This window comes from Nicotiana tomentosiformis, chromosome 8, assembly GCF_000390325.3.
Source record: "Nicotiana tomentosiformis chromosome 8, ASM39032v3, whole genome shotgun sequence".
Lineage (NCBI taxonomy): Eukaryota > Viridiplantae > Streptophyta > Magnoliopsida > Solanales > Solanaceae > Nicotiana > Nicotiana tomentosiformis.
In genome coordinates this window covers 137806578-137878666 of record NC_090819.1, presented here as the reverse complement: position 1 = coordinate 137878666, position 72089 = coordinate 137806578, and the positions used below count along the sequence as shown (strand labels likewise).

At 38.8% G+C, this 72089-nt stretch overlaps 2 protein-coding genes and 1 pseudogene across 2 annotated transcripts; all 3 read right to left on the bottom strand.

Moving 5' to 3' along the window:
* Positions 1-11889: 11889 nt before the first annotated feature.
* LOC104121340 (respiratory burst oxidase homolog protein A) lies at positions 11890-22954 on the bottom strand. Its single transcript, XM_009633311.4, has 14 exons — positions 21821-22954; positions 21508-21667; positions 21224-21272; positions 19757-19870; positions 17196-17618; positions 15427-15813; positions 15237-15332; positions 14630-14745; positions 13940-14107; positions 13641-13800; positions 13314-13514; positions 13109-13237; positions 12841-12919; positions 11890-12755 (listed from the first exon to the last, which is right to left on the bottom strand). The coding sequence occupies exons 1-14, from the start codon at positions 22515-22517 to the stop codon at positions 12646-12648; spliced, it is 2889 nt and encodes a 962-aa protein (XP_009631606.1). The 5' UTR covers positions 22518-22954; the 3' UTR covers positions 11890-12645.
* Positions 22955-31723: 8769 nt separating this feature from the next.
* LOC138898222 (uncharacterized) lies at positions 31724-71093 on the bottom strand. Its single transcript, XM_070184270.1, has 6 exons — positions 70633-71093; positions 34474-34567; positions 32663-33235; positions 32404-32583; positions 32195-32325; positions 31724-32117 (listed from the first exon to the last, which is right to left on the bottom strand). Exons 1-6 carry the CDS (start codon positions 71091-71093, stop codon positions 31724-31726), a joined length of 1833 nt encoding a protein of 610 aa, XP_070040371.1.
* On the bottom strand, positions 56718-56834 carry LOC117281577 (5S ribosomal RNA; annotated as a pseudogene).
* Positions 71094-72089: the final 996 nt, after the last annotated feature.

The following is a 72089-nucleotide window of genomic DNA, read 5'->3' as shown; positions in this document are numbered from 1 at the left end:
TTTAATGAACAATGACAACTCACTTATCAATTAGAAAATTTCATTAAACTATTCATGAATGAATCCTTTTTAAGAGAACATGCTAATAAACTAAAGTAAATATACAAAGAGGAAGCTCAAAAAATTGGCTGTTTTAAGAGAGAATAATTTAATTCATTCAAAATATAAATGAACACCAAAAGAAAAAGAAGCAACTCATATCATTAAATAAAACAAGATAAGAAGTGGACCTCAAGATAAGAGCATCGAAACTCAACGACAACCTCAACTAAAAACCTCACTGTTTCGACTGGGTTTGGATGGTAGTTTATGGTATTAAAAGGGCTATTCTATAGAGGTTTAAAGGTTGTTTTTGGGTGGTGAAGTTGGTGGTTTTTTCGAAAGAAAGACGAAGAAAGAATGACACAAGTAGAAATTTCCTTATCCTAAAAGAAGAAAATAAATTTCTCTCAATTCCCTCCTCCCTCTTTTTTATTTTTCTCCCCCATTGTTTTCCTCACATTTCTCTTATATTTATAGAAAAAAATCGAAATTTTCAGATTTGTTTTTAATTATTTTTTTATTTTTTATTTTTAATTAAAAAGAATTTCCACTTCCCATTTTTTATTTTTTTAAAACAAAATAATTTTCCACTTTCCTTTACTTTTATTTTTTAATTTCTTACTTTTTTTTAATTTTATTATATTTAAAATCCCACTTTTTTTTACTTTTCCTTTTTTATTTCCCACTTATTTTACTTTTCTTTTTTTAAATTTCCACATTCTTTTACTTTTACTTTTTTTAATTTTCCACTTTCTTTTACTTTTTTTTTTATTAAACAATTTCCACCTACTTTTACTTTTAATTTTTAATTTTATATTTCTACTTTTTATATTTTTAAATTTCCATCCGAAATTTGTTTTAAAAATATTATTTAAATTTTATTTATTCTCGATTTTTAATTCATTTTATTTAAAAATAAAGATAAAAATAAAAATAATACTAATAGTTATAATTGACCTTTTAAATTATTATTACTTTTTACCCTATATATATAGATTTATATATAAAAGTGTAACAAAGCTAAAAAATATATATTAAATTTCTAAAAATATTTACATAGTAGAATGTGATAAAAATTCATATATAGTCAAAAATTAGGTGCTCACAGCTGCCCCTCTTTGTTTGGAAACATGAAGAATTTTCAGGCAAAAAATAGGGAGCCATGTGACTAATTTGTGACCAAACCATTATTCAAAAGGAAAAGAAATAAAAGATAGGGTGCAACCGAGTCCTGGTTTTGGACAGCCTACATATCACGGGTTATAGGGGAATCAGGTTGCGTGTAGTTCAAGGAGAATGGTGGAATGATGAGTTGAGGAGTCGAGTGAGATTCCGTCGAGGCTCAGGTCCGCGGTCCTGCTATTATATCAAAATAAAAAAGAAACTAAACAGGCCTATCAGTTGTGAGTTACAAGATTCCTATCTATGAGTCTTCAGAAACTTGATCTTGAGTCTTGAGTGGTTCTTCATGCATAATCTGATCTAAACCTTGATGCTCGCCAGCTGTAGGTTTTAGTTCATAGTTCTATAGCTTCTTCTAATCAAAACGGGACTCCAATGCTCGTGGCTTCAGTCATGTCTTGAGCATTCCACATCTTTTCACAATTGCTTTTGCATTTTGGATTCACTTATTTTTTCTTTTCTTTTATTGTGAATTGAGACTTCTTCTTTTGGTCATCTCGAACCCTTTGCCTCGAGGTAAAATCTACTCAGACACCAAAACAAACAAACGAACGAAATTTTTCTGCCCCAGTTTGCACTAGGAAAATTTCGTGAGTTATTGTAACAAAATTCTAAACTACTTCTTTATTGAAAGCAATAAAAGGTCGGGAGTGGTGTACCCTGAAAAAGTCATGTTTTGTTTTTTGGATGGTGTTCTTTTATTGTCAAAGGATGTCCCAACTAAGGATTGGTGTACCTTATGTTGGGAAAATATGGCCAGGGAATGGGATACCCTATATTGACAAAGATATCGGGGAGTGGTGTACCCTACATTTAAGATCAAATCAACTAGGGAGTGGAGGCCCTATGTCTAAAAATATCATCATCAACTAGGGAGTGAAGACCCTATGTTGGAAAAGTAGACTAGGGAGTGGAGAACCTATGTCTAATATAATCATCAACTAGGGAGTGTAGACCTATGTTGGAAAAGCAGACTAGGGAATGTAGACCCTATGTCAAAAAATATCAACTAGGGAGTGGAGACCCTATGTCTAAAATAAAACCAACTAGGGAGTGGAGACCCTATATTGGAAAAGGCGACTAGGGAGTGGAGATCCTATGTCTAAAATAAAATCAACTAGGGAGTGAAGACCTTATGTTGGAAAAGTGACTAGGGAGTGGAGACCTTATGTCTAAAAAAACTTCAACTAGGGAGTGGAGACCCTATGTTGGAAAAGAGAATAGGGAGTGGAGACCCTATGTCCAAAATAACTTCAACTAGGGAGAGACCCTATGTCCAAAATAACTTCAACTAGGGAGTGGAGACCCTGTGTTGGGAAAAAGACTAGGGAGTGGAGACCCTATGTCCAAAATAACTTCAACTAGGGAGCGGAGACCCTATGTTGGAAAAGGGACTAGGGAGTGGAGACCATATGTCCAAAATAACTTCAACTAGGGAATGGAGACCCTATGTTGGAAAAGTGACTAGGGAGTGGAGACCCTATGTCTAAAATAAAATCAACTAGGGAGTGGAGACCCTATGTTGGAAAAACGACTAGGGAGTGGAGACCCTATGTTTAAAAAAATCTCAACTAGGGAGTGAAAACCCTATGTTGGAAAACGCAGCTAGGGAGTTGAGACCATATGTCTAAAAATCATCAACTAGGGAGTGGAGATCCTATGTTGGAAAAGTGACTAGGAAGTGGAGACCCTATGTTGGAAAAGTGACTAGGGAGCGGAGACCCTATGTCTAAAAATATCAACTAGGGAGTAGAGACCCTATGTTGAAAAAGCAACTAGGGAGTGGAGACCCTATGTCTAAAAGTATCAACTAGGGATTGGAGACACTATGTTGGAAAAACGACTAGGGAGTGGAGACCCAATGTCATAAAAATCAGCAACTAGGGAGTGGAGACCCTATGTCTAAAAACCTCAACTAGGGAGTGGCGACTCTATATTGGAAAACAAAACTAGGGAGCGGAGACCCTATGTCTAAAACCATCAATTAGGGAGTGGAGACCCTATGTCTAAAAACATAAACTAGGGAGTGGAGACCCTATGTCTAAAAATATCAACTAGGGAGTGGAGACCCTATGTTAGAAAAACGACTAGGGAGTGGAGACCCTATGTCTAAAAACATCAACTAGGGAGTGGAGACCCTATGTTGGAAAAGCGACTAGGGAGTGGAGACCCTATGTCTAAAAATCATCAACTAGGGAGTGGAGACCCTATGTTGGAAAAGCAGACTAGGGAGTGGAGACCCTATGTCTAAAGATAAAAATCAAATAGGGAGTGGAGACCATATGTTGGAAAACGCAGCTAGGGATTGGAGACCCTAAACTACCATGATTTGGAACTTTTTTTTTCTTTTAGAGAATGAGTAAAATACGGGAAATAATTTGGAGAAGACTGCCCTTTTTTTGTTGAGTGGTTGTTGCTGCAGAGCTATTTCAGTCTCCACGTGATTTTCTTTTGGTTGCACCTGCTTCTTGCAAGGTTGCTTTGGATTATACTTGTTTCCTGTTTCTCAAACAAAGAACAATTTGACAGTTTGAAACGGTGATTGACTTTGTGTCCTTGAATGTTTCAGTCACTTGATCTCGTCCCTTTCAGCTGTAACTGGTTGTTTCCTGAATACCGATTGCATTTCTAACCTCGGAGAACTTTTGGCTTTTCCAGACTTTGCCATGACGGTTAGTCACGTGGGACTTAACATTTTCAACTTTAATTTGCCTTTGTGAGCATTTGACTTTGAATTTCCTCTTTTAATAATTTTTTATTTTGAAGCATCGGCCGCTATGGCCAGTCAGGGTTGACTTGATGCCCCTACCGAGGTTGTGAGTGCCTTTCTTTTTGCATATTAGCTTGTATCAAATGAGAGCCCTATAAATCAGTCTTACCATCCTTTTTTGTCTTAATTTCGGAATAGAGTTAGACCGAAAAGGATTAAAAAACAAACAAACAGTAGAATAGAGAATGAATTTAGACAAGAAGTGTCCCTTTCGGGGAAATGAAAGAAGAACTTATCTGGAGTGCCCGCGGACTTCAATGAACATGATATGCCTTTTGGATTGGATGCCTAATCTGTGTAAACTGTCCGACTCTCAAAAATTCATCACAACCTTTGCCTTGAAACTGAGAAACTTGCCTAGGATTGTGTCAATGCCAAAGACTATGAAGATCCTATTTTCGATTAGAGGCGCCCTTTGCGGGTTTTCACCAACTGACCTCTCTCATTTCTCTTCTCACCATCGCCTTATAGTGCTCTTTGCGAGTTTTCACTAACAAGACTCTCATTCTAATTTGTTTACTTCCCATCGCCTTACGGTGCCTGTGAGGGTTTTCACCAACAAGACTCTCTCATTTCATTTCTCTCATTTTGATTGCATCAGATACTCTGACTGTATCCTCCAATTCTTGAACATTCTCATTGATTGATCGGAAGGACTTTGAAATAGGTTTGGGTGAAAATGATTTGGAGTGACTTACAACTTTGGAACCCTTCGGGTGAAACCATCGCCGAACCATTATAAATTCTGCCCTAGTTTCAACTTTTGGGGAATGTGAATTTTTAATTTGGTGTGACTAAACCCCAGAGAGAGGCTGCCTACGTATCCTTTCGAAATCAAGTCAAACGTAGTCAAGGACGAGAACTTTGTTTTTGATTCTCTTTTTTTTTGGTTTTCTTTTCTGTTTTGGTTTCTTCTCTTTCTTTTTCCTTTCCTTTTTTCTCTTTTTTTTTCATTTTTCATTTCATGTTTCATTTCATTTTCTTTGTCTTTTCTTCCTTTTTTTATATTTCTTTTTTCTTCTCTTTTCATCTTTTTTTTTCTTTTATTTTTTTTAATGACTTCCGAGTTCCAATGAGGGTAATCAAAGAATGGGAGCCGGCTCAAAAGGGTTTGCAAAGGGTTAAATGTTTGGATAGTGAGAAAAAATATCCTTCTTCATCCCAATCGGAGAACATTAATGCTATATAAAGGATCCAACATAGTACATTTTGACTGCACCTGCGTTGACAGTTGTTTCAGGGACATTTTCTTCAATGTGTTCCAAGTACAACGCTCTCTTTTGATAGTACTCTTGTTCAATGTAGGGACCTTTCCAACCTGAAGCCAATTTCTTTTAGCTGTTCCGATTCTTTATTTTATTTCCTTAAACCTATCTTCATTGTATTCTGATTCTTGATTCATTAATTCGAAGTTTGATAGCGTTTTAGGATCGAGGCATGAAGTCCGCAAGCATGCCATGTTATTAAAATCTGCATTTAACAGAATTGAAAAAACAATAAGAGAAGTGACAAAATTAAGAAAAGAGACATTCCTCGACAATGAAATATTAATTTCATTTGATTTTGTTCTTTTTTTTTCGATTGATTTTTTTTTTGAATTTTAAAGATAGAAGGGTTTACACCGGAAAGTAAGATAATAAAGTAAAACATCCGGATCATACCCTGAGATAATCCGGACGCAGAAAGGATAGCAAGACTGGCTACTAAGACTCCCGTGTGATAGGAAACTTTCAAGCTTGGTGATCATTTTTGGCTTTTCTTCTGTCTCGGCAAGGGCTATAAGGGCCTTCAGTGCCGTATCAAATTCCTCATCTCTCCAATTTCTGTTCATCAAACCCTCCGAACCACTCTGAACGGCCTGTGATGTAGCCTTAAAGGCAGCATGACTCAAGATTTGGCCCGTTTTAAAGCCATTTTCGACCATCTCCCCAATTTTGATAGCCTCGGCGAACGGATTACCCATTGCAGACATCATGCTTTGGAAGTAGTTCGCCTCTTGGCCCTGTAAGAAGACCGTAACCATTTCTGTTTCGTCCATTGGAGGCTTTCCCCCGGCGGCTTGCTCGCGTTATATGACAACATATTCACAAAAATATTTCGCGGTTTTCTTTATCAATATGGACAGAGAGTTCTCTTTTTGGATTTTTCACTCTTGCTTTTTTTCTTTCATTTTTTTTAGCTTTTTTTTTTTTGTTATTTTTGTCACTCTTTTCTTTCTTTTTCTTTCTTCTCGTTTTTTTTTCACTCAGCTTATTTGATGTCAATGATCGAATCCGATGGGAATTGCCTACGTGTCATGACGCCGCATGAATAAGATCTTGCGTAGTTCAGAAAGATTAGGAATAAAGTAAATAAACTAACTCTTTTTTTTTCTGGATTTTGAATTATCTTTTTCTTCTTTTTTTTTTTATTTTCGAAAGACTTATAAAGAAGAAAGAATTTTCTTTTTGATTTCGATTTCTTTGTTGTTTTTTTTTTGAAAATTTTTGAAAAGAAAGAAAATATTATTTTGGATTTGTTTTAAATATTTTTGAATTGATTTGTTTCTTTTTTCAAATGAAAGACTTCTATAAAGAAATATTATTTTTTTTGGTTTTAAATTTTTTTTTATTTAAGATTTTCTAAGGAAAAACTTCTAAAGAATGAATTAAAGAAAAATATTTTTGGATTTTGACTTTTTTTTAAATTTCCAAAAGAAAAACTTCTACAAAAGAAGGAAAAGTTTTGGATTTTATGTGTCGAAGAAAAACTTATAAAGAAGGAATAAAAAGGAAAATATTTTTGAATTTTTGAAAATTGGGGCCGGAACCTATGAGGTTTGCCTACGTATCTCACATCCGGTGAGAATCAGACCCGCGTAGTTCGTTCAGAAAAGCATGATCGCTTTTTGAAAATATTTGCCGTATTTTGATTTTTGTTTTCAAAATGTCGACAGAGTTTTGAGATTTTCAAATACCTGAATTTTCAGAAATGGGGTAAATTTTTCTCTCTTGCCTCACTCTTGGTTTTTCTTAATTTTTTTTCCATATTCTAGAAGTCAGTCAACATGCAAGCCGAAACAAATAAATGTACAAGTAGCATGCAACAATGCATGAGGATGGTCTTTTGATTTGGGTACACCTATCCTAGACGGACCCAACCCCTGTGTTGAGTCCCCAAAGTCAAATGCACGTGATGCAAACAAATGTACCTATAAGGGATCCGGCATGAGGTTATGTCATTCTAAGTTTAAATCCTGGGTGTATTGTTCTAGACCTGACTTACCCGAGCGGACAACTCGAGTCGGGGGGGAGGGGGCAGCGTACCGGGAATACAGAAGTTTTACCAGCTTTGCAACTTGTCCGAACCTCGTTCTAAAATTGGGATATGACTCTAACAGAAAAGAAGCCATGCGAAGCGCACACTTCCCAGAAGATTCAGAAGACTCGGAGAGAAGAGGGTATCGTACAATTTATATACAGTTCAAATAATATCAAAGCGGTAAAAAGCAGCATTTAGCACATAAGGCTCAAACACGTAAAAATCAGATAATAAACAAAAGGCAAGTATAACAGTTATTCTAAGCTCGAATTCTGAACCCTGAACCAGAGATTCTGGCTTCTTGTCCCCAGTAGAGTCGCTAGAGCTGTCACATCTCTTTTTTCCCGATGGGGTAGGGGTAGGGAGTTTTTCCAATTAAAGTGACCTTAATCGAAATGAGATTATTTATTTAATTCAGAGTCGCCACTTGGAATAAGTTACGGTGTTTCAAGTCATCGATTTATTTTAAAATCCCAAATCAAGGAAATTGACTCTATTTATGGTCCGCGAACACCGAAGATCGGGTAAGAAATTCTGTTAACCCGGGAGAAGGTGTGAGGCACTCCCGAGTTCTGTGATTTTAGCACGGTCGCTTAACAATTAATACTTGGCCTAATTATCTGATTTTTTAAATTATTGTTTTTACTTTTTAATTATCTGATTTATTACTTGTTTTAAACCTATTGTGCATTTTACCTTTGACCGCTTTTAATTATGTATTTAAATCGATTTTTAGTATTTATGGAGTTATTTCTTAAACAAGTTAATGTCGTACGCTTGTCGTTTGGTACACATTGCAAACCGCGCCACGTGAAACGCACGAGCGATTTACAATATATTTATTATTATATTTTGAAATTATGGTCAAGTCGCGTGATACGCGCACTCGAATTGGGATTTACGTATCGTGCCCATTCCACGGGAACCGTACCCATGACCACGATAATTTATTAATCACGCCTAAAGCTAGCTACGAAGTTTATGAATTATTTGTCTTAAACTAATTTGAGATTTGTAAAGCCATAAGAGTATGTCATTGTAGAAAAGTATGAAATAGATTAAATTAATTATTCAAGAACTACAAAAGGGGTCATTGTATGAGATTAATGGGCCTAGCAGATTTCAAGTTTTGGCCCAAAAATAAAATAATTTTCTTCATTAGCTTATAGTAACCTCACAACTCCACTTCTTTCAACAACCCATGGCCCAAACATTGGATCTTCATCAGTGACATAATTCTAGTTAAACTTGTTTAACAACTTAACTCTATACTTTAGACAATTGACAGCTTAATTTAAAACAAAGATGGAACTACTAAAGCTCATTTATTAACACATGAAGGACTAAATAACCAAATAGAGACATAACATTGCTTGAACTTCCATTTCAATAAGAAATTATTTTTTTTATGAACAATCACAACTTACTTATCAATTAGCAAATTTTATTAAACTATTCATGGATGAATCCTTTTTTAAGAGAACATGCTAATGAACTAAAGTAAATATACAAAGAGGAAGCTAAAAAATTTGGTATGTTTAACAGAGAATAATTTCATTCATTAAAGATATAAATGAACACCAAAAGAAAGAGAAGCAACTCATATCATTAAATAAAACAAGATAAGAAGTGGACCTCAAAAGTTAAATCTGAAACTTTACGATTTTACAGCTTTGAATCTTAAACTCATTCAGACCGCACGCAAGACTTCAAACGGAGCATCGAAACTCGCCGACGACCTCAACTAAAAACCTCATTGTTTCAACTGGGTTTGGATGGTAGTTTATGGTATTAAAAGGGCTGTTGTATGGAGGTTTAAAGGTTATTTTTGGGTGGTGAAGCTGCTGGTTTTTTCGAAAGAAAGACGAAAAAGAGTGACACAGGTAGAAATTCCCTTATCCTAAAAGAAGAAAATAAATTTCTCTCAATTCCCTCCTCCCTCTTTTTATTTTTCTCCCCCCTTTTTTTCCTCACATTTCTCTTTTATTTATAGAAAAAAAAAATCGGAATTTTCAGATTGTTTTTATTTTTAATTAAAAAGAATTTTCACTTCCCATTTTTTATTTTTATTTTAAAAAATAATTCCCCACTTTCCTTTTACTTTTATTTTTTAATTTTTTACTTTTATTATATTTAAAATCCCACTATTTTTACTTTTTCTTTTTTATTTTTCACTTATTTTACTTTTTAAAAACTATTTCCACTTACTTTTACTTTTATTAAAAAAAATCAGATACCCTTACTTTTATTTTTTAATTCCAACTTTCTTTTACTTTTTATTTTTTAAATTTTCACATTCTTTTACTTTTATTTTTTTTAATTTTTCACTTTCTTTTACTTTTTTTTATTAAACAATTTTCACCTACTTTTACTTTTAATTTTTAATTTTATATTTCTACTTTTCCTATTTTTTGAATCCTATCCGAAATTCGTTTTAAAAAAAAATTATTTTTTATTTATTTTCGGTTTTTAATTCATTTTATTTAAAAATAAAGATAAAAATAAAAATAATACTAATAGTAATAATTAACCTTTTAAATTATTATTACTTTTTACCCTATATATATATATATATATATATATATATATATATTAAATTTCTAAAAATATTTACATAGTAGAAGGTGATAAAAATTCAAATATAGTCAAAACCTAGGTGCTCACAATGGTTGAATGCACTCCAACACAGGTTGAGCCAACCAATGAACCAACTGAGCATCAGTCGACTGCTACCAACAACCTACAACAGATTCAGCAAAGTCTAGATGGGATAAAAATCATGCTCATTGCAATGAAAGAACAGATGGACAAAATCAGGGAAGTCACCAAAGAAACAGGTACATATGTGGCTAAGCTAAGGATGGACATGGGAGCCACAAGGAGGCAAGGAATAAGGGCATTCAACTCCATGACAGAGAAGATGAACAAAATCACCAAAGAAGTTGAAACCTCCTATGACTCCTTCTGCACCAAAATGATCAATACCCTGAAATACTTTCTCGGGAGGAACTAAGGCAGTTGCGTGTGTATTTAAAATAATCTTTTTGCTCTTTGTTTGTTTTTGATTTATTAATTACTTTTGCTTTGGTCTGTGAGAACCATCACCATGTGCTTCTACTGAAGGCATAACATCTACTACCCTAACTACTATGTTCATTATCTACTCTGTTATGTCTGTTCTATCTGCACTTGCTTTTTTCTTTTTGATTGATGTCAAAAGGGGGAGAAACGTGATGAGTAAAACAGAGCAACAACTCGGGGGGGAAACAGGGGGAAGGGGGGGGACACTTCAATACATGGTAACAACTCAGGGGGAGTAAGCATTTTAAGATATGAAAATATGAAAGGGAAGTATACTTTATTTACTCTTTTTGATTGTCATCATTAAAAAGGTGGAGATGGTTACACCTAAGTTTCAATGATGACAATAATGTAAATCTAAATGTATCTATTTAATTACAGAAAATTAGGAGGGTAGTACTAAATCAAAGGAAGTCAATATGTTAAAGGTATCAGAAAGGAAACAAGATCAAATGCAACAAGGACAATGCTAAATCAAAGGATGTCAAGACCATAAAAAGGGAAACAAGATCAAGTGCAATCGCTATAGGAAGACAGTCCCTACTTCAAGGATTGATTTGGAATCTGGAGATTCTGAAGATTGATCGATCAAGCCAAGCCATAAACCACTCCCCTGATTATGAATACGAAAAGGAAGGACGTAAATGAATCCAACCCATCTTTTGAGCAGGATTCAGAGGCACCCCTTGGGTCGAAACTCTTAGAATATTTTGTGCCTCAATCAAGGGTCAATCTGCAACAGTTACTCAAGACTCTCGTATTAGAAGACTGGCAGACTCAAGAATTCAACTACGCAACTTACCATTGTTTTCTATGTCTTCCTAGTTCTTAGCACAAACACTATATTCCTAAATTTACTAGTGTCTCAAAAGATAGAAAGTGTTAGGAAGCAAAACAAGAGTTGTGTCAAGTTTATAAAATATTGTTACTGAAAATTGTTGATGGTAAACGATTCATAAAACTACTGCTACTGTAACCAACCACTGAAGATCTAAGAGAGCCCTTGTGACCCAAGGAAACTGGATGTAGGAACCACACCGGTACTGAATCAGTATAAAACTCCTGTGTTCTCAGCCTTTAAATTTCTTGCAATTTATTTTCATCGTCAATCAAACCTATTGATAAAGCTAAGTCACAAATATGCTAAGTCGACTAAGTTTTTAAATTAGTTACAATTCACCATCTTCTACTTTTTCATAAGTAAATGTTTGCAAAGAAAAGTTCAGTCGTCAGAGTCCAATGTGAATGGCGATCTAATGTGTTTGAATTCTATTGGCCAGATATGTTTTAGTTTTTCTCCACTTCAACTATGTGAAGGAAAAAGAAAAGGAAACCGCGTCAAAAGCAATAGGATCTTGCTCACAACAAGCTCAAATGCCCACCCCAGGGTACTTGGACCGTGCAATAACATTCAAAATATCACAACCATCCCTCTCTACATGACTCAGTTATTTCTCTTTCCTTTTTTCACCCAAAAATCATGAACAAAAAGAGCGGACAAGAAGAAAAAGGAAAAGCCCCCAAAGACATTGATCAGATTTTCCATTGATAGTACCTTTGTCCAAATTGAAGAGCTACGACACAAAACTTTACTAACAAGAATTACATATACACGTATTTCCTATCCTCTTATCTAATAATAGTATATTAAAATACCCCCCAAAAAATACGCATAAAGCAAAAGAAGAAGAAAAAGTAGTAGCAGTACATGGACATCTTAAAGAAGGATTCCCCTAGCCCACCTCAAAAATATAAGGTCCACTAACAAAAGCTATCAGTCCTCCACTAGTCCTACTAATATTATCTTCTTCTTTCAAAATTGTATTTTCCCCATCCAAAGCCATGCGTGTCTGATCTTTCCTGCTTGCCATTTTCATAGTGTTTCTTTATCAACAAGGTCAACTTCTTATTAGCTGTTTCCCAATACTCTCATTCTTCCATGTGTTGACCATTCACTAGTCATCCTTTTTTCTCCCATAGTATTTTTCACATTCTAAGCCATCTCACCAAGCAGAGTCTCCCTTTTGGAGTTCTGATTTGGTGTGTGTAAACAGATGACTCAATAAAACCTATACACATATCATATTAGTATGTATTTTTCTCTTGAAATACTCTGCCTCCTATTATGTACAATTTGTCTCTGACTTATTGCTTACTAATGTTATGCCTTCAGTAGAATCAGCCAATCAGGTACTGAAGATGGATATACTAAATACTGGTTTACCAATGTGTGTGCAGTTGAGGCAAGAATTGTTTTCCAGGGCCGCCGTCTAGAAATGTTCTTTGTGAAACTCGAACTTTGTTGCACCCTTTTGATTATACTCTTTGCAGAGTTTGCTGAGTTCTTTGGCTAATATGGGTGCACCACAGTAGAAAACCCCTGCTCCATGATAACATAATCACAATTAACTCTTCGAAAAACAATGACAATTTTCCATGTCCGAGAGGTCAAACAATATCCATACCTATTCTTGCATTTGCATGCTTGGTTAGGGTCTTGGAAAAAACTTTCTTCCAATTTGGCCTGGCAAAATGTGTCCTCACCTGTTGATAAGAGTAAATCAGTGAGGGGTTTAAAAAGTTGAAGTGGCCATTAGGCAATAATCAGTCATTCCATCTCTAACAATATCCTAATTGGTGCTATTGGGTAAGGTCTAAATGGAAAGAACTCACTGAGATAAGAGTGAAGTGAATGAATCAACATATATAATTTCAACACATGAAGAGTATTACCCTGGTGCCTGATACAATATCAACCCCATTCTTAGCATGGTTAAGCGCCTGGACCATAGTAATGAGAGCTGAACGAGCATCCCCTTCCTCATAAACACTCGTCAAGTAGTTATGCATCTCAATGACTCCCTGAATATCACGGGGAATATCAATAAGTATTGAAGTAGGCAGCTAATAAGTTGGAATATTGGACATTCTGCAGTACCCTTTGATCAAGTTCAGCCACTTCGTTCATAACACCTTTAAACCAATCAAATGATCCTTGCTCCCGGGTCACCCAATAAAAATATGCATTTGTGGTTCTTAGAGTGCTCTTTCTCCTTTTCGCAGAAATTTTGTTGAGAGCTGGTTGTTCACTTGTTGCAACGCTAATGTCTGAGTTCCCACTGAAATCTGAGGTTAAATCCTGCGAACAGAAAATGAACATTAGACCCTTGCTTCATCATGCAATCCTGGGAAGGTAACAAAAAGATGAAAAAAACTGGCAAAGATTATGTTAAATGTAACACCAAATCAAATCTTAGATACTCACAGCTTGCTCCTCCATTTTCACGATGTTAACGAGCAAGTCTTTCAGGATACTTATAAAGGGCGTTGCTCCAATGCCAAGACCAACAAGCAGCAAGACATCATATTTTCGGTAATCTTGTGCTGGAGCTCCATAAGGTCCATCTATTAATAGCTTTGGCAAACTGAGATTTAGGAGTAACTTTTTGCATCAATAGTAATAAAACCACCCAAAATACTCATATATTTACCTGAAAGCGTTTCTTTCTTAAATATACCCGAAAACAAATTTCTGTAGTAGTTTGAGTCCTTATAGAAATATACCTTTTCTTGGTGTTTTCGTCAGCTCTGAGCAGGCCACTCTTTCCAGCTTCTGGGCGCTCGCAGGCCTCAGAAAAGACCCGCTTGAGTTCTTGAGTCCAATCACCAAGTTGCCGGATGTGAATGCTCAGGTAGTCATCCCCAGGAGCTGAAGTAATGGAAAATGGATGCCTGTATATTCAGCACGTAGAGTTACAGCAGATAAGCATAGCGAAGAAACTAATTTTCAGAAATAGACAGGAGCAAAAAGCCACGGCCTAAGAATTCTGTAAAGTTGACTCTCAGGTTCATAAGTGATGGAGTCATTTTTAAACTGTTTAACTACTTTTCTGATAGGTTCCTTCACACGTAAACAATAACATTGAAACTTTGTTTGGATAAGTGGGATCAACAGTGTATGCAGAGGATGGTAAAATCTGTGTCTTATCAAATGTTTAACACAAGATTGAAAGCGATTTAGATTTGCCATCCCCCTTTTCCCTCCCTCCATTTCGGAACAGTTCACATATTTTATCACCATTCTACACCTTCATCAGAGTGCTTTCACTATTCCACGGAGAGAACAGGGTAAACTAACAACTCTAAATTGGTGCAAATGAAAAAGTCAGGTGGTCATGTAATTTAGTAAAATTGATGCTTTGATCTTTGGGGTAAATCAATCTCATTAAAAGTAAAATGCTTCGATCCAATTACCACTCGAATGGAGAAACAGCTGGACACTGGACGAACATATATTGTCCGCTCTTGTATCGAAATTGGGGAGGCTTAGACATTTGTAGAGTGAGGACATTTCCAGGATATATTGCTACCTGAAACAAATTGATAAGGTTTAAATACAGGAGAATAGCGTGAGAGAATGAAATATTTAATTCAACATTTGCATTAAGTGGAACGCTTTTGATGAAATTTATCTAAACTAGCATCAGTCTACTAACTATGACTTGTGGTATGTTGAATTTAGCTACTAAAATTTCTAGTTTACTCTTTTTTATTTATAACTCCACCTATGTGAGCTTACTAATATTGCCAGTTCCAAGTCTCGATAAAGGAGGAGTATTGTGGTAGGTTGACATTCAGTGTGAAATTAGTAATTTCAGATGAACCCGTGCCCCCAAACTTGGGTTTGACGCATAGTTGTTGTTATTGTTGTTTACTCTTTTTCCTTTATGAATGTGAATGAATTTTACCATATGAATTGCCTAATGGTTTCCAACATAAAAACTAGACCACATGAACAACCAACTGATACCAGAATACCTAATGCAAGTAAAACGAGAGGTCAATCTGATCAGAAGCTTACTTTTAGAAGCCGGACAGTGTACAAGCCTGACCGGAAGAATCTGAGAGTTCTTTCCCCAGCGTAGAGAAGCACAGGAACTGCTAGATACATCCACGTCTGGAAACAAATACCATGTTAATAGCATGAAAAAAAATTAAATCAGAGCTGTAATTATTTAAAAAGAAAGAGGAGAAGAACTCAGAAGCTATACCGTCTTAGAGTACCATTTATGCACAAGGAAGAGGAATGTCCCATGGATGATCAGTAGGATGTAGACAATGACAAGAAGGTGGTGTGAATACCAGAACGCATTGAAGCCAGTGAGTCTATCAAAAGGTTTGGGCAACTTAAAGAGGCTACGCCTAAACCATCGTGTTGCAAGAGTGAAAGCAATGGCCATGAGGATTACCATTATTATTCCCGTCACACCCTCAACTCCTTTAACGAGGTCTATGTATCCAGGCTTACTTTGGCCAAAATCATTCGACAAAAAATTCTGATAATCTTTATTATCTGCATGTATAAGCCTTGGGAAATCACATACAAGGTGGTTACCAGCATGGAGTATGATACCAATAACAATGGCGGCAGCGACAGTCTGCGCACACAGAATAAGAATACTAGAGTAAATATATATAAACGTCACCTGTTTGCAACTTAAAGATAAATGAACCCTTCATTGAGAAACCATACTACTCTCTGCGCCATATTTGCATTAACTATTTGGGAAGTAAAGAACTATTACTATACTTTGATCCTAGTTGTCCAAAAATCTATCATTCTTTTTTTCTAAAAAAGTAGAGACTATCACTTATATGGTTCACATATTTTGTGATTGTTAGCAGTCTTACATGTATATTTAGGCAAATTTTGAACGCAACATAGGTATAGAGTTACTTCTGCATAGGACCGACCACTTATCAAGACAAACATACTGAATACTGTGTGATGATAATGGTGAATGACCCAGAATTTTCACATTCTTTTGTTAGTTTATTATCCTGTGAAGCAGTAATGCAGCCGCGAGAAATTTTTGATGAACCATGTTTAGTCCCTTCAACAGTAAGTCATTATATCAAGACTAAAATCCTTGCCAAGAAAAGAAAAGCAAAACTGGAGAGCAGAAAGTCAATCTTTGCTGCTCCGACAACATAACCTTTAGCTAAGAAAAGAAAAAGACAGCATATCAACCTCAATATATCAGTTTATAAAATCCTGTTTAGGATCCGCAGGACAGGCTGTCGTCACCATTCCGAGTAATTGGCAAAACAGAAATTTATTACTCCTAACATATTCGTTTTGGATTCAAGAAATGTTAAGATAGATGAACTGATGACACAACGATCTTCCTAATGCCATTCACATGATTCTGGTTAGATGCAAATTCACCAAAACTGTGAGCATTTATACGATTTATAAAAAAATATAGCACTAATATGTATGTATAGTAGAAGGTACTGCACCTACTATGTTAAAAATTAGTGCATCTTACATGTTTTATTTACTGTTTTACTTATGTTTACTGAGTCAAATAATTCAGTTCCTATTTTATAGGAATAGTATCAGCTTAGTTGTTAATTTTGGATAGGATTCTTTGTTAGTTGTTAGAGCTTCTTTAGGTAGTTGAAAATTAGTGGTTTAGTCTTATTTATATGCTTTGCATATCCTGCTGTAAACCAGAATTCCCAAGAAAGCAATAACATGCTTCAGTGTTTTATTGCTCCCTACAATTTCTTTGACTGCAATTTCTTCTTTCCTCCGTCGTGTTTTGTTTTACAGTTTGTGGAATAATTCAGTTTTGTAACCCATTACAAACGTTATTTAAATTTTTTCTACAGAAGTTAAGTAAAAAATAAACATAGTTAAATAAGATATCTTTGTAGGATAATTTTCTTCAAATCAGATTGTAAGAAAGAGATCATTTCCTGCACTTTTGTGACCCTTTTTAACATATGAAACAAGAGAATGAGAGGGGCCTACCTTGTGAAAGTTGATGTTGTCGTCAAAGGGTACAAAATGGCTCAACTTGGTGGACCTGAGCCGTGTAATGGTGTTCCTGCATACAGGCAATAATATAAGAGCCATGTTGAACTTGAGAGTCTCAGCAGCGCCCTTAGCCGTGACAAGGCAGTAACCCATGACTTGGAATGCACTCTTGTTTTTGTACTGATAGAACTTCCAAAGAAAAAGCCCAATCATTATCAAAATCCATAAAGTGAGAACCCAAATTCTCTTCCAGTTTTCTTGCAACGAATAGACAAGTTTTGTGCTCATTCTTTTTATTGGGCTTCTCTTCCTTAATCCGTGAAGGTTTTGGCTCAAGGCTTGACTCGTGTAGCTTAGTGCTTGACTGTAGTTGAGGTAAGTGTCCTTTTGGAGGAGAAGTGTTTCCAGCTGCCATAGCTGTATTATCATCATGACAAACAGAGCATGCAAGAAACATGATCAGAAAGCTGGGTCATTGCATCATGTACAATCAATTAAGCATAGCGTCACCAAAGATGGCAGGGTACATTTCCACCTCACTTAGAATATACGTAATTGCAAATAACTCTTCTTTTTTTTTAGAGGTCGAGATATCTCTTTATGCCAGATCAACTGCAGAATTCGAAATTCAGAACGAGTCCGTTCCTTCACCTTTTCCCCCGTAAATACGATTCATAGTTCTTAAGGCGCCGGGCTCAAATATATGACCTAATTCACAAGTCCCTCCATTTTTATGACATGAACTAAGTTTTAGGGTTTACTAGAATAAATGTTTATAATGAAAGAATTAGCAGCCTTAAAAATTGTTATGACTATGAATTATGATAGATTATTACGCTAAATCTTTGCACTTTGACTATATATTAATTAAATCAGATTCATATATTTGCTATTGGCGAAAGACATATGTAGTACACGTGTATGAGTGCTCAAAACGCGCATCTGATGTGCAAAGAGGAAGGTCCACATGGGAACTTAAAGAAAGGATGTCAGGACCGCCAACATGGTCAGACTCCACCTTCTAATGATGGAACCATAGACTCTGATAACCAGAAAACTAGTGCAAGTATCTTATTGGGAAAAACAGTTCATTCTAAATAATTGTCTAAGTAAATATAAGTTTATAATCTAAAAATTAAATTCTTTATTATAACAGTCTATATAAATTAAATGTAATTAGAATTGGTTTGAATCACAAGTTTAATTTGGATCACCAGTGTACTACTGAGAAAGAGAAGGGATACAAAAGGGTGGCACTGGTAGAAACATTACTTTCAATTTAAATTTCAGAAAAAAGGAAAAGTATATAAAATAATGAGAAAAAGTAGCAGTATTATTAAAAATACTATCTGTTTCAATTTAAGAGATATTTATTCCAATTGGACAATTTTGAACTAATACTTCACTTGACATTTTCAAAGTTTTGAAAATGGTAGTAGGCATGTTTAGGTTACTGATTTTTTTTAAGAGATAGAAAGTACTGTCTAAAATGTATAGATTATGTTCCGGTTTTAATAAACAAAGAGTCTAAAACATTTAATGAAATTGGTCAAACTCCGTAAGTAAGTCGAATCATCACAATCAATTAGGACAGCTAATTTAAAAAGTGAGAATGCATGTTTTTTACAGATTTTGTTCTATAAATATTCATCCCAACAATTGTATTGCATAAATTTACTAGTGACGTTTTACTCAACTATTATTTCATAGTAATCTATACTCTAATTGGGTGCTAAATACTCTCTAGTCTCTACTCTATTCGATGAGTCACACTCGAAGTAATCTTATTATGAATAAGTAATTATAGCCACCATTAAATTGACATGTTCGCTAGTGAATATTTAAACACATTTGATCTTCTAAGCTATGCTAATTGGTCTGGGTTTCTTCTTTACAAATTAAAAGTGGTAAAAAATCCAATTTCTGACCAAGGAGTGTCACAGCATTTTATTACTTCCTAAAATATTGAAAAATAATATTAACAAAATACGGTAAGCTGAACCAACCAAAATTAGGTAGCGTCTTTCTTTGAAGTTTGAACAGATCACTTCCTTATCACTTCAGTTACCTAATTCTTTTCATACTTCCTTCACTTTTACTTTTGGTTTTTTCTTTTTTTGTTCCCCTTACCAGATGACCCAGCAGAAAATAGGAAAGAGATGAAGAGAGAAACTGTTGAACGACTACAATTTGGCCATTCTTTAGAAAATTAAGTGCTCAGTAAAAGCCCAAAATAAAATAGTACTAATATATCGAAATAAAAATTGGTTGAACAACACGGTATCACAGTTTCAGTACTCCTTTGTCGTCTAACAACTCGGACTTAAAAAAAAAACTTTTTAAGTTTAATGCAATAAATTAGTTGCAACCATTTTACATAAGTCAATAACCAATCAACTAATAGTAATTTACTTATAGGAAGAGTTAGTCATAAGACGTGGAAATTTAAGGATGGTTCATTTAACGCTAAAGTTGAATTGACGTGCAAGCAACAAAAATAAAATAATTTGTGTAACTTTTGCTGCCTTCAAGAGGGAAAAATAAGAGGGTCCTACCTCAATGTAGCCGAGTCTTTCAGGATCTAATTCTTCCATGATCAAAGCTGCATACTCCTCTGCTTGTTCTTTTAATCTTGATAACTTGTTTGCAGATGCACTTAGCATGATGATCTACATTGATCCAATTAAATAATAAAAGGTTATATATTTTATGTTTATCGTTTTCATTAGAAAGTTCAATAGAAAGAGCAGTAATAGCAAAGTTAGGATTTTCGTCAAAGAAATTTAACAAATAAAAAAATAAACACGCGAATAAGCCTATATATATATAGCCTTTTGGCATCATAAACATTATTTGAATTTGCAATTTCACTCATGAACAATTCGTTTCAATAAGCCATTGGAGTGACAATTGACTAGGTTGGAAATTATTTCACAAGACGAAAATAAGTTTGAAAAATTGGGTTGTGGTAGGCGATTGTAACTTTGTCCAACATAACTTAGATGTTCCAATCTCATCAAAAGTCTTTTTATTCCTTCTTTTGGCATCGCCAAAAAACGCATTTTAAAGGAAAAGGGGAAAAAGAAAATATAAAACGAAGACTAAATAATTAAAAACAGAACAAATTTTTGGATTGGAAAATTATAGTATAAGGTTTACTTGACAAAAAAGCCCCCACCAACTCCCCTGAAAATGATGTTAAGTCATGGAAAAGAAAAAGAAAAAGAAAAATGTTGGGACTATTTGCACAATTTTAGGGGTCGATATTATCCTAGGTGCTATATATATTTCGTCAAACAAAAAAGGTTTCTAGAGAACATGGGTAGCGTCAGACAGCAAGACTACAGAGATTATGCAAATGCATTATTTTAGAATAAAAAAAAAAACTTTAACAAATATTTTTGGAGTCGTTGATGAAATTTTCTTATCTGGCCACCTAATCATCACGCCGATCACATACTTATTTTATACCCTTAGGAAAAAAGAAACAAGAAAACATAGGGTCACAAAGCTTAATCCTAACCACTTCGTAGTATCGTTTTTAGAATGCATGTGTATGTATATTTATAACGAATTCTTTATCTAAGTGATTAAGCTTTTTATAAGGCAAAGTCAGCGATACATTTTAATGAAATCACAACCTGACAGACTGTTCTTCAAAGAAATTATTTGTTGAAAGCTAGATTAATTTAAACTTTTTTTCTAGTTAACTCAAGTTAAAGTAAGTAATTTCCGTCCTTTAAAAATAATTCTCCCTATTACAAGCGACAAACAACCTTTTTTACCAAAATTTCTTAAAACATCTTCTAAAAATGAAAAAATTAACACTGACATATAGATAAGTCGATTCTCGTAAACTGAAATTAATTATTCTTTCTGGTACAAAAGTATAAAAATGTCTCTAATTTTAGATTTATATGTATAAGAATCAATAGTTAAATTCACATTAATATTATATTCATTGAAACTAAGTATATTTTATTCAGGTAGAGGGAGATAGGATAAAACATACAAATATTTACCTCTTTTACTTCCTCTTCAGCAATTCGACCATCTTCATTCTTGTCCACCCTGTCCCATACAGTGAAAACCATAAAAATTGTTACGTGCTGTAAATCAAAGCACTATTAACAATATTTTAATACTAAGTAGATAATGATATGCCATTTAAATATTTCAATAATATTTTGTCAGTTGTCATGCAGTGGACGAGTGTTCCACATGGAAACGAACAGTAAATTTGGCTCTCTAATTTAACTTAAGATAATTCTATTTAATATTAATTAATCAAGTTAATGGTGCGTACATGTCGAAGAAGATCTGAAGCCGAGAATCGAAACTCTGATCGGTGATTTGTGACCAGTACTCGTACAATTCCTCCTTGCTAATCTTATCAACCTTTAATCTTCTTCTTCTACTCAAAGCATCAAATAATTCCAATGCAAATTCCTTCGAATCCTTCATACCTTCATCCAAATAATTAACCAAAATCAAAGCTAATGTAAGTAATCAATAAAACTCGTAACAAATTAAATTATTAAAGGATTTTATATTACTGTTCTATTTTTACGAATTGAACTCGTGATAATTGTACTTGTGATTAAGGTGTTAGTACTAACCTATGCATTGTGCGAATTCGGAACGGTAAAGATAACCGTCTTTAGCGAGCTTTGAGAAATTGTTTTCAACTTCATTCCATCCATTGGTTTTGTTATTGCTGATGAATTTGAGTCCGCGAAGAGCTCTATGAGCGCTGGAACGAGTCCGATCAAGCTGAGCGCGTTGCCGACGTAATGCACGTGCTGCTAAAGCCGAGTCCACGCCGTTACCTGTTCCAACGACGGCGTTTTGAAAAAACGACGACGGCGAAAACGCGCGAGACGCATGTCCGTGGCTCCATGAGAATCTCCTTAACTCCGCCTTCAGCTCTTGCGAAAACTGCCTCGCTTTCGCTACCGCCTCAGCTTTCAACTCCTGTGAAAACTGACGAAGTTTACTAGATGAACTCCGGCGGATCGTCGGTGATCGAGATTCCGACGCCGATGCTGACGTCGGAGTTTCAATTGAAACTCCGGAAATACCGACTCCGGCGGGAAGATCAGGAGCATCAATGTTAATCACAGTAGCTGGTTCAACGCTCCGTAGAATAATCGTATCATCGTCCTGAAGATCAAGCGTGACCTCAACAAATTCCTCGGAAGCAAAACCGGAATGATTGCCGGAATCAGTTCCCGGCGATGATTCACCACTAAAATCCTTGCCGGAATATACCGTATCGGATGTCCACCGGCGTTCATGCCCCGGTAACCCTCTCATTAGACCCAAAGCTCAACAACAATCAAAATACAAAATTATTGTTAAAAAAATAAATAATGTAAATATAAAATGTGAAAATGCTCTTCGGTGGAGGGTGTGAGAAAGATAGTGAATATTATTATAAAGAAAGGAAATGCCAAAGTGGTAGTACGCGTCCTGAATCTAGGAAAAAGGACATGAACGCAGTGGGTTTTTGTAGAGAGAAAAAAACAGAAAGGAGAAACAGACAATGGAGTTTTCTGCAGAATTCTGATATATATGAAGAAGAGGGGACCGAAACTGACCGAAAGTTTTTGGTTCGTTCCTTTTTGTTAGTATTTTATATACTGATCTCTATATAGTCTATAATTTACTTTTGCTATACAGAGAGAGAAATTGCTTTGGCTTTGTACTAAGGTGAGAGCTTTCGTAAAAATGGTGAGAGTCCTTTAATTTCTGAATTTTGAGAGAAAAGGTAGAACTTATAAATAAAAAAAGTGGAAATTCAGACCCATGCATTTTCTTTCTATTGTGGGTTTGCTTGTTGCAGTGACGCGTATACAGTAAATAGATGTTTGTAATACTTCCTCCGTTTTAAAGTGTACCTATTTGATTGGGCACGAAATTTAAGAAAAGAGAGAGACTTTTGAATTTGTGACGTAGAATGAAGCACATATATTTTGTGTGGTTATAAATCATTGCATAAAGGTAAATTATTTTCAAATAAGGATAGATGTCATTTTTTTTTGACACGGATTAAAAAGGAAATAAATTCACATAAATTGAAATAAAATATATTATATGAGTAACAAAAATTACTACATTCGTTAGGGTACTCTTTTTACAGTCAAACTTTGTCATAATACAGTGATTATTACGACTTTACGAGGTTAATAATAGTAACAGATAGTAAAATTGATTGAATATATAAATTGCTTATATTGGGATTATAATACTGTCACGCTTGGGAAGTTAGAAGCCCGCTTGGGAAGTTAGAAGCCCGCATACTAATTCGGCACAACTCGATAATTTTTGTTTAAACACTATATTTGTATTAAGAAATTAATAATATATAAAATCAAGTTATTAGTATTTGAATTCGTCCTCCTAAAATCCATAACACATAAATTTGATTTCAATTTGAACTACTATTTATATAGATATGCAAAAAATATATATTATTTTTTATCTTATATACAGTATAACTTTCTCATAAATAGGACTAGAATATTGAACCCCTTCCATCCTTTTAGCTCCGCCCCTCGGTATAGCTAAATTGTTTTTAAAACCAAAACTTACCTATAAAGTTACCATATATAATTGTCATTGTGATTAAGCCAAGTGTCAAACTAATAAATGCCAATAGTATATGGTACTTTATTCTATATTTGACTATGTTAGTCAAATATATATATTAAGAAAATAAAGTTATCATATATAATTGGCATGGTGGTTAAGCAAAGTGACAAACTAATAACTGCCAATAGTATATGGTAACTTTATTCTATATTTGACTATATATATATATATATATATATATATATATATATATATATATATAACTCAATTTGAATTAAAGGATAATTTTGAATTTATAGATAAAGTTTTTAAATTTGAATTAAAATAAAAAAAAAATTATCTTTTATTATCATGTTATTATACTTATTTCGGTTAATGTTCATATGCAATCATGTTAGGAACTTTTGTTATCTTTTCTAATGATTTAAATACTACTTCACCTCTGGCAAAAAAAAAATTACTCCATATAATTTAAACTCTTTCACATTTAAAATTCTATAATTATAGTTCTTTAAAATACTTTAGCTAGATTTGAGTGTGTATATATATAGTACACGTCTATGTTTAGATAACAAAAAAGAGTTTAAAAATCGAATAAAAGTTCACTTACATATATAATGAAGTAAACCTACATGCTGGAGAAACAAAAACATCACAAAAACCAGTCAATAATCAAAAAATATTTTTTTTTCTTTTGAAGAATATTTGTTTGAAGAGTCAATTTGTATAAATGGACATCAAACAAATAACAAAACTTTGGCTAGACAATTGTTTGCCGGTAAATCGGTACAGTTGAATTTGTTCATGGTTTCTAGAGAGATGAATCAATTTGATCCCAAAAGATAATAAATTAATTGATTGATGTGTAAGATACTTAGCTCAAATGTAAATGAAACGATAGATTTGGAGAACCCTGAAACAGGGTTTCTGGGTACAACGATGATAAGAACACAAGCTAGGGGAGAGATAGTATTGAGATGCTGTATTAGAATATATTCTTTGATGCTCAGAAAATCCTATTTCAGGGTTCTCCTAATCTATCGTTTCATTTACATTTGAGCTACGTATCTTACATATCAATCGATTAATTTATTATCTTTTGGGATCAAATTGATTCATCTGTCTAGAAATCACGAACAAATTCAACTGTACCGATTTACCGGCAAACAGTTTGGCGCCCACCGTGGGGCCTAGACAGTCGTGTGGTTAAGTTGATCCTTACCTCCTTCATTCACAAGCTTTGATCGTTCTTTGTCTTAGCAAAATCACAAAGAATGGCAATCAATACCATTAACAACACTCACAATCCTGAGGTTCAAGAGGAACACCCCCATTTTGAGGACTCAATCAGCGACACTCGTAATGAGGGGGAAGATGCCATGCCGGTGTATCACGGGCGGTACCCCAGACGAGTACGGAAAGCGACCCCAGATGATGCTGACCAGGGGCACGTAGCAGACACGGTGAAGATCTTGTAAGAACAACAGGCAATCATCTTAGGCCACCTCATACGGCAAGATTATGTCATGACGGAGTTAAAACAAGCGCTATCGGATGCTTCAAATAATGCAAATAGGCGAGATCCAGTTCCTCCCGCTGTTCCTACAAACCAAACAATGCAGAGTCTCGACAACAACACTCCCAGGGGCGAAGTTGGCTCCGACAGGGTTGCGGGGAGTAGATCCGGACTCAACAGTGATAACGATCCGTTCAAGGAGGAACTCGTGCGGTTCATGAAGGAAGTAAACGCCCGCATGGATCAAATCCCGGGAGCCCCCGTATTGAAAGGCCTGAGATCGAATAAGTATATCCAATTACCGTACAAACCGAGTGAGGCCCCGAAATTAATCCCAAAGTGATTCGGAATGCCTGAAGTGCCAAAATACGATGGGACGTCAGATCCACAAGAACACATCACTACCTACACAATGACGGTGAAAGGATATGATCTGGCTCCTCACAAAATCGAGTCCGTGTTATTGAAGAAATTTGGTGAGACTCTCACGAGGGGAGCCTTGACATGGTACTCATTATTTCTAGAGCATTCCATAGATTCTTTCGAAATGCTCGCGGATTCATTCATCAAGGCCCATGCCGGCGCTAGAAAGGTACAAGCCCGAAAGGCCGATATATTCAGGATCGCACAGGGAGAATCTAAGCTATTACGAAGGTTCGTTAGCCGGTTCCAAAAAGAAAGGATGTTGTTATTGGCTGTACCAAACAAATAGGCAGCTGAAGCATTCACTAAGGGTTTGAACCCGAGAAGTTTAGATGCTTCCCAAAAGTTAAAGGAAAGTCTTCTCGAGTTTCAAGTAACAATTTGGGCGGATGTCCACAACCGGTACGAGTCAAAGATAAGGATCGAAGATGGTCAAGTTGACTTCCCATCATCAGCAAAGGGACTGGAGAAGAACAAAGAAAAAATAAAGGATGATGTCGAATTACATAGACAAGTTTCAAGGGGTCAGTTTCTGCCCTATGAGTGGAAGGAAGGTCGTGACTGGAGCTTCCGGACATCAGACAAGTTCACCGTTGATAGAAGGACGATCGTGGGCGGAACAACAGATCGCTGCTGGATAGAGAAATCTCGGGACCTCGAGGTTCTTCTTACCCAAAGTTATCAGAGTATAATTTCAACGTCAGCGTGGTGGAGTTAGTGTCGACCATGAGAAATATCAAAGAGGCACGATTCCCGAGACCTATGAGGTCCGATCCCAGCCAGAGGGACCCAAATCTATGGTGTGAATACCACGACATGAATGGCCATCAGACTGGGGACTACCGACTCCTACGGGAAGAAGTGGCAACGCTGTTGAAAAATGGTCACCTCAAAGAATTATTGAGTGACCGAGCCAAAAATAATTATGGCCCGAATAGGGGCGACGAGCAAACCTCGAAGGCAGGAGAAGAACCTCCACGTCAAACGATCAACATGATCTTCGGAGGGGACGAGATTAATGGGGTCACTTTCTCGGCCGCAAAAAAGAATAAAGTATCGACAACCTATAGTAAGAGATTCCGGGAGAATGATATCATGTTCACGGACGAAGACGCGGACGGATTACTACTACCGCACAACGACGCACTGGTGATTTCTTTAAATGTGTTAAATTGTAAAATTAAACGTGTTTTAGTGGATCCATGAAATTCCGTTAATATCATACAATGGAGAGTTCTAGATCAGGCTAAACTCGTCGGGAACTTCGTCCCGACAACAAAGCTCCTTGCCGGATTCAACCTCGCAAGCATGACAACACGAAGGGAACTTTTACTACTTACGAATACCGAGGGCGTAACAAAAACAGCTCTCTTCGAAGTAGTAGATGGGGACATGGGCTATAACATAATCCTGGGAAGGCCATGGCTGCACGAGATGAAAGTCGTGCCTTCAACGTACCATCAATTGCTGAAATTCTTGACACCCGAGGGGATCAAGCTGATAACAGGTGATCAACCGGCATCGAGAGAGATAAATGCGATCTCAGTCTCTCATAGAAAAGGAAAGGAACATGCGACATATCAGTTATCGAAACCGACTTTCGACCCCGAACCAGAGGAAGTTTCCCCGGAAGAAACAGACGCAACGAAATCCATGACAGAAGAACTAGAGCAAGTTGCACTGTTTGAAAAATTCCCAGAAAGGAAATTCCATTTGGCAACAAGACTACACCCGGAGCTCAGGTCAGATTTTATTGAATTCCTTAAAATTAACGCCGATTGTTTTGCATGGTCGCATGAGGATATGACAGGAATCCCGATAGAAATAGCCGTACACAAGTTAAGCTTGGACCCGATCATACCTCCGGTGAGGCAAAAAAAGTGCCCTATTGCAGAAGCAAGGAATCAATTCGTCAGAGAAGAGGTAAGCCGTCTACTTAAGATTGGTTCAATCAGAGAAATAAGATATCCGGACTTGGTAGCTAATGTGGTAGTGGTTCCTAAGAAAAATAATAAATTTCAAATGTGCGTAGATTATAAAGATCTTAATAAGGCATGCCCGAAGGACTCGTTCCCATTACCAAATATCCATCAAATGATCGATGCTACGGTCGGACACGAGTTAATGAGTTTCCTCGATGCCTATTCCGGGTACAATCAGATTAAGATGAACCTAAAAGACCGGGAAAAGACTTCATTTATTACAAATTTTGGTACTTACTATTACAACGTAATGCCCTTCAGACTAAAAAATGCCGGAGCCACTTATCAACGGCTCGTAAATAAGATGCTCAAAAAACAAATAGGAAAAACGAAGTATATATAGACGATATGCTCGTTAAATCTCTAGATGCAGATAGCCACCTGAGATACCTGCAAGAAACGTTTTGACACACTAAGGGAGCATAATATGAAGCTTAACCCCGAGAAGTGTGCGTTCGGGGTCGGTTCAGGTAAATTCTTAGGATTCCTAGTCTCACAAATAGGAATCTAGGTGAATCCTGACAAAATGAAGGCCATAGAGGATATCCCGGATCAACTATTCAATGTAAAGGAAGTACAGAGACTCGCAGGAAGATTGGCGCCTTTGAGCAGATTCATTTCCCAATCATCGAAAAAGTGTCACCGCTTCTTCGCACTGCTCAAAAAGAAGAATAACTTTGAGTGGACGCAAGAGTGTCGACAAGCCTTGAAGAAAATGAAGAAATACTTTTCAAGCCCTCCTTTGCTCTCGAAACCTAAAGAAGGAGAAACATTACTGGTCTACATGGCAGTCTCGAAAGTTACGATAAGCGTAGTTTTAGTCCAGGAGGAAAAAGGTATGTAGTCCCGTACGTATTACGTTTGCAAAAATATTTCGGGAGCAGAAATTTGATTCCCGCATTTGGAAAAATTGGCCTTAGCCCTCGTGGTAGCCACCCGGAAGCTAAGGCCTTACTTCCAGTGCCACCCGATAACGGTGGTGACTGCTTTTCCGCTGAGGAATATCCTCCATAAACTCGAGCTCTCGGGTAGATTCGCCAAAATGGTCCGTCCAAATGAGCGAGTTTGATATAGAGTATAAGCCACAGACTGCGATTAAGTCACAGGTCCTAGATGACTTCGTAGCCGATTTCATCCCAGGGTTGATGCCCCTGGTCTCCAAAGAGGCAATAATGGTGTCAGAGCCGACATTGGGAGTCTAGACGTTATTTACGGACGAAGCTTCAAATGTGAAAGGGTCTGGGCTCGGAACAGTCCTGGTCATACCTTCAGGGGAAACCTTAAGGCAAGCTATCAGGATGGTTACTTTAACTAACAATGAAGTGGAATACGAAGCTTTAATTGCAGGGCTCGAAATGGTTCGGGGGATCGACTCCAAAGCAATCAACATCAAATGTGACTCGCAACTGGTGGTAAATCAGGTCTACGAAATTTTTGATACCAAAGATGAGCGAATGCAGCAGTACGTGGTGAAGGTTCAGGCCTTGTTGTCACGATTTTGGGAGTGGTCAATAACCTACATCCCGAGGGAAGAAAATGCAGAAGCAGATGCGTTAGCAAATCTGGGCTCATCAACAGAAATTCTGGGACCGAAAACGGGGGCAATAGTTCAACTGATGAACTCAGCCTTAGACATGAAGGGTTAGTATGAGGTAAATTCGACCAATCTGGTCTGGGACTGGAGAAATGAGATAATCGATTATCTCGAACACGGGAAACTACCCAAAGACCCTAAGGCATCGAGAGCACTGCACACCAAAGCCACGTGATACAGCTTCGAGAAAGGGAAGTTATACAGAAAATCATTCCAAGGCCCGCTGGCCCGATGCTTAGGAGCGTCTGAAGCCAGCTACGTCATGAAAGAAATCCATGAAGGAATATGTGGCAACCACTCGGGCGCAGATTCTTTGGTGCTGAAATTAGTCCGGGCGGGATATTATTGGCCGCGTATGAATCTAGATGCCAAACACTTTGTATGGAAATGTGATAAGTGCCAACGCCATGCACCTCTGGTAAATCAACCAGCAGAACCTTTATATTCAATTCTGTCCCCGTGGCCATTCATGAAATGGGGGATGAACATCGTCGTACCTCTACCACCAGCTCCGGGAAAGGTAAGATTTCTTTTAATTTTGACTGACTATTTTTCCAAATGTGTGGAAGCAGGTCCTTACCAAAAGATCGGAGAACGTGAAGGGGTCAACTTCCTGTGGGAGAATATAATATGCAGGTTCAGAATACCTAAGGAAATTGCATGCGACAACGGGCCACAGTTTGTCGGCGTAAAAGTTACAAAATTCCTTGAAGATTTGAAGATAAAAATGATTACCTTGTCACCGTACCATCCGAGCACAAACGGACAAGCAGATTTAACAAACAAAATAATTGTGCAAAATCTGAAGAAAAGGCTAGAAGCATCAAAAGGCCGCTGGCCCGAGGAATTGCCGGGGGTACTCTGGGCCTACCGAACAACTGTTAAATCAAGCACATGAGAAACTTTGTTTTCCCTCATTTATGGCGCAGAAGCTTTGAAACCGGTGGAAGTGGGGGAGCCCACTTTAAGTTATTCCCAGGCAAAATAAGGATCAAACATCGAGGCAATGCTAATCAACTTAGAACTGCTCGAGGGACGCAGGGACCTGGCACATGTCAGAATGGCAGCTCAAAAGAAAAAGATGGAGTGGTGCTACAATCAAAGAACCAACCTTCGTTACTTCAAAGTAGGGGACTTGGTATTGAGGAAGGTGACTTAAAACACTCGAGAACTCAACGCTGGCAAGTTAGCCTCTACATAGGAAGGCCCTTACCGGGTTTCATCTATCACCGGTAAAGGGTCATACGAGTTAGAAAACCACAACGGAGACAAGTTGCCCAGCAGTTGGAACGTGGCTCATCTCAAAATATATTACTGCTGACAAACAACGTCAAGGTTTTTTAACGAGGCAGCGACCTAAAGCATAATACAAAAACAACAGTAATAAGACCATTTGATTACAAGTTTTAATTCGGGAGTGATAAGGTAATCTTTGCTTCGTTAGCAAATTCCCGCCGGGAAGTTAAGTTTGCTACCGAGCAAATATTACACTATCATTCGCGAGCACAAAGCACTAGAGGATTGTCAGGTATTCTTTGGCTTGACAACATGAATTCCTAAGGGGAAAGCAAAATATGTTACCGAGCGAAGGGTTACGTAGCAATTCATCGGTGCAACCTTCGGAGATACAAGACTTCTAGTGTTCCAACATGCATTCTTCGCATAAGAACACTGTGGGGGGGGGGGGAATAATGATATGATTACAAGGCAACTATGAATGCCACGTCAACCGGGAATGAAAATCCGGCAAGGCAACACTGAATGCCACGTCAACCGGGAACGAAAATATGATAAGGAAACACTGAATGTCACGCATCATCGGGACCGGGGACTGTACAGCCTGCCCCAAAGAAACAAGATAGTCACAAGTCATGGAAGCTTCTTTCCTACGTAGAAAAATGCCTACGTAAACTATGAAAACAGAAGGAATGAAATGAAATCCTTTTCCTTTTGTCTTATTTCTTGTCTACACGATGAGCTAATTTTGTCATTTGAAAGTTAAAGAAGTACTTCAAATGTTAGTACCATAATGAACAAGAGACGTCCTCTTCAAGAGCACCGTAAACATAAGAGGGCCCTCTCTTATTAAAACCCTTTTGTTAAAGGGTTTATTCCGGAAGAATATATGCCCGGAACCGAAAATGCTATCGAAAAAACACACACCCGAAAACACATATGAAAAAGATGCAGAAACTAAACTTGTGCAAATACTTATTAAAACCCTCATGTAAAAGGGATAATTCTCAACAACAAAAATGCATCGAAGAAAATGCGTCCGGGACCACATGCAGAAAAATAGGAAAATATGCATAAACATTCAAGCAAAAGAAAGACTCAATCAAACATTTGAGCAAAAATATGTACTCATTTACAAGAATGCACCAAAAGAAGTACAAAACGAAGAAAGAAAAAGCTAAGCTACAACATCACTGGAATCAGGAGGAAGAGAAGTATCCATATCCCCAGGAGCAGTAGGTGGTGCCACCGATGGCTCAACATCTTCTCTGACTGGGTCTTCGGCATCATTGCCTTCCGATTCCTCTTCAGTATCAAAAATATCGGAACCAGAATTAAAAGAACCGGGAGCATCAGATTGTGCCGGGAGTCCATTCTTTGCAGCCAACTCAAGCTCGTGTGCCTTAGCAATTTTGGCATCAATATCAATAATGCAACCTTTGGCTACTTCCAAGATTTTTCTCCTCATGTTGTACATGGCGTGAGTTTTTTCAACAATGAGGGAAGCCTCTCGGCGCCTGAGTTCTTCTTTAATCTGAGTGATCTCGACAGAAAGATTATCCTGGGCGGACCTAGCAGATTGAAGACTAACATCGAGATCATGGACAGTTGAACTATAGAACTGTTATGCTTGATAGTTTTCTTATACTTCTCCTCCAACAGGGCATGACTCGCCCTCGTAGCAGCAAGTTCTTCGGCCTTAGAATTTAAGGCTGCTTCTAAATCAGTTATCCTTTCAGCAGCAGCAGCCTCACGGTCATTAGCATCAAGAATGGCATCCTAGACCTCAACCCACTTAACTTTGACTTCATTAAAACTAGTCCTCAGTGGCCCAATTTTGTGGCTAAGGATCTCTACTTCGTGCTCACTTTGCTGCAAGCGGGCTTCCAAAGCCACGACCTCAGCGACCCTGATTTCCAGTTCTGAGAGGCGAAGAACGGTCTGGTCCCGTTCAACCAAAAGCCGATCCCGCTCAGAAGAAAGTTCCTCCTTCTCACGAAAGAATCGATGTAGGCCCTCGGAAGCAAGAAAATTGGCCTGCAAGATAAGAAGAAGTAAAATTTAAAATGCACTCATTCAGAGGCTGAGAAATAGTAAGAGAAAGACAAAAACATACCGCTGCGGCATTATGCATGGCATTGTTCAACAAACACTCTCCCAAGAGTGTCTGAATCTTTTCCCAATCCTTCTCTGAAGCCAAGGGCTTCAGATAATTTGCAAGCTCCACCGGTCGGGAAAGAAGGTTGCACCCGATAGAGACCGAAAGGGTAACACTCCTCCTCCTCTGAGGATCTTCAGAAGGGGCAGCATAATTTTGCCCTAAATTCCAATGAAGAGGGGATTGAGGAAGAGGAACACCTTCAGCACGGTCAGGTGCGGCCGTTGGAAATGATATTGTTGGTAGAAACGTGGATGAAGATAGAAATGATGTAGCAGCAGATGGTGGTGAAGAAAGGGGTGTTAAAGCTAGTAAGGGAGAAGAACGAAAAATATCTGCATCGAAATTAGCACTAGTCGTTGGGTGCTCACCAGCCAAGGACGGCAAGGACCCGGTACTCTGCCTCGCAGTACTGGGCATAACGATTGGGGCTCGAGAATGGGAGTTGGCATTTTCCACCAAATCAAACTCTCCCCAAAGTGCCGAGACATCATCCTCGGCGGGTGTGACTGCATCAACAGGTTGAGCATCCTGTTGAGAGGATAAGGATCGTTGTCTTCTATGAAGAGAATCTCCCTTATCACTAGCTTCTTTATCATCAATCACTACAGTGTCTATGACCGGCCCGGAGGGAGGACCGACCAACGTCACCACCTGGGATGATTTGGGCGCATCAACCTTTGCCCTCTTATTCTTCTACCCGGATGCAGAGGAATGCCTTCTTTTTGGTTGTTTGTTCTCTAGTCGGGGACTCCATGAAGAAATATTTGTGCCCGGAGTAGACCCGAAGGCACCCGTTCGAGCAAGTGCCTCCTGGAGTAGCCTCGCCGCATCAGCAGGGTCGGCCAAAATATCCTCTTCGGGGATCTCGACTGAGCCTGGGGGCAGACCTAATTTGACAAACAAGTTAGGAGATTCAGCCAAAATCCACATATGCAGAAAATAAAGCAAGGCAAATCATAGTTACCATGATTCTTGGCCTTACACTCGTATTTGATGGATAGTTCTTTCCACAAGCAAATTTCGGGCTTGGTGATGTCCAAAATCTTTTGAACCCACCGATCTAAACCTTCTACCATCGGTGGGACCCAATGGGTCACTATAACATACATGAGTTAAATAATTAATACGGGCATGGAAAAGCATTCAGGAGGAACATATTGAAAGAAATTTACGAGAGTGGTTCTAAGTGACCGGAAAGGATGAAGTCGTTGTTGGAATAATGTTACTAGAGCCAACTGCAACGAACTGTTCTATCCACCCTCGGTCGTTATCGTCATCCATGCTGGATATCAAATCATGGTGACCACGCTTGCAGATATTGATCATTCCCCCGCCGAAGACTTTAGGGAGTATAAATTCATCATATGAGCCAATGATAGTTCTTCTTTGGTTTCCAGACACAAGCGCCGAAGGCGGGCGGCTGTCCTCTACACGGAAGGACTTACTTGTACCAAACACACATGATAACGGAGACAAAATTCCGCTATCACAGTATCAAGTTATCCGTCCAAATAAAATGCACCCAAAGTAAAGGGGTACGTATAAAAATATGTGAAACCCTCTCTAGGAAGGGTCACTCGCTTCGATAGATCGGGAGCGATAATATCCAGATCTTGGCAGCAACAGTCTTCCTTCACAGTAGGGATACTGGAAGGATGAATGGAAGATGGGTACCTGCTAACCGCCCATGTACGGGGGTTATCAGTGGGAAATTTCTCCTCCAAATCCTTCAAAGTACTAAGCCTCCTAGGGATTATGGAACTTACTGTTGGAGGAACATAATCCTCGTTCTTAATCTTGTTCTTCGAAGAACCAGTGCGTTTAGATGAAGAAGCCATTGGAGGAGGGCAAGAAAAAGTTCTGTGTTTGAAAGAAATTAGAGAAGAGGTGTAGAATAGGGATGCAAGTTGGAAGTTCAAACAACTGGTGAAACCTAAAGAAAAAGGGACTCGATACTTATAGGTAAATATTTTGGGCGGCTAAAATACTTGGCTCTAATTACCTCGATAACTGGCGAAAGGCATGCTAAATCATAGGAGGACACGTGTTCAAGGCATTAAATGCGGAGAGACCGACGTCTAATCAACCGTCAGTAACCTTGAAAAGAAATTTTAGTAATTCCCGCCAAAAGAAGATTCTCACCAACTTCCCGGTAGCACAAAGTCATGTCACCGGAAAGCAGGGGGACTATCTGTATTGGGTAAAATATGTCACGGTACGTGGCCACCTAAGAAGGAGACACGTGGAATCAAAACGACGAGGATGGAAAATCGGGCACAACTATCTTGTGTGTCACCGAGAAAGGCAAGTTAGTAAGGGCATTAAGCATGCTGCGCCCGATGACATTTAATGAAGAATATTCCACAGCATTAAAGAGTAACGGCTCATTAAAGAAACCTAAGGATTTATGTTTACCATTAGGTTTCCATTATCATACTATTAATAATTGTCATTAGTGGTGGGGATGACCATTACGCCCACTGAGTTATAAATAATAGGCTCAACTATCATTGTAAGGGAGGATTTTCTGGGCATCAAAGAATATATTCTAATACAGCATCTCAATACTATCTCTCCCCTAGCTTGTGTTCTTATCATCCTTGTACCCAGAAATCCTGTTTCAAGGTTCTCCAAATCTATCGTTTCATTTACATTTGAGCTAAGTATCTTACATATCAATCAATTAATTTATTATCCTTTGGGATCAAATTGATCCATCTGTCTAGAAACCACGAACAAATTCAATTGTACCGATTTACCGGTAAATAACAATTGCTATCATTAATTTCAATTTAGCACATTCTAGGAATTGAAGGGTACAAGCTGAAACATCTTCATTTAGTTGCAGTCAAGCCAACATTGCAAAGGTATAATATTTATTTCGTTGAAAAATATTAGTTTTGATTCATTAGATTATGTGAAAGTTTTTTTTTCTCGAATTCATCATTAGATTATGTGAAAGATTTATTTTCTTGAATTCAACGAGAGGAGTATTGGTTTCTAATTGATAGACTTTATAGCGATTTTTAAGTGTAACAAAAAGTATATTTTCTTTAAAAAAATTGGTATGATGTGATTTTTTTTTTAAAATGTAAATAAATTATTCGAAATGAGATTAGTTTTTAAACTATAATTTAATTTTAAAAATAAAAAGATAAGATATTTTTGAATTTTAGTAGAGGGTTTTTAAAATTATTATAATAGAAGTCATATCATGGATAAAATCAAGAAACCGAAATCCTATGGAATATTTACATAAATATCCGGCCAGATGTATTACTTTTTATAGCTAATATACATAGATGATATACCGACAATACACGATTATACACATATTATATATGGATTATATATAAATTACACATCCTTCAATTTTTTAATTTAAGTGGTTGTGTGAGCACCTATTTAGGTTGATTATATAAAGCCAAAAAAAAATATGAAAGAGTTTTAATCAAAGACTAAAAATATAAATAAAGTTCTTATGTGGACAATTTCTATTAAAACTCATCCTTTTATAGCGAAATAAATTAATTTTTGTAACAAAATAAAAAAGACAAAAAAATAAGATAAAAGAAAATAAATATAGAAAAAAATGTATGAAAAATCTAAAAACCAGAAATAAGATATGACAACGAATTTCTTCTTCTGTTTCATCTTTGTTGAGTATAAAAAATTGAAAGTTGATCTCATCGATTTCAAATATTTTTTTCAACTCAAATATATAGATTATAAGATAAGGATATCTTAGAATATTTTGTTAATTTACATTGTGTGTCGTTTTAAAAAATTACTATTACTAACAAACTGATATGATATTCGAATTTGAATTTAAATGCAATGTGAGTAGTTTTCATTGAGGTTAAGCAAAGTATGGTGTCGAGAAAAAACTACTTGGCAATTTTAAGATAATATATGCAATGTTATATAATAACAATCAACCAATTTAACATTTAATGATTCAAAAAACAAAAAATCTGTATACATTGCGTATTCAAAATTTAAAATCTGTGGCTAGAGATATCGATAAACTAAAAACGGAGTCATACTAAAATAAAGTTTCACCGGCTAAAAAATCATTTAAATTTTTAGATAGCCGATTAAAATAGATTTTAAATTAAGGATAATGTCTTCACTTGCATAATTATAAAGATAATCATTATTGAAATATATATAAGTTTTAGAAATTGGAATTTCAAACTAGAAATATTTTTTGAAGGATAACATCATACCAAATAAGAGTTCAAATAGTAGTAAAAGAGTCACGTCATAACCAAAGAATCATTCATATTGTGTCAACCTTTATGCTTTGCCATAAATATGAGTTATTATTTCGCTTTGTGGCTATTAAGTTCCAATGACACCAATGAGAATGGTGCAAAAATAACGTTGTGGTGTACTCATACTACGCTTCTGCACATCTTTTTATGCAGATCCAGGTACATCTTATCAGATCAGGCATCAGTAAACTAATTGTACGAGGAGACTTCGAGGTATATCTAACATCGTCCGCAGACTCTGGAGTCCCCTTCTATCTTACTATGTTGTCTCCCTTATTATTTTTAGACTCTGATGTATAGAGACATGGAGAATAAATTCTTAGAAGCTTGTGACTTATTTCTACCGGGTTTTGGGAGTTGAAATTGTTTGAATTGTAGTTTATTTATTTCAGATATTTATTATTATTCTGCATTGATAGGCTTACCTAGTCTTAGAGACTAGGTGCCATCACGACATCCTACGGAGGGAACTTTTGGTCGTGACAAGTTGGTATCAGAGTTCCAGGTTCATAGGTGTTATGAGTCACAAGCAGGTTTAGTAGATTCTTGCGGATCGGTATGGAGACGTCTGTACTTATCTTCGAGAGGCTATGGAACTGTTAGGAAATATTCGCTTCTTTGATTCCTTATCGTTCGCCTTTGTTGATTTCAAAGTTCTAAACAATTGTCTTTCTATTCTCTCATAGATGGTGAGGACACGCACAACTGGATCAGATGATCAGACACCCGCACCCCCTGTTGGAGACACAAGAGGTCAAGGTCGGGGCAGAGGCCGAGCTAGAGGCCGAGGAAGACCACATGGTGTAGCCAAAACACAGGCACGAGCTGCTGCACCAGAGCCACCAGTAGCTCCAGTTGGAGAGCAGGCACCTGAGATGCCTGTTACTACTCCTGCACTTTAGGAGACTCTTGCCCATTTTTTGAGCATATTTGGCACTTTAGCTTAGGTAGGGTTAATTCCACTTGCTCCTGCCACATCTCAGGCCGGGGGAGGAGCACAAACTCCTGTCGCCCGTACTCCAGAGCCACGGGTCCAAGTTGACCATGCCCCAGAGGTTATACCAGTGCATCCAGTTGTCCCAGTTCGGCCTGAGATTAGGACAACAGTTTCAGAGGGGGAGCAGCTTAGGCTCGAGAGGTATAAGAAGTACCACCCTCCCACTTTCAGCGATTTAGCTTCACAGGATGCTTAGAGTTTTCTGGAGGAATGTCACTGTATCCTTCGTACTATGGGTATTGTGGATTCCAGTGGGGTTTCTTTCATGGCATTCCAGTTTAGAGGAGCAGCCTACCAGTAGTGGCAGGCATATAAGTTGGATAGTCCAGCTCAGGCAGCTTCACTTACTTGGACTCAATTTTCAGATATATTCTTAAGGGAGTATATTCCTCAGAGTCTTAGAGATGCATGGTGCGCAGAGTTTGAGCAGCTGCACCAGGGTTCTATGACCGTGTCAGAATATATGGTCTAATTCAGTGATTTGGCTAGGCATGCACCAGCCTTAGTTGCTACTGTTCGAGAGCGGGTTCGCAAATTTATTGAGGGTCTCCACCCGAGTATCAGATACAGTATGGCCCGAGAGCTAGAGATGGACATCACATACCAATAGGTGGTGTTAATTGCTAGGAGATTGGAAGGTATGCGAACTCGGGAGAGGGAAGAGAGGGAAGCTAAGAGACCCCGAGATTCTGGCACATATAATAATTCTCGTACCCCAGTTGCAGCCCGTTATGGTAGAGGTTATGTGAGCCATCCTATTAATTCAGCACTTCCAGCTTCCAGTGGTATTCCGGCTATTCCCACACCTCATGTTCCATATTATGCACCGCCAGTGTCTACTTTACCTCCTGTACGGGGTGCTTTCAGTGGACAGTCTAGTCGATCAAGCCCGAGCCAGTCTCAGCAGCCATGTCCTCCAAGGGCTTATTTTGAGTGTGGTGACACTCGTCATATTATGAGAGATTGCCCCAGATTTAGGAGGGGTGCACCTCCACATATTTCTCAGGCCCCGCCCATTCCACAGGATCCTCAGGCTTCTCATGCCATGATTATTGCACCAGTTGCCACTCCACCTACACAACCAACTAGAGGTGGAGGACGGATAAGTAGAGGTCGCCCTAAAGGGGGAGGCCAGGCCAGATATTATGCCCTTCCTACTAGGACAGATGTCGTTGCATCCGATTCTGTTATCACAGGTATTATTCAGGTCTGTCATAGAGATGCATCAGTCTTATTTGATCCAGGCTCCACTTATTCTTATGTGTCATCTTATCTTGCCCCATATTTTGGTGTATCACATGATTCCTTGAGTTCTTCTGTTTATGTATCTACACTCGTGGGTGAATCTATTATTATGGACCGTGTATTGGTCATGTTTAATTATTATCAACGGTTTTAAGACTATAGATGATTTATTATTGCTCAGTATGGTGGATTTCGATATTATTTTGGGCATGGATTGGTTGTCGCCCTATCACACTATTCTTGATTGTTACGCCAAGACGGTGACGTTGGCTATGCCAGATCTACCACAGCTAGAGTGGAGAGGTACCTCAGATCATGATCTTAGCAAGGCTGTTTCATTTCTTAAAGCTCAACAAATGGTTGAGAAAGGGGTGTGATGCGTATCTGGCCTATGTGAGAGATGTGAGTATTGATACTCCTACTATAGAGTCAGTTCCTGTAGTAATGGATATTTCTGATGTATTTCCAGCAGATCTTCTAGGTATGCCACCCGACAGGGATATTGACTTTGGCATTGATTTATTACCGGGTACTCAACCCATTTCTATTCCACCATATCGTATGGCCCCAGCAGAGATGAAAGAATTAAAAGAACAGTTACAAGAGTTTCTTGATAAGGGTTTCATTCTGCCCAGTGTATCGCTTTGGGGTTCTCCTGTCTTATTTGTGAAGAAGAAGGATGGTTCTATGCGGATGTGTATTGATTACCGCCAGCTGAACAAGGCTACAGTGAAGAACAGGTATCCATTGCCACATATTAATGATCTATTTGATCAGCTTCAGGGTGCCAGAGTGTTCTCTAAGATCGACTTACGTTCAGGCTATCATTAGTTGAAGATTCGGGAGCCAGATATCCCGAAGACTGCTTTCAGGACTCGGTACGGTCATTACGAGTTCCTTGTGATGTCTTTTGGGCTGACCAACGCCCCAACAGCATTTATGCACTTAATGAATAGTGTATTTCAGCCCTATCTTGATTCTTTCGTCATTGTATTTATTGACAACATTCTGGTGTATTCCTGGAGTCGGGAAGATCATGAACATTACCTGAGGACTGTGCTTCAGACTTTGAGAGAAAGGAAGTTATATGCAAAATTTTCAAAGTGTGAATTCTGGCTTGATTCAGTGGGATTTTTGGGTCATATAGTTTTGTGCGAGGGGATCAAGGTAGATCCGAAGAAAATTGAAGTAGTGCAGAGTTGGTCCAGACCGTCCTCAGCTACAAAAATCCAGAGTTTCCTTGGTTTGGCAGGGTATTATCGCCGATTTGTAAAGGATTTCTCGTCTATTGCTGCATTTATGACCAAATTGACCCAAAAGGGTGCTCCGTTCAGGTGGACCGAAGAATGTGAGGAGATCTTCCAAAAGCTCAAGACAGCTTTGACTACAGCCCTAGTATTGGTATTACCTATAGGTTCAGGGGCTTATACTGTGTATTGTGATGCATCGCGTATTGGTCTCGGCGCAGTGTTGATGCAAGACGGTAGGGTGATTGCCTACGCGTCTAGACAATTAAAGGTGCATGAGAAGAATTATCATGTACATGACCTTGAGTTAGTAGTTATTGTTCATGCCTTGAAGTTTTGGCGGCATTATTTGTACGGTGTCCATTACGAGGTCTACACCGATCACTGAAGTCTACATCATCTGTTTAAACAGAAGGATCTTAATTTGCGACAGCGGAGGTGGTTAGAGTTGCTTAAGGATTATGATATCACCATTCTCTATCATCTTGGGAAGGCCAATGTAGTGGTCGAAGCCTTGAGTCGTAAGGCGGAGAGTTTGGGCAGCTTAGCATATTTACCGGTAGCAGAGAGGCATTTAGCCTTAGATGTTCAGGCCTTGGCCAACCAATTTGTCAGATTGGATGTTTCCGAGATGAGTCGAGTTTTGGCTTGTGTGGTTTCTGAGTCTTCTCTTTATGATCGTATCAGGGAGCATCAGTATGATGACCCCCATTTGTTTGTCCTTAAGGATACATTTCAGCACGATGATTCCAAGGAAGTCACTGTTGGAGATGACAGTGTACTACGGATGCAGGACAGGCTATGTGTACCCAATGTAGATGGCTTGCGTGAGTTGATTCTCCAGGAGGCTCACAGTTCGCGGTACTCAATTTATCTGGGTGCTGCAAAAATGTATCAAGACTTGAGACAACACTATTGGTGAAGGAGGATGAAGAAAGACATAGTGGAGTATGTAGCTTGGTGTCTAAATTGTCAACAGGTGAAATATGAGCATCAGCGACCGGGTGGATTTCTTCAGAAGTTAGAGATTCCAGAATGGAAATGGGAGAGGATCACTATGGATTTTGTTTTTGGGCTCCCACGGACTCAGAGGAAGTTCGATGCAACTTGGGTGATTGTGGATAGATTGACCAAGTCAGCTCATTTCATTCATGTGATGACTACCTACTCTTCCGAGCAGTTGGTTCGAATCTATATTCACGAGATTGTCAGACTTCATGGCGTACCAGTATCTATCATCTCTGACCGGGGTACGCAGTGTACATCACGGTTCTGGAGGGCAGTATAATGTGAGTTGGGTACTCGGGTACAGTTGAGTACATCATTTCACCCTCAGACGGACGGGCAGTCTGAACGCACTATTCAGATACTGGAGGATATGCTCCGTGCGTGTATGATAAATTTTGGGGGTTCTTGGGATCAGTTCTTACCACTTGCGGAGTTTGCTTACAATAACAGTTATCAGTCGAGCATTCATATGGCTCCGTTTGAGGCCTTGTATGGTAGGTGGTGCCGGTCTCCAGTGGGTTGGTTCGAACCGAGGGAGACTAGACTATTGGGTACATACTTGGTTTAGGATGCCTTGAAAAAGGTTAAGTAGATTCAGGATCAGCTTCGTACAACCCAATCTAGACAGAAGAGTTATGCGGATCGGAAGGTTCGTGATGTTGCATTCATGGTTGGTGAGCGAGTATTGCTCCAGGTTTCGCCTATGAAGGGTGTGATGAGGTTTGGGAAGAAGGGCAAGTTGAGCTCTAGGTATATTAGGCCTTTTGAGATTCTTGAGAGAGTTGGAGAGGTGGCTTACAGACTTGCATTATCACCTAGTCTCTCTGCAGTTCATCCGATATTCCATGTTTCTATGCTTCGTAAATATCACGCCGATCCGTCTCATGTGTTAGACTTCAGTTCAGTTCAGTTGGACAAGGATCTATCTTATGTTGAGGAACCAGCGACTATTTTAGATAGGCAGCTTCTGTGAAGGTTCAGTGGATGGTTCATCTGGTCGAAGAGGCGACTTGGGAGACCGAGCATGATATGTGCAGCTGTTATCCACACTTATTCACGAGCTCAAGTACTTTTTCTAACTCCGTTCGAGGACGAACGCTTGTTTTAGAGGTGGAGAATGTGATGACCCAAAATATCATCTTTAAATTTAATAATTAATTCTGTGTTCTAAGACCTTGAAAATCACTATTTATCATTCCTCGACTTGCGTGCACAGTCCGTAAAATTTTCCGAAAAGTTTTTAGGTGAAAAATGGATTAAAATGTGAATTAGAGCTTTAAAACTCATCTGAGTTGACTCTGGTCAATATTTTGAGCAAACAGACTCGGATTAGTATTTTGATAGTTCCGGTAGGTCCGTATCGTGATTTGGGACTTGGGAGTATGCCCGGAATCAAATTCCGAGGTCCCTAGTCCGAGATATGGAATTTTGATGAAAAATTTAAAGTTTAAGTTCAAATAGTGATCGGATGTCGAATTATGTGCAAACGACCCCGAAATAGAATTTTGATGATTCCAATAGCTCTGTATGGTGATTTTGGATTTAGGAGCGTGAACATAATTTTATTTGGAAGTCCGTAGTGAAATTAAGCTTGAAATGGCTAAAATAGGAATTTAAGTTTGGAAGTTTGACCGGGGAATTGACTTTTTGATATCGGGGTCGGAATCCAGTTCTGAAAATTTTCACAGCTCTGTTATATCATTTATGACTTGTGTGCAAAGTTTGAGGTAAATCAGACTTGATTTGATAGGTTTCGACATCGAATGTAGAAGTTGGAAATTCTTGAGTTTCGTTAAGCTTGAATTGGGGTGTGATTTGTGATTTTAGCATTGTTTGATTTGATTTGAGGTTTCAAATAAGTTCGTATGATGTTTTAGGACTTGTTGGTATATTGGGTTGAGGTCACGAGGACCTCGGGTATGTTTCGGATGGTTAACGGATCAAAAGTGGGACTTAGCTGCTACAAAAGCTGTTGCAATTTTTCTACTGGAAATGCTGTCAAAATCGGGTTGCCTGTTAAAATCGAGTTGCCTGTCAAAATCGGGTTGCCTGTCAAAATCAGACTGCCTGTTAAAATCGGGCTCCGTGACAAATCGGGCTCCCTGACAGATCTGTAAGTTATAAAAACAGGGGACTTCGTCCCATTTGCCATTTTTGACGAATTGGAGCTTGAAGAGAGGCGATTTTAATATATTTTCAAGGAAAAATATTGGGGTAAATGATTCTTAGTGTTTTGATATAGAAATTTAAGAAACTTTTAGAAATCTCATAGAAACGAATTTTTGAGATTCCGGTGTCAATGCGGAGTCGGATTTGAGTGAAACTGATATGGTTGGACTCGTAATTGAATGGGTTGTCAGATTTTATGAGTTTTCCCAGATTGCGAGATGTGGACCCCATGGGCGATTTTTGAGCTACTTTCGGATTTTATTGAAAAATGTAGTATTTTCTTATGAAATTGATTCCTATAATTTTTGTTGACTGTATCGAATTAATTATGACTAGATACGAGTCGATCGGAATCGGAAAATCGAGGAAAAAGCATAATACTTGTTTAAATTGGAGCAAGTCGAGGAAAGTGACTTGTCTAACCTTGTGTGGGGGAAATTTCCCCTAGGATTGGTATTGATGTGATTATTGAAATGTGTTGAAAGTCATGTACACGAGGTGACGAGTGTGTACATGGGCTAAATGTGAAGATTATATTTTTAAATTATGTAGATCACTGTTGCGCATTTATTAAATTATTTTATCTTGTTATATTCTTCATCATTGATCTAAGATATATACTTTAAATTTGTTTGACTTTTTCATGCTAATTGTTTTACCTGTTTAGTTGAAACTTGGTTTCTTTTATTCTGTGCATTATTTGAAGGTTGATTTTCTTTAAATTAAATATTATTAATATGAAGTATTTGACATTTTTAAACTTGATATTGAAGCAACGTATTAAAGATTTTAAAATATTATTTTCCAGAATTATTTATTCCTGAATATTTTTTTAAGATTTTCGTACTCATTGTGATGGAGCCGTGAGATCTTTATTGTGGAAAAATATTATTGATAATTTATTTTGGCATGAGCCGTGAGCTCTTTATTGTAGAAAAATATTGTTGTTGAATTATTTTGGCAAGTTAAATTATTTGAGCACTTGAGGTGCAAATTATGATATATTGTGATATTGATACGCATGCGGTGGTATAAGGTCTGGGTATTGAAACGCATGTGGTGAGATAAGGGTGGCTTGATACGCGTGGCTAGTAGGGGGAACTACTAGAAGTCATGCGGTGTGATAAGGATGGCTAAAACGCGGGATGCTATTTTGGAAAAAATATTTTCTTTCAAATAAATTGTGAAGGATCGCGCGGTGAGATAAGAAAATGAGATATTGTGAATTTATTTATGATTTGGGACTACGAGGCGGTACATCGAGAGTGCCCTTATTGATATTGATTTATGGCCTCAGTTGCCTTTGATTATTTGTTGTGATTTTCTTGAAGTTGAAAGGAAATTTTATTTTGTTTCCACGAGATATTAATTGTCATTATTTGGTGTAATTAAATGTGACATGCTACTTGATTCATTTTCTTGTCATTTTATCTTATTATATTGTTTAAACATTTTACCATGTCATTATTTATTCTCTAGTAGGGCCTGACCTGACCTCGTCACTACTCTACCGAGGTTAGGCTTGGCACTTACTGTGTACCGCTGTGGTGTACTCATACTACGCTTCATCTTTTTGTGCAGATCCAGGTACGTCTTATTAGACCAGGCATCAGTAAACTAACTGTACGAAGAGACTTCGAGGTATATCTGCCAGCGTCCGCAGATTCTGGAGTCCCCTTCTATCTTACTATGTTGTCTCCCTTATTTGTTTTAGACTCTGATAAATAGAGACATGGAGAATAAATTCTTAGAAGCTTGTGACTTATTTCTACCTGGTTTTGGGAGTTGAAATTATTTGAATTGTAGTTTATTTATTTCAGATATTTATTATTATTCCGCATTGATAGGCTTACCTAGTCTTAGAGACTAGGTGCCATCACAACATCCTACGGAGAGAATTTGGGGTCGTGACAATGGTGATCCTTCCCATGTGTTAGATTTCAGCTAAGTCAAATTGGACAAAGATTTGACTTACGAGGAGGAGCCGGTGGCTATTCTAGCCCGACAGGTCCGTCAGTTGAGGTCTAAGAGTTATCCTTCATATCGGGTACAATGGAGAGGTCAGTCGATTGAGGCATCTACCTGGAAGTTCGAGTAGGATATGCGGAGTAAATATCCACACTTATTCACCTGCTCAGGTACTTTTTCTAACTCCGTTCGAGGATGTTCATCTTTAAATTTAATAAGTAATTCTGTGTTCTAAGACCTCAAAAATCACTATTTATCACTCCTCGACTTGTGTGCACAGTCCGTACAATTTTCCAAAAAGTTTGTATGTGAAAAATGGATTAAAATGTGAAATAGAGCTTTAAAACTCAATTGAGTTGACTTTGGTCAACATTTTGAGCAAGCAGACTCGGATCAGTGTTTTGATAATTTTGGTAGGTCCGTATCATGATTTGGGACTTGGGCGTATGCCCGGAATCGAATTCCGAGGTTCCTAGCCCGAGATATAGAATTTTGATAAAAAATTAAAAGTTTGAAAGCTTAATGATTTTTAAGAATTTACTGATGTTGGATTTATTGACACCGGTTTCGTATTTTGATTCCGAAGTCCGGTATAGGTCCACTATAATATTTATGACTTTTATGCCGAATTTGGTGAGAATCGTAGTTGATTTGACGTGATTCGGACGTTCGATTGTAAAAATATAAGTTCTAAAGTTTTCTTGAAAACTTCCTTTGAGTTGGTGTCCAATTCGTAGTTCTAGGTGTTATTTTGGCGATTTGATCACGCGACCAAATTCGTATGATATTTTAGGACTTGGGTGCATGTTTGGTTTGGAGCCCCGAGGGCTCGAGTGAGTTTCGGATAGACTACGGGATGATTTTGAACTTAGAAAATTTGGTTTTTAGCTTCTGCTGTCATCTAGTATTTTGTGCTTCGCGATCGCGAAGCCATTCCTACGATCACGAAGAAGAAAGTTGGACTGGAACAATTGTGCTTCGCGTTCGCGACCGAGGGCACGCGTTCGCGAAGGTCGAAGTGCAAAGCTTCGCGTTCGCGATCGAGTCCTCGCGTTCGCGAAGAGGAAATGAGGCAGAAGTTGGGGTACTCAAATTTGTTCTTCACGTTCGCATAAAACGGTCTGCGATCGCGTAGGTCTACGGGGTTATGCTTCGCGTTCGCGTGTGTGATGTCATGTTCGCGTAGAGCAAAGTGGCAGCTTGTGCAAAAATGTGCTTCGCGATCGCGAAGCCATTCCTGCGATCACGAAGAGTAAAATGAATCTGGGCAAAGTTGTTCTACGCGATCGCGAACGAATTTCCGCGATCGCGATGAATAAAAATCTGAAAAACGAAACTTAAGTTCTGGAAATGGGGTTTCGACCCATTTTCAACCATTTCCAATTTTTGAGCTCGGTTAAGGCGGTTCTTGGGTGATTTTCACTGGAAAATATTGGGGTAAATGTTTCTTATCTTATATTGATTATATTTCATGATTCCATACTCATTTACATCATGAATCCGTGAATTTATGGAAGAAAAATCAGATTTTTATAAAATCTTCCAAAAACAAAAATTTAAGATTTGATGGTCCATTTAACATCGGAATTAGATAATTTTTGTATGGTTGAACTCGTAGCGGAACGGGTGTTCGAATTTCGTGAGTTTTTCCGGGATTTGAGACGTGGGTCCCACTGTCGAATATTTAAATGAATTTCGGATTTTATCCGAAAAATTAGTAAATTTATATGGATTTAATTCCTATGATTTGTATTGAGTATATCAAATTGTTTGTGAATAGATTTGACGCTTTTAGAGACAAATTCAAAAGGAAAGGATGTGGTCGAATAAATTATTGAAATTTGCAAAGCGAGGTAAGTATCGTGGTTAACCTTGACTTGAGGGAATAGAACCCTTAAACTATTTGTTATATGAAATGCATGTGAACGACGTATAGGCGAGGTGACGAGTGTCTATACGTCGTCAAATTAATTGTTTGCATAATTATTTGAAAATCATAAATCGTTTTAAATCATGAATGAATTGTTATAATAATTGTTTATCTTCTATTCTTTGCCAAATATTAATTCTTGAATTTATGTAATAATTGCTACATGGTTATTTGAATTATGTGTATTAATTGCTACTTGACATTTAGCATATTAAAATATTAAACGGCCTATTTTCTCCCTGATTTCCATAATAAATTCTTGTTTGTCATTGTTTGTTTCATAATTAAATCATAATTATTCTATGCTTGTTGTCTTAAAATTTTATATTAATTGTTGCATTTATTGGGAAAATTTCTTCTATAAGAATATTTGATAAATGAATATATTGGAGGAGCGGGTTGCACGCCGCAACAGAATTGATTGAAAGGAAAATATTGGGGGATTGGGTTGTACGCCGCAACAGACTTATTAAAAAGTCCATATATTGGGGGATCGGGTTGCACGCCACAATAGACTTATTAAAATATCCATATATTGAGGGATCGCCGCAACAGACTTATTAAAAAGTCCATATTGGAGGATCAGGTTGCACGCCACAATAGACTTATTTAAAAGTCAATATTGGGGGATCGGATTGCACGCCACAACAGACTTATTTAAAAGTCTATATATACTTGATTAAAATAAATATATGAGAGGATTGAAAACGAATATATTGTGGGAGCGGTTTGCACAATGCAACGGAAATTTATTGAAATAATAATGGATTATGACTGCTAAGTTGGCTTCAATTATTATAAATGAGTAACCTGATTTATTTATATTATTTGTTGTTGTTACTAATATTGCGTATAAGTTAATGTAAGTGACCCGCCTTAGCCTCGTCACTACTTCGTCGAGGTTAGGCTCAGCACTTACCAGTACATGGGGTCGGTTGTACTGATACTATACTCTGCACTTCTTGTGCAGATTTCAGAGTTGGTCCCAGCGGCATACCATAGACTTGCTTGGATTTCAGCTACTCAGAGGAGACTTGAGGTATAACTGCACGGCGTCCGCAGTTCTGAAGTCCCCGTCTACTTTACTTTAGCTGTGTGTTTATTTCTAGACAACTTTATTTTATTCAGACCCTTATTTGTATTATTCTAGAAACTCGTGCACTTGTGACACTAATTTTGGGATGGTATTTAGACATAATTATTTTTTTTATGGATTATTCACTACATTTCAGACTTTACTTCCGCATTTGTTCTTTGTTATTAATAAATTTTAAAAATATTATTTTAAAAATAGATAACATTATTCTAACGTTGGCTTGTCTAGCAAGTGAAATGCTAGGCGTCATCACGATCTGAATGTGAGAATTTCGAATCGTGACAATGTCCTAAAAAATTAAACTAAAAATTTAAAATTGAGGTCACATCGACTAATTCCTAAATAACAGACGTTGTTTGACATCATTTTTACGAATTAATTAGGAGATAAGTTGAGCTAGAAAACCACAATAGCATAATTAGTGTTGACCTACTCGAAGCCTAGCTAGCTGGTCACTGACCTGGAACACTAGATTGAGAGGCTATTTGACTAGATGTGGCAGCATCAATTCATTTTGCAATAATCCACTCGATTCGTTCAACTTAATTGGTTGGATTATGACTCGTTTGTTGACATGATCCTACTACTCGTATCCGAAAGATTCAATCAAACTATTGAAATAATGTAATGGGTCAAAATGCAACTAAAATTTAAACAATTCATAATAAAAATTGGAGATTAAAGATTATATAAATTTGGAAAAATATAACTTTCATATTTATTTAAATAGCAAAATAAAAAGGAAGGATGATTGAGTCATGTTGCGAGTTGGATTATCACACGTTATGGTCATTTTGCATTAATCCGAATTATCGAACTTGAGACTCTAGCTAGCTATGGTTATTTAACTTTAAGAACAGTTCTATGCGTTGTTCCAACAATTCGACATATATTGTTTTCACCTCCTAATAATGGAAATACAATAAAGCAGTAATTAATGGTATGACAATAATATACCAAATTCATTGGCTTAAGTAAATTATTTCTAACCTATAAATGTTAAGACATTGCTAGATATAACCAAATACTGGTTCAAATTATTAAGAGACCATATGTTTATATAGACAAACAAGATGCTTAGGATTGTTCTTGCTTCTCCCGACATGCATTTACTTCATAAGATACTATTTGAATATATGCTCTAGTGGTGAGCACCCTCTACTTCCAACCAAGAGGTTGTGAGTTCGAGTCACCCAAGAGCAAGGTGGGGAGTTGTTGAAGGGAGGAAACCGATGGTCTATCGGAAACCGCCTCTCTATTCCAGGGTAGGGGTAAGGTCTGCGTACACACTACCCTTCTCAAACCCCACTAGTGAGATTATACTGGGTTGTTATTGTTGCTTCATTATTTTTAAGTCGTTTTATTTTCTCCTTAGAGGTGAAGGACACACTAATTACTATTGAAATTTAATTTTGTTGTTACGGTCTTTTGGGATCTAGTGGTAATTTTGAATTATGCACATAATTATGTACTCCCTCGATCGATCCTCTAATTCTTACTTGTCATGTTGTGTTTTGATTAAAATGATGATAATTTGACTAAGTTATTATTATTTGTTCTTTTATCTCTAATTACTACTCGTATTGCTTTCACTATATTAACCTCTCTCAATATTTTGTTAGAGTAACGGTTAATGTAAAAAATATTATTTAATTCTTTCTTGAATTTTTAAAATGACAAGTATTTTGGAGCGAATTTTTAGTAACCATAACAACTAAATAGGATCAGAGGGATTATCTTAGAAGCATTGTCAATAACACTGTCATTCTTTTGCTCTGATTTGCCAATCTCACTTTCATCATTACAATAATCCAGCAAGAGGAGAAGAATACTCGACGCAGTGATTTTGGCAAATTCTTTACCAGTTAATCAGGATCACTTCTATAATTGGAAATGAAAAGCAGCCTTTAAATGAACAATAGGCGCCATTTGTTTTAGTAATATAATTGTGTATATGGTTAAAAGCGGGCCTACCTGATTTTACTATTTGACCGAGACCGGGAGGTTGCATCGAAAGATGGCCTCGTAACGGAATAGACTAAATCACGAGGATAAGATACCGAGTTCAGAATCGAGGTACCTGTCGAGATCGAGGCTAGTATCGATCGAAGTCAAATGAGACAGGCGTCGAGCAAGATCGAAGATAGCACAATAACAGAAATGCGAGATATCCGTGACTGGTCGAGGATCATGGCGTAAATCTCGGAACAGATCAAGTCAGAAATAGTTAATTAGCTAATCATGAGATTTCCTTCTGTAATTAGAATTATACCATAAGTGGAATTCCTCTACTATTTAAGGGGGTTCTAATCATCTGTAGGACACATTGTTCACAGGTATCAAAGCAATATAATTCTCTTTCTCGTTTATACTATTGTTCATTAGCTTGTTATATTTTAATAGTTCTTGCATCAACCAGTTCGAGAGTATCCAAACTCGAGGGCTGAGTTCCATTCTAACACTGGTTTGATTTACTTTATAGTTCATTTCTGTTATTAATCTTTATATTTATCAATTGGTATTAAGTAAAATCACGCATCCTTAGAACCATATTATAAGTTTAATTGTTATCCAATTTTAAGGGTAAACAGTTTCGTGGATCCAAGGATAATAGTGATTGCTTAATACTAATTCCGATAACATACACTGCTTCACACTTATTCTCGTAAGAATCTTTATTTTCACGATAAAGATGTCAAACTCACAAGCAGCGCCTACACATGGTGACAACGGCCTCAGATTTCACGGGGAAAATGACAATATAGCCTCCCTAGGGATCGAGGCGCCTTAGGTTGATCTCGAGGGAGCACCAATTGCAAATCCCGTCGATGTCAGTTCACATGTCGCCCTAAATGCAAATTTGGGCGTTGATCCCGAAGGTAGCGTACGCAGGAAAGTTCGATCAGGTGGTCGAGGTACGCAGGGCAGAGAAGATGGTAGAGTTAGCCTCCAATTGATATTCGAAATGTTACAAGCTCAACAAGCCGCTATAGCACAACTACAAAATCAGCACCGAACACCGAGTAGGATCGAACCAGAAGTCGTCTACATGACCGAGCCTGTGCTGGAAAGATCGAACGCCAATGAATCGGGGACTGACCCCGCCATTATGAAAATGCTCGAGGAGCTCACTAAACGGATTGAATCGGGAGAAAAGAAAATCGAGGCAAATGACAAGAAAGTAGAGATAGTTGACCAAATACCGGGGCACCGCCAATTCTAAAGGGTATGGATTCAAAGAAATTCATACAGAAGCCTTTTCCTCCAAGTGCGGCTCCGAAACCCATTCCAAAGAAATTCTGAATGCTAGAAATTTCTAAGTACAATGGGACCATCGACCCTAATGAGCATGTCACTTCTTATACATGCGCAATAAAAGGGAATGACTTGGAAGACGATGAGATTGAATATGTTCTACTGAAGAAATTTTGAGAAACCTTGTCGAAATGAGCAATGATATGGTACCACAATTTGCCGCCAAATTCCATCGATTCCTTCGCCATGCTTACAGACTCCTTCGTAAAAGCATATGCCGGAGCAATAAAGGTTACGACTAGGAAGTCGGACCTCTTCAAGGTGAGATAGAAAGACAACAAAATGTTGAGGGAATTCATATCTCGGTTCTAGATGAAACGCATAGAACTACCACCTGTCACAGACGATTGGGTTGTTCAAGCCTTTACTCAAGGTTTGAACGAACGAAGTTTGGTGGCATTACGACAGCTAAAACATATTTTAATTGAATATCCAGCGGTAACCTAGGCCGATGTACATAATCGGTACCAGTCAAAGATCAGGATCGAGGATGATCAATTGGGGACCCCTTCCAGTTTCGTTTATCCAAACAGGCCCGTCGGCAGAACTCAAAGGGATATCGACAGAGAACCTCGGTCAAATAGAGATCAGTATCAACCACACAATGCAAATCGTAGAAACAGCGGCCCAGGACGCAATCCCATCCGAAATGATCGAAGGAAAGATCGAGGACAGAGCTCTCGAGGGCTCATGAGCAAAAGTGGCTTCGATAAACATGCCGATCCCACATAAGCACCACGATTATCAGAATACAACTTCAGCATCGACATACTAGATGGCCCAGACCCCTACAAACTTATCCATAAAAAAGAAACCCCAATCAAATATGCTAATACCATGGTACACATAGTCATAGAACCGAAGACTGTAGACAACTAAGGGAGGAGGTAGCCCATCTATTCAACGAGGGTTACCTTCGAGAATTCTTGAGCGACCGAGCTAAAAACCATTTTAGAGACAGGGAAGCAAACAGAAAAAATGAGCAGGAAGAACCACAACACGTGATTCACATGATCGTTGGTGGGGTCGATATTCCACAAGGGCCCGTGTTCAAACGCACTAAAGAATCAATCATCAGGAAAAAACTAACTCGAGACTATGTGCCAGAAGGCACTTTATCATTCAATGATGAGGAAGCAGAAGGGATCTCACAACCCCACAATTATGCTTTGGTAATCTCTATCCTTATGAAAACAATTCAGGTTAAACGTATTTTAATTGATCCAGGAAGCTCGGCCAATATTATTCGATCGAGTGTCGAGGAGCAACTCGGCCTACAAGATCAGATCGTACCCGCAGTTCGGATTCTCGATGGCTTCAACATGGCGAGTGAAACAACTAAAGGTGAAATCATCCTACCAGTAAATGTAGATGGAACTATTCAAGAAAAAAAGTTCCAAGTGATCGAGGGCGATATGAGATACAACGCACTGCTCGGAAGACCCTGGATTCACAACATGAGGGCGGTCCCGTCAACCCTTCACCAAATGCTGAAGTTCCCAACATCGGATGGAGTAAAAATGGTGTGTGGGGAACAACATGCTGCCAAAGAGATGTACACGATCGATGAAGTTATACCGGTATCGACGCTTTCATCAACAAAGGGATCAGAGTCCAAAGGAAAATAGGAAGCTAAATAGCAACCACAGCCACCAGCCTCGACTCAGTCGGAGAAGCAGGGAACGGATGAGGACGATGACTACTGGACCCCTCGATCCTTCATAATCCCCGAGGATTCCGACGCCACCAAATCGACAGTCGAAGAGTTGAAGCAAGTCATACCGATCGAGCATCTACCCGATCGAAAGGTATACCTGGGTACGGGGTTAACCCCCGAGCTCAGGGAAAAACTCATTAAATTTCTTATCAATAATATGGATTATTTTACTTGGTGCCACCTAGATATGACAGGGATCCCGCCAGAGATCACAACACATCGACTGAGCTTGGACCCAAAGTTCCTCCCAGTAAAACACAAGAAAAGGCCCTAATCCGAGGTAAAACATGCATTCATCAAGGACGAGGTAGCCAAACTTCTCAAAATAGAATCCATTCGGGAAGTAAAATATCCTGAATGGTTAGCAAACATAGTCGTAGTCCCTAAAAAGGGAAATAAACTTAGAATGTGCGTAGACTATAAAGATTTAAGACAAAGCATGTCTTAAAGTCTCTTTTCCTCTGCCAAATATCGATCGCATGATCGATGCCACGACCGGCCACGAGATCCTTAGTTTTCTCGATGCCTACTCCAGGTACAATCAAATATAAATGAACCCGGAGGATCAGGAAAAGACTTCGTTCATCACTAAGTACGTCACCTATTATTATAATGTAATGTCGTTTGGACTAAAAAATGCTAGTGCCATTTATCAACGCTTAGTAAATCGAATGTTCGAAGAACAAATAGGAAAGTTAATGGAGGTTTATATTGACTATATGCTAGTTAAGTCCCTGCGAGCAGAGGACCATTTGACACATTTGCAGGAGACCTTTGATATACTAAGGAAATACTACATGAAACTCAATCTGGAGAAATGTGCATTCGGGGTCGGCTCGGGGGATCAAAATCAACCCCGATAAGATCAAGGCAATCGAATACATCACAGTCGTGGACAATGTTAAGATCGTACAAAGATTAAAAAGGCACATAGCCGCCCTAGGACGATTCATCTCGAGGTCTTCAGATAGAAGTCAGAGGTTCTTCTCACTGCTCAAAAAGTAGAAATTTTTTGCATAGACCCCGGAATGCCAACAAGCACTGGAAGAATTAAAGCGGTACCTCTCGAGCCCGCCACTGCTTCATACTCCGAAAGCTGATGAGCAACTCTACTTTTACTTAGCAGTCTCAGAAATCGCGGTAAGTGGGGTCCTAGTTCGAGAAGAGCAAGGTACGCAATTTTCTGTTTACTATATTAGTCGAACTTTTGGTGAGGCCGAGACCCGGTACCCACACTTAGAAAAATTATCGCTTGCCCTAATAAGCGCCTCTAGGAAATTAAACTATATTTTCAGTGTCACCCGATCTGTATGGTGACTACTTATCCCCTTCGCAATATTTTGCATAAGCCCAAACTTTCGGGTCGATTGGCTAAATGGGCCGTCGAGATCAGTGTATACGATATCGAGTATCGACCCCGAATGGCCATCACGTCTCAAATCTTAGCGGACTTTGTGGCCGACTTTATGCCGACCCTCGTACCCGAGGTCCAGAAGAAACTATTATTAAAGTAGGGTACATCATCGGGGGTGTGGACCCTATTCACAGATGGCGCTTCGAACGTGAAGGGGTCCGAGCTAGGCATCATTTTGAAGCCACCCACGGGTAATACAATTAGACAAGCTATCAAAACTTCCAAGTTAACTAACAATAAGGCCGAGTATGAGGCCATGATTGCAGGTCTTGACCTAGCTAAAGGTTTGGGAGCAGAGGTCATCGAGGCCAAATGTGACCCCCTGCTTGTGGTAAACCATGTCAATAGACACTTCTAGGTTCGAGAAGATCGAATGCATAGGTACTTGGACAAACTACAGGTGACTCTGCATCGGTTTAAAGAATGGACCCTACAGCATGTGCCTCGAGAGAAAAACAGCGAGGTCGATGCCCTTGAAAATTTGGGGTCATCAGTCGAAGACTATGAGATTAGCTCGGGGACTGTCGTACAACTTTCAAGGTTAGTAATCGAAGAAGGCCACGCCGAAATCAACTCCACAAGTCTGACCTGGGATTGGAGGAACAGATATATTGAGTACCTAAAGAATGGGAAGTTCCCATCGGATCCTATGGAAACGAGGACTCTACGTACGAAGGCCGCACGATTCACATTGGCCGAAGATGGAACACTATATAGAAGGATGTTCGATGGACCATTGGAAATATGTTTGGTACCAGGAGATACCGACTACGTCTTACGAGAAATCCACGAGGGCACCTGCGAAAATCATTCTTGTAACGAATCATTGGTTCACAAAGTCATTAGAGCAGGATATTATTGGGCCGATATAGAAAAGGATACAAAAGAGTTTGTTCGAAAGTGCGACAAATGTCAAAGGTATGCGCCGATGATTCACCAACCCGGAGAGCTACTCCACTCAGTCTTATCTCCTTGGACATTCATGAAATGGGGAATGGATATCGTCATCCCTCTACCATCTGCCCCAGGTAAAGCTAAATTTATTTTGTTTATGACTGACTATTTCTCTAAGTGGGTTGAAGCACAGGCTTTCGAGAAACTTAGAGAGAAAGAAGGCACAGACTTCATCTGGGACCATATTATATGTCGATTCAAGATGCCTGCCGAGATCGTATGCGACAATGGAAAGCAATTCGTCGGCAACAAAGCGATAAAGTTTCTCAAAGATCACAAAATAAAAAGGATCCTATTGATGCCATATCATCCTAGTGGGAACGGACAGGCCGAATCGACAAACAAGACCATCATTCAAAATCTAAAGAAAAGATTGAACGACGCTAAGGGAAAATGGAAAGAAATATTGCCCGAAGTCCTTTGAGCGTATCGAACAATGTCAAAATCTAGTACGGGGAAAATACCGTTCTCTTTAGTATATGGCGCCGAAGCTCTGATCCCGGTTGAAGTCGGGGAACCTAGTGTCATTTCGATATGCAACGGAAGAGTCAAATCATGAGGCTATGAATACAAGCCTTGAATTGCTAGATGAAAAACGGGAAGCCTCCCTCGTTCGAATGGCCGCATAGAAACATCGGATCAAAAGGTACTACAATCGAAGAGCCAATCTTCGACACTTTAAAATCGAGGACTTCCCAGGGGATCACACATCCTAGTACTACGCTCGCCCAAGCACACTTAACTTTGGAGTTCTAATGAGATCCGGTATGTTATTGCTGATATGAACGGGGACTTGGTTCTGAGGAAGGTCACCCTCAATACTCGAAACCCAAACGAAGGAAAACTTGGCCCAAACTGGTAGGGACCGTATCAGGTCCTCGATATCATCGGAAAGGGATCCTACAAACTTGGCATGATGAACGATGAATAATGACCAAACAATTGGAGCATATCATTCCTCAAACGATATTACTGCTACGGTACGACCTTTTCCATTTTCATTTATATTTTATACTAACCTTTTGCAGGTGTTTAATCGAAGATACCAAAGTATTCTTCAAACACAAAGTCCCTAGGTCTGAAATCACACGTTGTACTCTTTTTCCCTTAGACCGGTTTTTGTCCCAAATAGGTTTTTCCGGCAAGGTTTTTAACGAGGCAACCATTGTTCGTGCTAACATAGAGCAATTCAACAGTATCCGATTCTCCTTTACAATCAACCTCGAATACTGGGGGGCATCATTCTCGGATAGTTACAAGAAAAATACTTCATGTTAACAAGGTCTCGATAGGTAAAGGACCAAATGGTCAAATGAACCGTGTCCATGTAGATTACCCGAGCCCTAATGGCAAACCATGTACGCATGTATAATCTATTGACAGAAGTTTTTTTCCTTACCAGATATTCCATGCTTTAGAGAAATTTATACTTTACAATTTCATACTTATGATCTATTGTGGAAACTAGCTTAAGGGCTGATCACAGCTGAAGTTCAAGCAATTTACCCTATACTCGGGAACTGTCGTCCAAAAAATCGACATGATCGAATTGCTAAACCTCAAAATCGTTAGACCTTAAAAAGGCAATCCTCAATTTTATAGGCCACGGCCACCCCACTCGGGGACTGACACTTCGAACGAGTTAGAAGTATAGCAGGGAAACAAGCCTTAAGGGGAGAATCCAAAACTAAAGTCTATGGCCGAATTAACACGGTTCGGAGACGTCCGAATTCCGTTATCAAACTGTTACATCTCGCGTTTTCATACATTAAAGTTTCATCTTTAGATAATCGATGTAGACTCGGGGATTAGATTATCTTGAGATTATAAGCATTCATGCTATTTATAATAGGCAATAGGTAAAATGCCGTGAAGGTTAAAGGGTAAACGAATCAAAGAAAATGAGTTTCGTTGAAGATTGTCGATTTGGAAAAAAATACGGTCCGAGCTATAGTACCCGGTATTTATGGACTAGTGCCATACAAAGTACTACATGAACATGATAGTAAGGTGTATAAAGTGTGTTAAAAACGAGTAGTATTTTAAATAATTTGAGATAATTCTTAATTATGTGGATAATTGAGTAATTATTGGTTAATAAAATATTAACAAATTGATTAAGGAATTAAGTAGATAATTATGGAATAAGACTTAACTCCCCAATGTGGAAGCCACATGAAATCCATTAAGTGACTCTTGAATCACCTTGCAAGGTGGCAACACTTCAAGAGATGAGCACCTTATCTCTTTGGGATAAAGAATGTTATCAAAAGACTTCTTTAATTCACAAAAAGAAAGACATTTACATCCTCAAAGTAACGGATAGCTTCATTAAGAAAGGTTATACAATATTGTGATCAAATTTATTAAGAGAAATGGATTAAAAATTCAGCAAGGTAACGATCTTAAGCAAAATTTACATACAAAATTATACTGTGTAATAGCAACGGGATTTTGCGATTTTAAGGGAGTACGGCACAATCTTTCCCAAGAATATCATACGGATTTTTCCCTACTCCAGGTATGTTAAGGTTAAGCCCTTCCTTCATTTTGGCATAATCTCGTAACTACATGCGTTTGATAACAAGGCATAAAGAGAAGTTCATACTCCCAAATTTATATATCCTAGTCTCATAAGTTACAGTATTTTCCCTTATCGGTACTTCATATTCAATTGAGTCTTCTTCTAGTCAAGAGAGCGCAGGGTCTATATATATATATATATATATATATATATATATATATATATATACAATACTAAAGTATTTTCCCCACCATCGAGCTATAATTGGTGGGAAGGCCCCTATTGGGCAACCTCTGATCAGATGGTAAGTTATATACCGAACCTACTGTGGCCGAGCGCCTATGAGCGAGCCCAGTATGGCCTAGGTACAGAGCCTAGTATGTCTGAGCGCTTATGAGCAAGCCTACTACGGCAGAGTAGTTACACGTTCCGAGCCTTATAGGGCCGGACATCTATTTTATTTACTATATTGAGAGAGTTGAGTCGGTATCAACAGGTAAGTATATCTCCAGATCATCTTTAACTCCTAGTTACTTTTAATTATTTTATTATCAGTTCAGTTTCAGCTTTCAGTTATTTTATCGCCTTGCATACTCGGTACGTTATTTTGTACTGACGTCTCTTTTTCTGGGGATGAAGCATTTCATGCATGGAGGTTCAGACAGACAGACGGGTAGACCTACTCAGTAGGTGTTGCTCGAGTTCAGCTTTATCGGTAAGCTCCACATCGTTCGGAGTTGTCGGGTCTAGAGTTATGTGTACATCTTGTGTATATATGTATATAGGTTATGGGTAGGTCAGGGCTCTGTTCCGATCACAGTACATCCATCAGTAGAGGCTTGTAGACATATCCTGTCAGTTAAGGCAGTATGTTGGGCTTGTAGGCCTTATATGTATATTTTGTTGGTTTGTCAGCTATAGTAGATATGACGGCCTTGTCGGCCCAGCTTTAAATTGATGTTTAGTCAGCGTTAGCTTCCGTTCAGTTTTATATTTTGCTTCGCAAATTTTCTTGCAATGTGTCCACGACCAAAGTATGACATTATATGTTCAGAGTCCCTTAGTCGCAATTTGGTACACAAGGATAAGTGAGTAACCGGGTGCGGGTCTCGCCCCCCAGGTTCGGGGTGTGACAAAAGTGGTATCAGAACAGTTTTGTCCTAGGGAGTCTACAAGCCGTGTCTAGTAGGGTCTTGTTTATAGATGTGTTGTGCACCACATTATATAAGCAGGGGACTACATGACATATAGGAGTTGGTTACCCTTCTTTCGAATCTAAATCGAGCTGTAGAACTGAGTTATAGGAAATTTGAGTTAAACTTATGTGTTGGCATCTGTATGCACAGATGACGGTGACTAGGAAAATTATGGCTAGCCAAAGGAGAGATACAGCAATAGGTGAGGGGACTAGTAGGGTACCCCCAGTAGATGGGGCCCAATCTGAGGCCCAGGGAGAGACCCCTACTCAGTCATTACCGGCTCTTCCACCACCTGAGGAGATTCCTAGGGAGACCGCACATCCAGTTCCCCCTCCACTTCCATCAGATCAGGACTTGAGAAGTACGGTGCATTTGTTGACACAGTTGGTATCTACCCAGCAACATGATAGGGCACCCACTAGTGCGGGATCTTATGATGGGTCTGGGAGTTCAAGGGTCTGAAAGTATATTGCTTTGAGTCCCCCAGAGTTTACGGGGACGGATCAGAGGGAGGACCCACAGGATTTCATAGATCAGCTTCACAGGATCTTTCGGGTTATGTATACCACGGAGAAAGAGGCAGTTGAGCTAGCAGCTTTTCGACTCCGAGATATAGCCATCCTTTGGTACGAGGGATGAGAGAGGTCTAGAGGATGTGATGCACCTCCAGCTATTTGGGAGAATTTTTCGGATGCCTTCCTTGACCAGTACTTACCGCGGAAGATCCAACAGGCTCGAGTCGATCAGTTTCTAGCCCTCAAGCAGGGCAATATGAGTGTTCGAGAGTATAGTCTTCATTTTAACTCATTGGCCAGATATGCACCATCTATAGTTGCTACTATGCGGGACAGGATTCACAGGTTTATAGCAGGATTGGCCCCAGAGTTGACCGAGGCATGTGCCACCACTGCATTGCAAGATAGTATGGATATCTCCTGGATTCAAGCATTCGACCAGAATATAAAAAGGGCTAGGTGTCGGCAGCAGGGTACTGAGTGGACTGAGTCAGGACAATGTAAGAGGATGAGATTTGCCAGGTCTCAGGAGTAGTCTCAGGGTAGTTATAGGCCCCTGTACTTCAAATGGCCACCTAGGCCTCCGCTACCTCAATTACAGGGTTACCGGTATGACCGCTATACTCAGTCAGGACCAGGTGAGAGCTCATGGGCATCGGGTTTGCAACGACAACGGGGTTCATGGCAGACATGGTCATTTCTGTCGTGGTGTGACATCTGTGGTAGAGGACACTTGGGCCAATGCCGAGCCGGTTCCGATGCTTGTTATACATGTGGACATCTGGGGCATATGATGCGAGATTACCCAAATAGAGATTCTGGGAGTATGACACAGCCAGCGAATTCAGCAACATGATTATCTATGTTCGTACATCCTTCAGGGCGCGAGTCTCAGTCTTCCGCGGGTAGAGGTCAAGGCAGAGGTACAGGTTCCAGTTCATGTGGTAACCAGAATCGTAGATATGCTTTAGCGGGTCGACAGGACTAGGAGTCTTCACCAGACGTTGCGATAGGTATGTTGACCATTTGCTCTCACGATGCTTATGCCTTGATAGACCCAGGATCTACTTTATCGTGTATTACCCCATTTGTCATGGGGAAGTTTGGTATAGTGCCTGAAATACTAAGTGATCCTTTTGCGGTATCTACACCGGTCGGAGAATCTATTATTGCTACCCGGGTTTACCGAGGTTGTACGGTGATAGTTTGTAGTCGTCACACCTCAGCCGACCTAGTTGAGCTAGCGATGTTGGATTTTGATACTATCATGGGCATGGACTGGTTTCCAGCTTGCTATGCCACAGTTGATGGTCAAGGAAAGACAACAAGATTTCATTTTCCGGGTGAGCCAGTCCTTGAATGGGTAGGTAATATAGCGACACCTAGAGGTAGGTTTATTTCCTATCTGAAGGCGAGGAAAATGATCACAAAAGGGTGCATTTATCATATTGTGCGAGTTAGAGATGCAGATGCCGAGATACCTACACTTCAGTCTATTCTAGTAGTCAAAGAGTACGCAGATGTATTTCCAGATGAACTTCCAGGTATTCCTCTAGAGCGAGAGATTGATTTTGGCATCGATTTGCTTCCGGGAACTCTACCAATATCCATCTGCCGAATTGAAGGAGTTGAAGGAGTAGTTAAAAGATTTGCTGGAGAAAGGTTTCATCAGGCCCAATACCTCACCTTGGGGTGCACCGGTACTGTTTGTACGGAAGAAAGACGACTCGTTGAGGATGTGTATTGGTTATAGGCAGCTGAACAAGGTAACTATTAAGAAAAAGTATCCACTTCCAAGGATATATGTCTTGTTTGATCAGTTGCAGGGAGCTAAATTCTTTTCAAAGATAGATTTGATGTCGGGGTACCACCAGGTCAGATTTTGGGAGAAAAATATTCCCAAGACAGCCTTCAGAACCCGATATGGCCACTTCTGTTCCTTGTCATGTCCTTCGGGTTGACGAATGCACCTGCCGTATTCATGGACTTGATGAATAGCCTATTTCAGCCATTTTTAGATCTGTTCGTGATAGTATTTATTGATGATATTCTGATTTATTCACGTTCAGAGGATGAGCATGCGGACCACTTGCGAGCGGTACTCCAAACCTTCTGTGATAGTAAATTATATGCTAAGTTTTCTAAATATGAGTTCTGATTGAAGTTTGTAGCATTCGTGGGGTACATTGCAACCGATGGAGGTATAAATGTAGACACTCAGAAGATTGAGGTTGTGAAATCCTGGCCTAGACCTACAACTCCGACAGAGGTTCGTAGCTTTCTAGGCTTAGCAGGATACTACCGGAGGTTCGTAGAGGGTTTTTCTTCCCTTTCGGCACCATTGACGAAGTTGACATAGAAAGAAACTAAGTTTCAGTGGACAGAGGCTTGCGAGAAGAGTTTCCAAGAGCTTAAGAATAGGTTGACCTCAGCGCAAGTTCTAACACTTCTAGAGGGTCCAGATGGTTATGCCATGTATTGTGATGCCTCAGGTGTCAGGTTAGGATGTGTCCTGATGCAACATGGGAAGGTAATTGTGTATGCTTCAAGGTAGTTAAGGAAGCACGAGCGGAATTATCCGACCCACGACCTCGAGTTAACTGCGGTTGTCCATGCACTTAAGATATGGCGGCATTACTTATATGGTGTTCATGTTGATGTATTCACAGATCATAAAAGCCTGCAATATATCTTCAAGCAAAAAGGGTTGAATTTGCGACAGAGGCGATGGCTTGAGTTATTGAAAGATTACGATGTTAACATTCTCTACCATCTAGGAAAAGCTAATGTTGTAGCAGATGCCTTAAGTCGCTAATCTATGGGTAGCTTAGCACATGTAGAGGCCGAGAAAAGATAATTAACTAGAGAGATTCATCAATTGGCTTGTTTCGGGGTTCAGTTAGTAGACTCTGGCGATGGTGGAGTTGTACTCCAAAATATTGCAAAATCATCTCTCATAGCTGAAGCAAAGGAGAGGCAGTACGAGGACCTAGAGTTGGTCGAGTTGAGAAAGCGAGTTTTGCAGCAGAAGAAGCCATTGTTAGAGCTCAAGGGAGATGGGGTTCTCAGATATAGGGGCCGTCTGTATGATCCAGATGTAGCAGGGCTATGAGACAGGATTATGTCAGAGGCACATTATTCGTGGTACTCCATTGATCCTAGGTCGACGAAGATGTACCATGACATTAAGGATATGTACTGGTGGAACGATATGAAGAAGAGCATTGCTGGGTTTGTCGCTCAGTGTCCTAGTTGCCAGTAGGTGAAGGTAGAGCACGAGAAGCCCGGGGGGATAATGCAAATTATAGAGCTCCCGACTTGGAAATGGGAGGCGATAAACATGGACTTTGTCACGGGTTTACCTCGTTCTCATCGTAAGTTCGATTCTATATGGGTGATAGTCGATAGGCTCACGAAATCAGCTCATTTCCTACCAGTCAGATCTACATATACAACAGAAGATTATGCAAAGTTATATATTAAGGAGATAGTCCGGCTACACGGAGTACCAATATGTATTATATCTGACCGTAGGGCCCAGTTTACAGCATATTTTTGGAGGTCATTTCAGAGAGGTTTAGGGACTCAGGTGAATCTCAGCACAACCTTTCATCCACAGACTGATGGACAAGTCGAGCGCACAATTCAGACGCTCGAGGATATGTTACGAGCATGTGTGTTGGATTTTAAAAGAAGTTGGGATGAACATTTACCTCTTATCGAGTTTGCATATAATAACAGTTACCACTCCAGTATCCAGATGGCTCTGTACGAGACTTTGTATGGGCGTAAGTACAGATATCCTATAGGGTGGTTTGATGTTGGAGAATCTGGGTTACATGGGCCAGATCTGGTTTAGCAGGCCGTAGAGAAAGTAAAGCTTATCCGGGAGCGACTGTTGACGGAGGAGGAAATGAAGTCTAAATACTCCCACCTACTTCAAACTGAAGATATGGATCGAGGTGGGATACCTCAGCACAGCTATATTCAGCCCAGTAGGTCATCAGGTAAGCTCTTATTTTTGACTTTCAGAATTTATAATGGACAGTTGTGTTAGGCCAAGTGTTGCTATTTATAGACATTGGCCATGTGTGGCATGTATAGTATGTTTTCTAGCTGCGGACATGTTGATTTTAGTCTAGTGTACGGTGGAGACTCTAGCAAAAAAACTTCCCAAAGTCTCTAAGAGTAAGCATTCGGGGACAAATGTTTCTAAGGGGGAAGGATGTTACATCTCGCGTTTTCGTACATTAAAGTGTTTTCTTCAGATAATTGACGTAGACTCGGAGATGAGATTATCTTGAGATTATAAGCATTTATGCTATTTATAATAGGCGATAAGTTAAATGCCGTGAAGGTTAAAGGGTAAACGAATCAAAGAAAATGAGTTTCATTGAAGATTATCGATTTGGAAATAAATACGGTCTGAGCTACAGTACCCGGTATTTATGGACTAGTGCCATACAAGGTACTACATGAACATGATAGTAAGATGTATAAAGTGTGTTAAAAGCGAGTAGTATTTTAAGTAATTTGAGATAATTCCTAATTATGTGGATAATTGGGTAATTATTGGTTAATGGTGGATTAACAAATTGATTAAGGAATTAAGTGAATAATTATGGGATAAGAATTAACTCCCCAACGTGGCCGCCACATGGAATCCATTAAATGACTCTTGAATCACCTTGCAAGGTGGAAACACTTCAAGACACGAGCACCTTATCTCTTTGGGATAAAGAATGTTATCAAAAGACTTCTTTAATTCACAAAAAGGAAGACATTTTCATCCTCAAAGTGAGGATAGCTTCAGCAAGAAAATTTATACAATATTGTGATCAAATTCATTAAGAGAGATGGATTAAAAATTCAGCAAGGTAACGATCTTAAGCAAAAATTTCATACGAAATTATACTACGTAATAGCAATGGAATTTTACAATTCTAAGGGAATACGGTGCAATCTTTCCCAAGAATATCATACGGAGTTTTTCCTACTCTAGGTATGTTAAGGTTAAGCCCTTCCTTTATTTTGGCATGATCTCATAACTACATGCGTTCGATAACGAGGCATAAAGAGAAGTTCATACTCCCGAATTTATATTCATTATCCTAGTATCATAAGTTACAGTATTTTCTCTTATAGGGACTTCATATTCAATTGAGTTTTGTCTTCTTCCAGTCAAGAGAGCGGAGGGTCTATATATATACAGTACTACAGTATTTTCCCCACTATCGAGCTATAATTGGTGGGCAGACCCCTATTGAGTAACCTCTGATCAGTTGGTAAGTTATATATCGAGCCTACTGTGGCCGAGCGCCTATGAGCGAGCCTAGCATGGCCGAGGTACAGAGCCTAGTATGGCCGAGCGCCTATGAGCGAGCCTACTACGGCGGGGCAGTTACACATTCCAAGCCTTATAGGGCCGGACATCTATTTTATTTACTATATTGAGAGAGTTGAGTCGGTATCAGCAGGTAAGTATATCTCCAGATCATCTTTGACTCCCAGTTACTTTTAGTTATTATATTATCAGTTCAATTTCAGCTTTCAGTTATTTTATTGCCTTGCATACTCGGTACGTTATTTCGTACTGACGTCCCTTTTTCTGTGGACACTGCATTTTATGTCTGCAGGTTCAGACAGACAGACGGGTAAACCTCCTCAGTATATGTTGCCCGAGTTCAGCTTTATCGGTAAGCTCCACGTCCTTCGGAGTTGTCGGGTCTCAAGTTTTGTGTACATCTTGTGTATATATGTATATAGGTTATGGGTAGGTCGGGGACCTGTTCAGATCACAGTACATCCATCAGTAGAGGCTTGTAGACACACCTATCAGTTAAGGCAGTATGTTGGGCTTGTAGGCCTTGTATGTATATTTTGTTGGTTTGTCTGCTATAGTAGTTATGACGGCCTTGTCGGCCCAGATTTATATTGATGTTTAGCCAGCGTTAGCTTTCGTTCAGTTTTATATTTTGCTTCAAAAATTGTCTTGCAATGTGGCCACGGCCAACGTATGACATTATATGTTCAGAGTCCCTTAGTCGCAAGTTGGTACGCAAGGATAGGTAAGGCACTGAGTGCCGGTGTAACGACCCGACTTGTCGTTTTAAGAATTTAAGCCCCGTCTGGCGGCATAAGGCTCTGAGCAACTTCTTATTATGGTCCCTAAAAAGGAAGCTTAAGTCTTAGGATTTTGACCATAGTCGGAACCGCATGAAGACGAATCCGGAATGGAGTTCCATCGGTTCCGTTAGCTCCGTATGATGATTTTTGACTTAGGAGCGTGTCCGGAAAATTATTTGGAGGTCCGTAGTATGATTAAGCTGGAAATGGCGAAACTCAAATTTTTGGAAAGTTTGACTGGGGGTTGACTTTTTGATATCGGGGTCGGAATCCGATTCTGGAAGTAGGAGTAGGTCTGTAATATCGAATGTGACTTGTGTGCAAAAGTTGAAGTCATTCCGAATTGATTTGATGTGTTTCGGCACAAGATATAGAATTTGAAATTTCAAAGTTCATTAGGCTTGAATTGGGGTATGACTTGTGGTTTTCGAGTTATTTGAGGTGATTTGAAGGTTCGACTAAGTTCGTATGATGTTTTGGGACTTGATGGTATGTTTGGTTGAGGTCCCGAGGGGATCGGGTGAGGTCCGGGATAGTTTCGGATCATTTTTCCTTGTTTTGCAACTGCTGGAACTGATATCTGGTATTGTTCTTCGCGAACGTGAATGGTCTCACGCGTTCGCGCAGAAGGATTTTGGACAGCTGGGATTTTCCCATCGTGAACGCGATGAAGAATACGCGAACGCGAAGAAGGAGATGAGGAAAGCCTACGCGAACGTGAGTGGTCAGACGCGAACGCGAGGGGCCTGCCTGGCATTAAGCCTTCGCGAACACGACTCGTGTCTCGCGAACGTGAAAGGCAGAGGTCGGAAGGCATCGCGAACGCGATGAAAGAATCTGGGCAGCACATGTTTTTATGCTTCGCGAACGCGATGAAGGCACTTCTGGGCAGAATTAAAAGTCCCAAAATGGGGGTTTGAGTTCATAACTCAAAATCTAATTGGGAGCTCGGTAGAAGGCGATTTTCGGAGAGATTCTTGCGTGGGTGTTTGGGGTAAGTGATTCTTATCAAGTTTTGATTAATTTCCATGATTATGTCTTTGAATCCATCATTTTATTCGGATTTAATGGAGGAAAATCAAGAATTTTATAAAATCTTCCAAAAACAAAAATTTAAGATTCGGAGGTCGATTTGTTATTGGAATTCGATAAAATTGGTATGGTTGAACTCGTATCGGAGTGGGTGTTCGGAATTTATAAAAATTATGTCGGGTTTCGAGAGGCGGGTCCCGCGTTTACTTTTGTTGACTTTTTTGGAATAAAATTTTAAGTCGACGTATTATTATCTGGAATTGTTTCCGATGAATTTTAATGAAGTCATACAATTAATTTGGATAGATTTGAGTGGTCCGGAGGTCAATTCAAGCAAGAAGACGATTTTGGAATATCGGCATAACTTCAAAGAGGTAAGTGTCTTGCTTAACCTGGAGTGGGAAAATTTTCCCTTAGGCATTGAGTCTTATGTGCAATTTGTGTAATTGAAAACCAGGTACGTGAGGTGACGAGTACGTACTTGGTTTATGTGTGCAAATTTTATTGAGTTAAGGTCTTGAGCATATTGTGTAGTAAATTGGATAATTGTTGGCATATATTTAATCATTTACTTGTCGTGCCTAAATCCTTGTGGTTGACTCTGTTGTTATATGACAATTTGATGTGATTATTATTTGATTATTTATTAAATTTCGTGAATTTGCTGGTTTGATAATTATTGGAATTAAATTTCATTTTGGATTTTCCCCCTGCAAACAATTAATTAAATGAGCTTAAGAAGAGGTGTTTATATAATTATTGAAAATTTGATTTTTATGAAGACTTTGCTTTATGTTGAGTAATTTCTATCTCTATTGATTATTTTTGGGTGTTGTACGTATTGTGTGGAGCTTTTGGCTATTTGTTGTGAAATTAATTGACTTGGTTGTAGCTTTGGAATTTGGTTGTGTCCATTGGGCAAATTGTGATATGAATTGATTTTTGCTATGTTGCTATGATAATTTACCGTGTAAATTATTGTGTTGTGTGAGTTGCTATTTTGGGGAGATGAGGGTGGGATTTCACCGTTGATATTATGTGGTTATAAGGGTGGCATTTCACTATTGTTGTGTTTGTTGGAATATTGTTTGGGCGGAGCGATAAGGGTGGCTATAGGAGCGATAAAGGTGACAATAGGAGCGATAAGGATGGCTATTGATATTGTCTGGGCGGAGCGATAAGGGTGACTTTAGGAGTGATAAGGGTGGCAATAGGAGCTATAAGGGTGGCTATTGTAAGGGACGATATGTGATGATGTGGGGTTGTGGTGTTGATGATTTTATGTGATGTGGTGATTTTTCTTGTGTTTATTTTTATGCCTTGTGCAATTGGTCTTGTTGATAATAAATTGATAACAATCTATTTTATGTTGAAATTGAGAACCCGTGGCTATTGCCAGGCGGATTATAAATTGAAATGTGGGCACGAGATGACGTGAGTAAATAATAATGATATTTAGCACATGAATTGTCCGTGCAGTTGTGAGATGAAATGAGGGCACGAGGTGCCGGGGAAATATGATGATTTAATTAGGGGCACTAGGTGCCGTGAAAATATGAAAATGGGATGAGACCCGTATTTACGAAAAATATGAAAATGGGCTGAGACCTGTATTTTTATGATTATGAAATGAGGTGTCACATGGTGACTTTTTAATCGAAAATTATATTAAAAATATTTATTTGGAAGGATCTTTACTTAGAAAGTATTATATGAAAGAATTGTATTTGAAAGATATTTATTTGAGAAAATTATATTTGAAAGGATTTATTGAAAGAATTATTTTTGAAAAATAATTATTTGAGAAAATTATATTTGAAAGAGAGTTATCTGGAAAAATTATATGTGAAAGACATTTATTTGAAGGACTTGATTTAATTGGGTGTAATTGTGTTTATTAATTGTTGAGTGACATTACTGGTATTCTTGTTGTCTGTTGTGCATATCACTGGTTGTTTTATCCTGCCCTTATTATTATTATTTGTTTCCTATTATTTTGTATAATATATTGCACAGGTTATTAGTTTAGTGAGTGTCTTGACTGTACCTCGTCTCTACTCCATTGAGGTTAGTCTTGATACTTACTGGGTACCGACCGTAGTGTACTCATACTACACTTCTGTACATTTTTGTGCAGAGCCATATATTAGAAATATCGGACTTGAGCAGAGTTAAAGCGGGATCGTAAGGATTCAAGGTAGAGCTGCTTGGTCGTCGCAGTCCCTTGGAGTTTTTTCATTTCATTGTACTATTAATTTGTAATCAAACAGTATTGTATATTCGGTCCTCGTGATCATTCTATGTATTCAGTTAGAGTTCGTGACTCAGTACTACCAGTCTTGGGAGGTTGTGTATTGTAATTATTTTCGCTGTTAGTTTTAATTATTTATTTAATTCAAAAAAAATATATGGCTTCAAAAATATAATGGAAATCGGCTTACCTAGTCTTAGAGACTATGTGCCATCACGACGCATGTGGTGAAATTTTGGATCGTGACAGTTGGTCTCGCACCCCCAGGTTCGGGGCGTGACAAAAACAGGCCTTCAAATATTCTAATAAACCGATTAGAAAAGGCAACCCTCGAATGAATTACTAAGGGTCTCGATAATATCGACCCTTAAAAACTCTAAGGGGTAGCGAATTGTTCGAACTCCCGGACAATTTTGTGCTAAGGCATAACAAAGCAAAGGACTTCGATAACACCAATCCTCAAAAAACCTAATGGGTACAAATTCATCTCGTGCTAAGGCAGGACAAATTTTTATGATTAAAGTTTCAAGCCGAAAAAGGGGAAATGGCATTCTTTTAAGGCCATATCGGCCTAATTCAATAGCCTAAGGGCTATTTTATTTTTTGAGTTCGAGAAATCGTCCTTACTCAACTAAAATCTAAGGGTCATTCTACTTCGAGTTCGAGCAAGTACTCACTCGATTTTAAAGACTACACTGGTCCGACTTTGGTCTAGTTGCCTAAAGTCCCAAACTTGTGAGCAAAAACTCCATAAGGCATGAATGAAATAGAATTTACACGAGGCAGGAAATAGAATAAAGACAAGTCAAAGAGAAAAAAGATCTTTTATCTATACGAAAATATTTACAAGGACCGATCAGGGTCCCGCACAAAAAATCAAAAAAGAAAAAGCCTAAGATTCCTAATTTTCCTCAGGGGAAGATTCTTCTCCATCGAGGTACTCCCCATTCTCGGACCCGCTCTTGCTGCCATCATCATCATCATCATCATCATCGGAAGAGGCCAACGCTTTAGCATTAGCTTCATGCTCTTTAGCCTTTATTATCTCGTTGGTAAGATCGAAACCTCGAGCGTGGATCTCCTCAAGGGTTTCCCTCCGTGATTGGTATTTGACGAATTCAGCAATCCAATGTGCTTGAGTTTGAGCAGTTTCGGCTACCTCTCTCGCTTGGACTTGAGCGGCTTCAGCATCGACCCGGTAGACGGCCACGATCGCCTCTGCCTCGGCCTTTGCCTTTTCGACTTCAGATTTGGCCTTTGCAAGTTCGGAAGCCAATCGAGCCTCGAGCTCTTTTATTTTCTTTGCCTGAGCTGAGCTCTTCTCCTTCATGCATCGAAGCTGACTTTTGACTGATGACAATTCGGCTCGAGCAGCCTCTTTTTCAGCAGCAAAGTGGTCCATACTTTCTTTCTACCCCAAGGTCTCGACTTTCATCATGTCGACCTCCTCGCGGAATTGCTCGATCCTCTCAACCTTTTGCTGCAGCTGTGAGATTGAAATGTTAGCCACCGTTCCCGAATCGAGCCCATGAGCTTTTAAGATTTTTATTACCTGCTCGATCACGTCAGTCTGATCTTGGTGAACCTTGGCCAACTCGGTTCGGAGGTCCTTGATCTCCTCTTCTTTTTGCCCACTGAGAAGTGTAAGGGCATTTCTCTCCTCCGTGATCCCTCGGAGGTCAGCCTCGCATCGCTCAGCTCTATTCGGGACTTTGAAAACTCCTCCTGATAGAGCGCCAAAGCCTATACGGAAAGAGGAAAGGAAATTAGACAGGAAGAGAAGAAATAAACTAAGTATGATATCGACAAAGGGAGTTGAGACTCACCCGATTCAAGGCTTGTTGAGCCTCATTGAAAAGAGTCGATGCTTCATTCAGGTCGGTAGGATCCTTGACCCCAATAAAGTAACCACGAAAGGAGTCCTCCCCTCCATGAGCCCCATCTACTTTGGTAGTCCTCATAGCTTGGGCCTCCTGAATTGCCTCCTCGGAAAACGTAGGGAGAATCGGCGATTCTCCAATATCTATTGCCCCAAGTGAGCCACTTGGGGCGTTCTCCTCGCTGCGAGGGGGCCTCGGAGCCGGCCTCTTCAGACATACCTGCCTTTTGCTCATCTCGGCGGGAGGCATCTTCGATCTTCGATGACTCGGGGACTTTGCCCGAGTCCTTTTCCAAGACCCCCTTGGCTCGAGGCGGAATCTCCTCAACCACCACCGAATCACCGCCCTTTGGAGCCTCGATGGTTTTCTTCACTCGGGCCACCAATTCTGAGCCATCGTCTTCATCTTCTTCTTCTTCCTCCCTTAGCCATTGAATCACATCTGGAGGCAGGGCAATAGTGTCTTTCTTCGGCTTACGAACCAGATTCTTCTTAGGCTTTGGATCCTCGGAGGTTAAG

Bases quoted from the DNA above. Each gene is read 5' to 3' on its own strand.
- LOC104121340 (XM_009633311.4), bottom strand. From the start codon at position 22,517: ATGAGAGGGTTACCGGGGCATGAACGCCGGTGGACATCCGATACGGTA. The intron at 15,333-15,426 runs GTATAGCTTCTG...ATTTGTTTCCAG, and splicing joins ATAAATGGTACTCTAAGACG to ACGTGGATGTATCTAGCAGT. The intron at 12,756-12,840 runs GTATGGATATTG...ATCATGGAGCAG, and splicing joins GCATGCAAATGCAAGAATAG to GGGTTTTCTACTGTGGTGCA.
- LOC138898222 (XM_070184270.1), bottom strand. From the start codon at position 71,093: ATGGACCACTTTGCTGCTGAAAAAGAGGCTGCTCGAGCCGAATTGTCA. The intron at 33,236-34,473 runs GTAAGTTCCATA...TCCTCTCAACAG, and splicing joins AGGATTATGTTCCTCCAACA to GATGCTCAACCTGTTGATGC. The intron at 32,584-32,662 runs GTATGTTTTTGT...CTTATCTTGCAG, and splicing joins CCATGCATAATGCCGCAGCG to GCCAATTTTCTTGCTTCCGA.